We start from the raw sequence: 68728 nt of genomic DNA, 5'->3' as shown, positions 1-68728 counted from the left end.
CAATACGGTGCAGTATACGCTTACTAATATCATATCTGCATCAACACGGCACTTGGATTGTAGTGCGCTAGCATTATATGCCTGGCTAGCAAGACAGCCGTCCTGTCCCCTAGCCAAGTCTCGAAGTAACTCGGGTGAGCAAGGGAGGAGCGTATCTACAGCTGCAGCCAACTGGGGGAAGGGCGAAAGATGCGAATATGGACGGGAAAAATGAAGCCACCGCAGGAATGTGCAGTGCAGTAAACGTTAAATCTTAGAAGAAGCCGGTTCAGGGACATATTGTGAAGCCTAACGACGTGCAAGGCGGGCTGATAACCAAAGGTAAAGTATAGAGAGCCAGCGTGAATCAGTAAGTCGAAAGGGTAGCGGAGGTGGCTAGGCGAAAGAGAGTAGCGAAGGCTGCACAACCAAGCTGAACAGTATCCGGAAACAGATGAATGGCGAGAAACTCGAAGTAGAGCGTGAAAGAAGAGCCGAATACTGAAGTCGCCGGAGGAACGTGCAGGCGAGAGGCGTGTATAAAGAGGCTTCCGACACCAGCGAACAGATGGAACGGCGACTCAAATCGCAAGGAGCAGCTCGGGCGGATCATAGCAAGAGGAAAGCCAAAAAACGACTCTAAGAAGATTGGGGTGCGAATCAAAATATCAAGCAACACAAATTGCTAAAAAAGCAGAACAACGATAAACAAGAGCAAACCTACTAGCGCACTAAAGTTGCATTTAGTGTAGGCGAGTAAGTGGGGCCCAGTATTTTTTCTTATTTTTCCGGTGGCTTTAGTCATGGTGAGAGAATAGCCATATTTTTTTTATTTGAATCTAAAACACATAAGTGTAACTTCTGTGGCGGTTGCTAGCGCTGTTTATAAAGTAGAACCAAATTTTGTCGCAAAAATATAGAGGTATTGTTTTATGATACATGTATATTTGAAAACCCAGGGCAGTTTCGGCGCTTTCGCTTTTTTGCTGCGAGAATGCCTTGATCTGAACTCAGGTAGAAGAGCATTGGCTGCCCTTTGCGATTAAAAGGTGAAAAAAGCTTGAGCTGCACTTTATTTCCGTTTGGTTTGGTGTTATGTTATTAGCTGCTTGTTTAAATATAGATGCATGTTATTTTGCTGCGCACGTCTTTTGCATACGATGCGAGCGCGCATGAATAAACGTCGGAGCCAAGTAGCCTAGTGGCATTTCCTTAAATTATAGCTATGACAAAACAAGGACTGTATCGTACATTAGCAGTGCCCTATATATATATATATATATATATATATATATATATATATATATATATATATATATATATATATATATATATATATATATATAAATAATTATTATACAACCAGTGCATCATACACTCATAATACATTCATTATAACTGCAAGAACAGTAATGCTATGGTAAAGACTCTCCATGTATTCCCTTTGTTTACATGTCCACAAAATACGACCTAAGCTTGCACAACAGTTCAGGTAATGTATTGCTTCGTACTTTAGTGGTCGGCTGTCATCTTAATTACGGCTAATTACGTTTTTCCAATGGCCTGGTGCGTTTTACTCTCAGGACTACCATGGAAAAGAGAACTGCCATGCTAGGTGCTTCATGCCAGCATCAGTTTACGGCTATAATACGTCGCTGCCAACATTTTTGCCAGACAATTCTCATTGCAACGAAAATGGCGGCGTAAGTTTACCAAAAACTTTTTTTTCCTCTTGTGTCTATTTCCTCCGCTGTACATGTGCTTAGAAATTCAGGTATCTCCGTTCTATGCGACGGATAAAAATAAAAAGAAAATGTGGAGGTGTCAATTTCTCAACGCGAATTTGCTTACGAATGCTATTTTTTCGCGTATTGTAACAGTGCATCATAACAACCAATATATCCGTAGACACGCTCTCAGAACGCCAGAAATATTTTTCTATTTTGGTTTAAAAACGCAGCTTATTGGTTTTCAATGCCAGTCTTACCTACTAGGCGCGTGAACAGCCCGAAATTTAAAAGGGAGATTTTAACAATTATGCCAAGGCTATGCCATTCCCATTCATAATAGCATCTCACAATGTTGCCAGGTTGGCAAGGAATTAAAAGTCACGTCCAGGAAAGGAGAGCATGAGAACGCCATAATGACTTAAAAGAGAAACGGCTCTAACACAGATACACAATGTAGTCTTATTATGATGGAGTGACTCTTGATTTCAGCGCATTATGTTCAACGTGGAGCTGTAAGCGTCAGAAACAGCTGCTGCAGAATGCCCTCCCTCTCAAATGGAGTAGTACAAACTAAACGGATCGGTTATAGCTTACTTTGCGCTGTCAGCATACGTAGCTGGGGTAATGGGGCTTTTAAAAGCAAAACTGACGTAACTAAAAATATGAGTGTTGCTGTGTTACGAGAGATATCGTGGGTATATTTTGTAACTGAAATTTTTCTTAAGCCTAGTATGCCTTAATTACTAGAAAATATTTCGTCACCCCAACAACGGTTATTTCTAAACATGTCATATTTAATTGCGGGAGTAATTCTACGGGAAATTCGGGAAAAAAGCTTCGAGCAAGAAAAACGCAATCCACGGAGGCAGTTAAATAGAGAAAAATTGGTCGCTTGCACAGGATAGGCAGACATTTGCTACTTAAACACACCAACTGCAAAATCCATCTGTCGTGTCCAAATAGCGGAAAGGCACATATATCTTCCGGTGTACAGAATGAAGGAAACGAAGATGAAACTTTCTAAAGTGTACTATGAACAAAAAATTCTAAGCGTTTGGCTTGCAGAGGACCCGAAATTTAGCAGAATCTTCCTTCTCCCATATTTCTTCCTTCTCCCGCAGTCCTCCAAAATGAGACTATAACATAGTTCATTTTTACATCGTCAATTCCATGCTGAATGCACTAAGCAGTACCACGCTAAAGATAGGAGCATGTGGAAAAAGTACAATCGCATTTTATCCAGCTGTAAGTTTCCCCCGGCGCAGTTATTCTGCTCCAGTTATTCTGCACCTTGCTGGTAGGTTAGTAAGCGCCGACACGCTGCGTGACTGGTTGAACAGGCTTTGTGCGTGCAATAGCTATGGCCTCGCTTGACAGCCTCTGCGAACTGACAGTCTCTGAGCAAAGCACATGCGACCCTTGCCAGCCTTGAGTCTACTAAGTAAAAATTGAACATGTTATGAACAAAGCTTTTCCAGGATGTTTGTTTGTCATTAAAACCTTCTGATAGGCTACGTAACCGGGGCTCTGTTCAAGCGTAAGTGATTTAGTTTAGTCATTCTGGGTTTTTTGCGCAAAAGACACGACACAAAAGAAACCAGGTAGACAGGACAAGTGCTTTAGTCTAGGTATTTATATTTTTTGTTTCTGCCCTGTATGTTAAACTCACTCGATCCAGGGTAGCTTTTGCTCAAAAATTATAACCCTCATGCCCACCGCCTCCCCCCCTCCCAAAAAAAATTGCTGCGGTGCAAGGCCAGTCCCTCGGGAGAAAGTTTAAACATATTTTGTTCTCGTTTTATTGCCTGTTCTAAACCTTTTTTGCAACACTTTTCAGAAAAGATGCTTAAACGGTGACTGTGTGGCTCAAAGGGCAAGGTCCTCACGTTACAGGCCCAAATAGGATGGAGAGAAATAAACTAAAATTTCCAACTCTTGCCACTGGTGTTTACCCTTGCGTGTCACGTGTTGTCATGTGTTGGTACTACTCCAGTACTTAATTGGAGAGGGCTTTCTCTTGTCAGTGCGCTGACGACTGATGGGTTCTTCTTTTTCAGGTTGGCTTATTATTAAGTTTCATCTGGTCGCTACCTTATTCGCATCTACTTCACATAAATTTCTCAATTCACCTTTCTTCCTTCTTTTATGGCTTTGCAAATTATAAGAAAAAATGTACTTGTGCAGGATTTATATCGCTCTAAAAAGAAAATGAATTCTGTGTTTTCATTGCATGCAGAAACCTTGGAATTGACTACGTAGCCTAAAGTCGCAAACATCAAATTTGGATGGCGAGGCATATATATGAGCATATCAAATAGTCACGCATAACCGAGGACAAGTCTAACCGCACAACCCTGCGAAAAATCTGCTTGCGAGATTACAAATTGCTCGGCTGAGTTTGACTGCATAATCGCGAAAAAGAGATGAGAAGGAATGTGTTTGCAGATTTTGATGCTATGCGATATGATGCTGCCGCTTCACGTTACAATAACTGCAGAACCAAACTCAGCAAGGCAGCCCCATTGCAAGCTGCTTAGCCAGTGTTTCGTCACTGTATTGATACATTCCATCCTCGAAGCAGAAGCAGCAGATGAGTAGTAGAGGAAGAAATACATTGCCCCTCGCTCGCGCGCTCGAAGCGATCTTAGCGATCGCCGCTGTTCTCCTTCGCGTTAAACGTTACAGTTCGGTGGAGGTGCTGGGTGCGCTTTCCGGCCTGCACACGCTTTACAGCGTCACTATGGACCTAACACCGGTTTCCCAGCGACCCAGCCGCTGTCTCTGCGGAGAGTCGCCTCAATTTGGGCCCCTTCGCCCGCCCACAAGGACGACGCAGCCTCGACCGCAGAGTCCAACTAAAATGGCCACTGACACCAGGCCCCCGAAAGCATTCCTGCCGAACCCGTCGAGTCTAACTGCCATGGCCACTGACACCAGACTCCTGGCGCCGGTCATTTGCCAATCAGCGTGAACACCGCCATCTTTTCACGGTGACGTGCTCGAAGACGCTGAGGATTGGCTGCAGACCCTCGACCGGGGCGCCCGCTGCAGCGGCTGTTGCAACGAGCGCAAGCTCAATAACGTATACTTTGTTCTTGAAGAGTCATCTCGGACATGGTTTGAAAACCACGAGGCTATCCTTCCCATGTCGGAGACGTGTTGCCGGAATCTCCTGGCCACATTCCCCAACGCTGATCGCCGGGAGAAGGGTGGGGCTGCGCTGCAGTCCCGAAAGCGTGCACATGTAAATCAAAGACATGGCCCACCTTTTTAAGCGCGCCGACCCCAACATGACAGAGGAGAACAAGCTTCGCGATCTGATACGTAAGGTTAAGCAGGAGCTGTTCGCGTCTCTCATGCGCAGCCCACCGCGCACTGTAGCGGAATTTGTTACCGAGGCGACTACCATGGAGACGTCGCTCCAACAACGGGCCCTCTACTACATACGGGACACCAAAAACATGGTGTCCGAAGGCTTTTCGTCGTGCCTCGGCGGCAGTGGAGACGTCTTGTGAGAACTAATTCACTAGGTTGCACCTTCGCCGCTGGCAGCGCTGACCGAAGTCGTCAGGGGCAAGGTGCGGCAGGTTGCGCACGCACCTCCTATCCCCCAAGCGCCGCCCCGATTCGATGGCAGACCCACGTACGCATCCGTAGTACATCGCACGGCTGGCTACGGTCCCATTACCCCGACGCCTGCCGTGACCAACATCGTCATTAGTCGCGCAAACGCACCGGGCTACGGTATTTCCCCGACGTCTCGCGTGAGTAACATCGGCTCATATTACGCAACCGCACCTGCTACAGCTTTGTCACGCCCTTGGAAGCCGGATTTGTGGCGTGGAAGCGCCTGTACACCCCGAGTGACTCAAGCAGCCAGGACACCGTTGTGTATGGTGACGACTAATCGACTCTTTGAAGTGATAACTCTGACGACAAACTGAGTCGACGATGGGTTCGTACCCGTCGTTAGTAAGAAGGCCAAGCGCAGACTGCGCAGACAAACTGAGTCGACGTCAAGACGACCCCAAGTACGGATACAATCATCACGGCGCAAAGTACCGAGGCACATACAGCTTTGTTCGTCCCAGTGGAGCCAATGGTCAACTTGAATCTCGTAAACAGGCCAGCCATCTGCGTATCTTGAAAGCCTCGTACCAGGAGGGATTAAAGAAGTTAGAATAAACCCTCCATAAGGACATCATTGCCATTGATTGCATGAAGCGAAGCGAGCCAGACAGTTTGGCCGCCATCGCCAAACTCGGCAATATCAGTGTACGCCCTCTTATTCCACAAGAGAGCGGAACCACAGCTGGCGTAATTTACAACGCCGACATCGCCATCCCTGACGCCGACTTGCCCTTCATAATCAAGCCAGCAACCAACAGCATTTCGATAATACAAGTTCAGCGCCTTGAAAGGTCTACATGCATGAAGCTTACGTTCAAGGGAGACCGCATTCCATCATACGTGAAGGTGCGGACTTTCGTCACCCAGTTCGTCCATTTGTACCTAAGCCGCTACAGTGCAGGAAATGCATGAGGATTGGTCATGTGAGCGGCGTCTTTCACAACTGCATCGTGTGCCCAAGATACTCTGGGCCACACAGCAGCGACAGCTGCCATGCGACTGCCTTGAACTGTGCCAACTGTCGTTGCTCTCACGACTCTTCCTCGAAGGACTGCCTTCGCTTAAGGACTGAGAGGGCTGTACTGGAAAAAAAAATGGTGTGTGACCATTCCAACCACAGAGAAGCCGCTGCAAAGGTGCGACTAGGTCCTTCGCGCAGCCGCTGAAGGTCGTTGAAGGAAACAAATACCTTCGAGGAGAAGACCCCGAGCGGCACTGCTTTTTGTCCGTCTCCACCGACAGCAAATCAGGAATGCCCGGAGGCTGGTGACTCACGACCTGCTGCCTCTGATACCACGTAGCCACCACTACCAAAGCCTAAAGCGCGCACTGCGTCAGGTACGTTGCTGCACCCCATGTCTGCGACACCTACGACTGATCCGGCAAAAAGGTACGATTCCGACCAAGGCCAAGATATCCAAGTGATTGCAATGCTCACGTCACTGATGAATGTTAGGCGTGTGTCCAGCTTGCGCATGCCAGCAGCACGCAACGCATTGCAAGTACTGGACGCGCTACAGCCAGTTCTTGCAGCTCTACATTAGAAGACACCATGGCTCCCCCGGAACTATCTTTTCCGAAGAAAGTCAAGCAAGCGTTTATTTTTCAGTGGCATGCCCGCGGGCTCCAGTCCCGAATTTAAGGTATTACACTATGTTTCTGAAAACCGCTTCACCATTCTGGTTATCTTTGAACGCAATCTGCCCAACATTTTACGATTATCTAGTTATGAAGCATTTACTTCTCCCACGCGCAACAGAACCAGCAAAGTCGCCATCTGCATTAGACGTGAACTTACATATGTGCTCCATTCGGTTCCCCCACGCAACGACAACCAATATGTCTGCCTCACAGTAAAGATCCGTGACCTCACGTTTACACTTCTGGCTGTGTACATGCCACCGTCAAGCCACTTTGGCGACTAAAAGTTGAGTGATTTCATCCTAGCCACCTCTGGTCCATAGGTTATTATAGGTGACTTCAATGCTTACCACACCATGTGGGGAGGCGTTAGGATAAACCTTAGTAGAAGGAAATTCATGTCCTTCGCCTCAGACCCTGGCCCCCAGTGCCTTAATGACGGAACCCCGACGTATATTCGAGGGGTGACCTATAGCACCTGCCTCGTTTTGACTTTCGTTCCGCTATGCCTTACCAACAAAGACCGATGGTTTTCGGATGTAGAAACCCATGGCAGTTATCATATCCCAACTTAACTGATTTTTACCGGTTATTACACGTCCCGTTCTGCCACACGTATGCGATGTATTCATTTGACAGTTTTTAAAGCACGTATGAAGGATGCATGCATGGAAGGATTCTCGACAGGTCTTGAACAAAAAATGAAGGAGGCCATGGAGAGCGCAACGTGTTGCTACAACCCCGTCGCAAAGTACACCGTCTTCGATGTCGAATTACAACGACTGCGGGCACTACGGCGCAGGGAAGAGCGCACATACCGACGCACAAAGTTGCGCTTAGACTTCAGAGATGCAAGACGCCTACAGAAAAAATTCAGCGAAGAATTCAAGCCCTGCAGACACAACGTTGGAGGTCATTTTGCGAGACACTTGACCCACGGAAGCCTTTGTCACGCGTTTGGAATGTAACTCGTTGCCTTCGCACGTACCCTCAACAGCGCCATCAGTTTAAATCCCTCGCGCTCCATCAAAAACGCAGCGAGGTCGCTGTAGCCGAAGAATTTTGCGCAAGGATCACAGCCCAACCAACCCCCCCCCCCAACGCTGCACTGCAGAGTTGTTCCACCCTCACGGGATTCACGAATGGATCACCGGTTCTCCATGGAGGAACTTGACGCCGCGCTCGTTTGTTGTTGAAGGTCATCATCGCCGGGGCCCGATGGTGTGACATACTCCGCACTCGCCAACCTTGGCCATGAGGCTCGACGAGTTCTTCTGGATACATACCACAAGTCATGGTGTGACGGCATAGTTCCTAATGCATGGAAGAGCAGTCGTCTTGTTCCACTCCTCAAACCGGGAAAATCACCACTCGACATTTCAGCATAACGCCCAATTGCACTCCCCAGCAGTGTCGGGAAAGTCATGGAAAGAATTTTGTTAACACGTCAGGAATGGTACCTGGAGCGGTGCCAAATCTACCCTGTATTTATGTCTGGGTTTCGACGCGGCCGCTCCTCCATTGACAATGTGGCTGACCTTGTAACATCCGTCCAGCACCAAAAAAATTTGAAAAGACTGACCGTAGCACTGTTCTTGGACATCAAGGGCGCCTACAACAATGTAACACATCAGGCCATTTTGGACGCATTAGAAGCTGCTGAGATTAGAGGCCGCATGGTCAGCTGGATACGCAGCTACTAGGCAGAGAGGTCGTGTTTTATCCAGGCTGAAGACGGACCAACCTCTCACCAACCTCGCACCAGTGCTAAGCCCAGCTCTTTTTAAACTTGCTCTGATCGACCTGGTTGACCCATTGCCACAGTCTTTTCAGATTTCAATATATGCCGATGATATCTGTATATGGGCATCAAGCGTGACCCGTTCCCAAGTTTGTGCGAGACTACAAAAGGCGACAACGATACTGACGTTATACCTTCGTCAGCAGGACCTAGATATTTCGACCGAGAAATGTTCCACTCGTGGCGTTCACACACACAAAAAAAGACAAGTTACCCAATATATATTAATGGCAACGCCATTCCCTATGAGAGAGGCCACCGCTGCCTTGGCGCTATTATCGATAGGAACTTCTCGTGGAGTCCCCATCGCTACGACATGTGAAAGAGACTGATAGCGATTGTTCAGAATCTCTCCTTCCTCGGGAGAAAGTCCTGGGGCGTATCTGTGGACTCGATGCTTCAACTGTACCCTTCGCTGTTCCGGGAATACATGCGGTATAGCTTTCTTATTTTAAACGATATTAGAAAGACAAACATTCACACACTTTAAAGTTTTCAAGCGCAAGCTCTATGAATCTGCCTTGGTCTACTAGATGTCCCTCAACGGCAGCCACTATTCTTGCCGGTGGGGAGCATCCTGTTACTACATATATTGATATTGAAACCATGAGAACACACATTCGCCACCTCACATGAGTTCCGAGTCATCATCTTGCCGCTCTTCCCGTGCTCAGACCACATACTGAATTTGCAAAAGTAATTCAAGCTCAACATGCCTATCTTCCTTCCCGGTTCACCCATTCTTCAAGACCATGCTCACCCATATGGAGTCTGCATGAACCTCGGGCACACCTCTCTTTGCCGGGAATTACTATGAAATCTGGTTTACCGTTGCCTGCTCTCAGACAAAAGACAGTGCATCATTTGCATTTTAACCATAAACTCCGCATACATGTCTACACAGATGGTTCATCTACTTCAACATGTTCTGCTGGGTCCGTGGCGATACCTGCCAGGGCTATTTTAATGAAGGCGAGGACTACCTATCTCACCTCCTCAGCTGGTGCAGAACGAGCTGCCCTACGGGCTGCAGTTGAATTCATCAGTCAGGAATTTGCACATCAGTGGACAATTTTCACCGACTCTAAAGCAGCCCTTCGAGGCCTGCAAGCTGCACTACGCAGCGGGTCACACGAACGACTCGTTCCAGAAATCCACAAGCTGTACCATGACGCCACATTGAAAAGATATTACATAATCTTCCAGTGGCTGCCAGGCCACTGCGGTATTCATGGAAATCACCAGGCCGACGAAGCTGCCGGTTCAGCGCACAGTGATGGAATCCCTGTCACTATCCCTGTAACGAGAGCTGACGCAGCGTGTGGGCTTCGTTCCTTGAGGCTGGAGCTCACACTCTCTGCGTGCAACACGGGAGAGTTCTGCAACCGTCGCCTCAGGGTATTGGACCCTGGACTGCGCCTCCGTCTTCCATGTGATGCAGCGCGTAGTGAACCAACATTACTGTGTTGTCTATGGCTCGGCGTTGGCTTCATGAATCAGTTTGCTTTCCGGATCGCGATGGCCGACAGCCCTTCTTGTGTAAATTGTGCCTGTGAAGAGACAATCAATCATCTCTTGTGTGAGTGCTCTGTCTTCGTTAGCGAAAGGCGTAAGCTGCGTTGTGCTCTGGACCACCTTGGTCCTCGCCCTTTCACAGTGGCCAAGATCCTCGGTCCGTGGCCACAACAGTCCACTACCATCAAGGCTTACAAGGCACTGCTTTTTTTTCCCTCATTCCCTTCCCCAGTGCAGGGTAGCCAATCAGAAATTTTTCTAGTTAACATCTTTAACTTTCCCCCTCTCTGTATCTCTCTCTCGTGGTTACCGTCCCAACACACCTTGTCCTCAGAACGGCGAACGATCACATGAGATGGCGGAGCATCTGTGAGCACGCCAGAACCCTGTCTACTCTGGCAGGCGCGTGTCCCGTTCGCCTTCGCCTCTCCGCTATCGCGCTTCCAGAGAAGCTCTGCTGGCCGTCACTCTCTGAGTCGGCGAGGTTTCACATTTGCGCAACGTGGAAGGACTCACACTAGAAAATGCTGCCCCGCCCCCTCACCCACGTTCTTCACTTAGTCAGAATAAATCCTGCACTCTCGTCAGTTCACAACAGTCTTCTGTCAGACCTCTTGACAGTCTTTGCAGACTGTTTCGCTACGTGCTCGAAGGTCGGCCGTGCTCCACTTGCTAAGCACCGTATCATCCATCATTGCTGAGAAAACGCGACCCGTCTTGCAGCACCCATATTCTGTTTCCCCGGTGCAGCAAGAAGCCATTAGAATCAGGTTGCCGATGTGCTTGCAGACTATGTTATTCAGCCGTCTGGCAGTCCATGGGCATCACCTGTGGTTCTTGTCGAAACGAAGGACAATACTCTGCGTTTCCGTGTTGACTACACGAAACTTAATAACGTGACTATAAAGGACGTTTACCCGCTGTACAGGGTAGACGACGCGCTCGACTTGTTGCGGAACGCTAAATACTTCTCGGCACTAGATTTTAAAAGCGAGTACTGGCAAATCGAAGAGGACGCGAGAGAAAGGGAGAAGACAGCTTTCGTGACGCCTGACGGCCTCTATCAGATCAAAGTGCTCCCAATCAGTCTGCGCTCAGCTCCGGCACGTTCCGACGCATATTGGACGCTGTTCTGGGCTTGAAGTGACAGTCCTGCCTGGTGTACTTGGACGGTGTCGTTATATTTTGGACTGCCTTTGACCAACACTTCGAGCTGTTGCGCATTGTGCTACAAGCGCACAAATCCGGCGCAACTCACTATCAAAGACGAGAAATGCAATATTGTGTTTGAGGAACTTCGGTTTCTAGGTCGCGTTGTCAGCGCACAATGTGTTCGACCGTGCCCTGATAAGACTTCTGTCGTCTCAGGTACTTCAAGCACCACTGACAAGAAGGCCGTTGCCCGGTTTTTGGGACTCTGCTCCTGTTATAGGCGCTTTGTTCAAGATTTCTCGACAATCGCTGAACTGTTAAACGCACTGACTCGTAACGACAAACCCTTCCTTTGGGGGAGCGACGAAGAGGCTGAATTTGTCGAGCTTTGCAGCCGCCTACAAAGCAGTCTGATATTAAGCCATTTCGACGATCACGCTGCCACGGGCTCCGCACTGATGCCAGCAATGTTGGCCTTGGTGCGGTACTAATCCTGTGCCAAGACGGTGCAGAATTGGTCATCAGTTATGCCAATGGAACACTTACGCGCTTGGAGATCAATTATTTTACGACGGAGATAGAATGTCTTGCAGTGATATGGGCCATCAGCAAGTACCGACCGTACCTCTACGAGCGATCCTTCCCTATGGTAAGCGACCACCGCTCCTTATGCTGGCTGGCGAGCCTCAAAGACACCTCAGGACGCTTGGCTACATGGAGCTTGCACTTGCAAGAATACGACTTAAGAGTAGTTTACAAGTCGGGCCGTAAGCATCAGGATGAGGACTGTTCGTCGCGCGCACCTATCCTAACAGATACTGAAGACACCCCCGATGATTTTCCTTTTCTGGGCGCTGTAGCACCACACAAATGACGCGGCTTCAGAGGGCGGAATCAGAGTTCGCGCCGCTCATTGATTACCTCAAAGGCATCGAAGCTCACATTTCGCGTGTTTTTTCTTCGAGGCCTCCGCAGCTTCATTTTACGATCTCGTGTTCTCTTTGCCAACAACAAAGAAGCCTTCCTACTTGTCGTACCATCAAGCTGCAGCCTTAGATCTTGAGTGCCTGTTGTGATGCACCATCCGCCCGCCATCTTGGAGAGAGCCGTACACTGGCGCAGGTTTGACAAAAGTGTTATTGGCCCTGGTTACTCCCATCGGTGCGCGCGTACGTAAAAACATGCCATGACTGCCAATGTAGGAAGTCCCCTCCATTGAAACCAGTCGAATTTCTTCACCGCGTCGATCCACCGAAGACTCTTTTCACTAAGTGGGCATGGACCTCCTTGATCCTTTTGCGAAGACTTCGTCTGAAAAGCGTTGGATAGTCGTTGAGACCAACTACCGGACACGGTACGCTTAGGCCGCGTTCCTTGTTTAACAACTGCTGCTGAAGTGGCGCAGTTCTTCGTCCACAAGATTGTCTTGCGTCATGGAGCATCCCCCGTTGTTGCTATTTAGCGGGCGACTGCTTTCACGGCCCGGTTAACCGAATCCTTGATGACTCTGACGCACACCAGCCATCTACTTGCTACGGCGCATCACCTGCAGCCAAACGGTTTGTTAGAGCTACTCAACCGCACGCTAGCCGTAATGCTTTCAATGTACGTTTACGTCGAGCATCCAACTTGGAACGCTATTCTGCCGTACGTAACGTTTGAGTTCAACACCACCCTGCAGGAAACAAACAGACTGAAACCCTCTCAGCTTATCTTCGGTTGGCAGGTGACCACTCCGTTGGGTACTATGTTGCTCGCGCACCTCTGCTGCGACTCTGACGCTGACCTCGATGTAGACGTCTTTTGTTCATGTTTGTGAAGAAGCGCGGAATCTGGCACGCCTGCGAATTGACCGTCAACAGGAGACTGACACCGCTTCGTCAGCTACGCGCCCGGCGATTTTTTGTGGGTTTGCATACCTGTTCGTCGCCGCGGATTTTCTGAAAAGTTGCTGCAGTAGAGAAAGAAGTTGTTTGCCTTTCGCTCGCGCGCTCGAACTACTTGGGGAGCACCGCGGTTCTCCTTCGCGTTGCGCGTTACAATATGGTGTTCGTTATAGTGCACAGACATCTCACAGTGCGGACGTCTAACATTTCGATGGTCAGCAGCCGAGCACCATAACGACAACCACCGTAGCTGTTGTTCCTTCTTTATGTCCAACTAGAATCTCTCACCACCATGGATGTTTTCACTTTCGCGGCTCAAAGTTAATTTGAAGAGGAAATGTCCGGGCCTTGTCTATCTAGCTGACAACGCTCAGGGCCATCTGCCACGTCGTGTCAATACGGTCTTGAGCTAAAACGAGCCTGCCATCACGCGAGTCTAAGACTGTAGCCTCCAGGGCGTATCCAAGTTGCACTTGGTATGCAGCCTGTAAATTTCCTGTGTCGTGAGTTCAGCTTGCAGTAGCGTAGTGCCAGCCGCTTCAATACGGTACTTTAGCTGATTATGTGCCCTTTTACATGACCGTAGTTTGTGGGTGCAGACTCCTTTACTGTTATTCTCCTATTTCAGTCTTTTCTTTTTCATTCGGTATTCATCTGCAAGTTAAGCATGTTTTAGCTCCGAGAAGCGCGCAATTTTTTCCATCGTGTCCGCTACTTTGAATTTGAACTCAAAAGCACAAATCACTGTTTCTCAACCCTCAACACCAAGTTGCTACCTTCCTAGGGTTTGTTGAGTGGAGAGTATGTAGTGGTCTATCTTACCATCGTTAAGAATGAGCATGCAAATATTACCCCTCTGGTTTGAGCCTCTAGTACCCTCCTAAAAACTTCGATATGACGAGTCCCGTAGTTCCATGCGCTTTCATATAGACTCTATGGAATCGGTATGGAGCCTATGTCCACGGTATCGACTGTATCTCAAGCAAGTAAAAAAACTCATGCACCTCATATGCCGTCATGTGCACCGTATGGAAATCGTAAATAAATTACGTGAAATGATTATGGACTCCATACAAAGAGATATGAATTTTCATATATATCCTCTATTTTATGGGCTCAATATTCCCATAATTTCATACGAGTGGCTCGTATAAAACGTTTCAGTAGAGTACACTCCTAATTCTGTGTGGCGTATTTGGAAACGAAAAATAAGTAGCACTAACAGATCATCTCTTAACATAGTATTGCGCGTAATTTGGAATAAGACGAATTCCCGAAAGGTGCTCACATGGTAAGAACGGGTTATTTGTCGAATGAGAAGTACTGAAAGCGGATAGCTTATCAGCGGTGAAAATCCAGGTGTTTGATGGTTCTGAGCCATAATGACTACTGGGTTTGTGACGGAAATGCGCGATTGAAAACAGTGCAGAAATTGTGGTGGCTCTGGAACAAATATATACAGCACATGTCATTAGTGGAAAGAACGTGTAATCAAATTTTTGATTGCGTCCACATGGGCATGTTGGTCGCTATGGATTCCGCCATCGTTTTCCTAAGCAAGTGTGTCAGAACTTTTAAATTTGTAAGACATGTACTTAATAACTCAGCCCCATCTGTTAAAATATTATGAAGCTAGAGCAACATTTTGGTGAAATGTTTAGGGGAATCCTCGGAGGCGGAGTAGATTTGTACTAAAAGAGTAATTACTCATTGGGAACCACCCAAGCGTAGGCATCTGCTACAAACGAAAGCTGTAGAGCTTTCGCAAAAAATTCTTGTAAAGGAAAATAACTACGAACTTGTGGAAGCTGTACACCTTTCCTTTGTAGTCGTACAGTTGCACATGGGTGGTTATCAATGAGCAATTACTCCCTTATTAGAGATATTTTCAGACGAAGTTGTCGTTAACAATGCTTTCAACGTCAAGCACTTTGCATTAGGTGTATCTGTAGACATAAAAAGCTATTTACTCTGCATATCTTAAGATCCTCTGAATAAAATTAGAATGCTAAGGTTTTTGTGGGCTCTTCCTAGTTTCTTATGGAGTTAGTTCATCAATGCATACTCAGTACATATAAACCACAGGCTAAGTGTGCATCAATATAGTAAAAATTATACCCCCGGGGATCAGTGGCAGCTTTTCTTAATTTAAACGATATTCATAAACGGCTTCGCTCGCTGCTTATAAGGACACAACCAGATTTATATGCCCATGACCTAGCCCTAAATTTAACACGTTAGACATCAAACGAAGCCAAGGTCCCTGCATATAAAGAACAGCCAAGGACAATGCGATGATTAACAAACAAAAAACTCGTACTTAGCAATAATAAATCTTCGTTCACAGTTTTGAATTCTACGAAGAAACAAGGACCTAAAACATGTGCGCTACAGGTATGAAAAGTACCCCTTCATGAAGAAGATATAGTAGCATTTATGCAAAGCCTTAACTTACTGGATCAATTGAGCTACTGGCATAGAAACAATATGCAAGAAATCAAATGTCGTGCACGCTACAGTAATGAAGAAGAAACCATTTTAGCGCTCATACGTCGGGTCTTCTCTATTTGAAAGCATTTCATTTTCAACTAACATTTGCATTTTCAACTAACTTTTCAAGCCGGTCAGTAGAAACTAACTGGTCTCTTTTCATCCACAAAATGCATCAACTAATAAATAAGCACATCCCTACTATCACGATCACAGAAAAATCATCGTCACCGTGGTTTAACAACGATCTGAAGCGCCTTAATAACAAGAAGAAAAGGCTTTTCTGTACAGCCAGACGTGTGAACACTGACTGCTCATGGAAAAAGTACCATTGTGCTGAAAGAACATTCCAATCTCTGGTAATCCGAATTAAACGTTCCTTTTTTTCATCAGTATTACCTTCTATGCTTCGCACTAATCCTAACAAGTTTTGGAAATCCATTAATCCTTCACGCAACACACCTATTACTTTACATGATGAGGACCATAATCTCATTCCGGAACATGATGTCTATCGCGTTCTAAATTATTTTTTTCTGTTCAGTTTTTACTAACGAACAGGACGGCGAATTACCGCACTTCCCTGTCTTCGATCATCCAGCTATGACAGACATTTTGTTCGATAGCAATGGTATTAGGAAACTAATTGAATCATTGAAAGTTTCATCGTCATCTGGCATTGATGGCTTGAACTCTAAAGTGCTACAAATACTAAAAACGTGGTTAGTGTCATTTTGTGCCATCGTTTTCAACAGTCATTATCATCAGGCGTGCTTCCGCAAGACTGGAAAATCGGTAAGGTCGTTCCAGTCCACAAGAAAGGTTCATCGTTTTCATGTAAAACCTACCACCCTATTTCTCTTATCAGCATCTGTTCAAAACTAATGGAACATGTTATTTATTCTCACATCGTTATTTTTTTAGTTTCGGTCAAGTTTTTTCATCCTAACCAACACGGCTTCCTAAAAGGACTTTCCTGTGACACCCAACTAGCCCTTTTTATTAATGATCTTAGCTCTCATCTTGACTTAAACATTCCCGTTGACACGCTCTTCCTTGACTTTGAAAAAGCTTTTGATAAGGTACCCCACAAAAGATTACTACTAAAACTTTCACGTCTTAACCTTAGCCGCTTGGTGTTAAAATGGCTACAAAATTTTTTGACCAACAGAGGGCAATTTGTCTACGCTAAGAAATCATCGTCACCTCTTTCCCCCGTTATTTCAGGTGTACCACAAGGCACAGTGCTTGCACCCTTGCTTTTTCTAATCTACATTAACGATCTTCCCTCTAACGTCAACTCGAACATCCGATTATTTGCCGACGATTGTGTAATCTACCGCGTATTACCAGCCGAACTGACTCTGACACCCTCCAAACTGATCTAACCCAAATCGAAACTCGGTGCAAGCATTGGCTAATGTCCCTTAATATTACTAAAACATGCATGATTTCTTTTCATCGCAGGCAATCCCATATTCCCTCAAAATATGTTCTTTTCGGTTCTGAAGTATCATCTGTTCTTTCCTGTAAGTATCTTGGCATCACCTTAACTCATACCCTAACATGGTCTTCGCATATCACGAACATCGCTAACGACGCTAACCGCACCCTTGGCTTCCTACGTCGAAATCTTCGTTTTGCTACCCCTTCTATCAAATTATTAGTTTATAAAACATTCGTTCGACCTAAACTAGAATTCGCATCAGCAGTATGGGATCCTCATCATTCTAACCTTTCTATAATCCTTGAAAAAGTTCAAAACCGCGCTATCCGTTTTATATATTGTGACTACTCTTACTATACTAGCGTGTCCTCTTTAAAATCCAGAGCATCCTTGCCTAACCTTACAACTAGAAGAAAAATATCTCGACTATGCCTATTCCACAAGTTCTATCATTCACCTTTAGGATCACCTATCATATCAACAGCTCATCGTCCTTGTAGCCGCAACAACCACATGAAGACCGTATACCCACCCGCTGCAAGAACTACATCTCATTTCCGTTCCTTTTTTGTCATATCATCTCGGGACTCATCGTACTCATCGTCAACTGCATCGACTTCAAGAAAAAGATTGAGGCCATCCTTATGTAATCAGTAATCTTTATGTATCCTGATCTTTATGTACTCTGTAATCTTATAATCTGCATGTAATCCGCCCATCCCTCATGTAATGCCCCACAACCGGGGCCTTTGAGGTAATAAATAAATAAATAAATAAATAATAAATAAATAAATAAATAAATAAATCATTAAGTCATGGGGGTTTAATTATCCATCGTACCTCGAACTGCCCTTTAATCTCTATGAAAGAGCATAAAACAAATATCGTCGCTGCCTTCGTATTTATCACGAGAGCCACTCTACACAGGCCTAACATCATGCCTGTTCATTAAAGCGCACTAAGAGGATTCTGAGCTCGCCTTTTTACCGCGGGAACTAGATCTACAGGCTTCAAGGAATCTTAGAAATTTCGAACTGCTGTCCAGCGCTCACGATTTTCCTATTTGTTGGGATTAAATGTCTCTGCTCTTGGCTTTTTTTTAACTGACCTCCAAGAGTAGGAGGAGTTAATTAACTCGTAGAGTGCCTTTCAGCCAGTAGCCTGGCAGCTTGCCACTCTGCCATCGGCGTACTGATACGTAGTAATACGGGGTATGATCTGCGAAAGCAAATAGTCCACGCGTATTTTTATTTCCGTGAGGCTAATTTGCAGCTAAGCCGTCTCAAACTGAAACTATTAATGGAAACCTAAGAAAAGCAAAAATACGTGAAAACAAACTTTCTATGCGACTGGCTGAAAGGCACTTCACGCGTTGGTTGACAGAGACCCTCCTAGTTTCGAAGGACAGTTGTAAAAGGCGGTAACTGGGACATTTAATCCGATTTAATGGACAAATCGCTCACACACGTACATAATTAGAAGCTTTTAAGATTACTCGTAGCATGTAGACTGAGTTCCCACGGTAAAAAGACGAGTTCAGATTCCTCGTTAGTGTATTACGTACAAGGTTGCTCTTTCAGTGACTAGCCTCATAAATTGAAATATAACGTATAATTCGTCTATGTTGCTACTGCTTTCAAGTAACAGACACGCTTATGAAACTAACATCAATCTACCTGAACAAAGAACATAAACGGACGTAGAACTTATCATCCGTCAGCGCTAATGTTTGGAACGTCATCCCAGCACGAAAAACCTCTCAGTATTTTATCTCCTCAAAACGACATTTATTACTAAAAAAATACAGCTCAGTCTACTTCACTCGTTCCAGTGTGATAAACTTCCTAGAAATGGTGCATTTTTATAATTGAGCTTTAACTTGTCATTGGCTAAGGCTCCGATTGCTTACATCAACGTTACCATCGTGTATACTGTCACGACCAGAGGAGCCGTGAAGGTAGACGTCCGAAATAACCCAAGACCGGGAGCCTTCTTTTAATTATGGAGCCAGCTTCCACACACAGAACAGTACAGCGCGCCACGAGAGCCTACCGCCGCTTCGTCGTCGTCTTCGACTCAGCGCGGAGGCCGCGCGGCGCGTTGGGCGCGTGGCATTATTCCCCCCCGCGAAAGCAAACATCGTCTCGATGTGGAATGGGGTATGTACAGTGAGGGGAGGAGGAACAAAAAAAAAGACTGGGGGTGAGGTGAACTATACAGTGCGCGCTAGATGAACATGCAGGGAGAGTCAAGTTCACACGTGGGGTAAGGGGAAAAGGTACGAAACAGCGTGAACACAGCGCTCAGTCACGCGAAAAGTACGGCTTTAAGCGCACTACATGCACGATTTCAGGCCGTTGACGCTGAGGGCCGGCGACCACAGTTCCATGGGGGACAACTTCGTAGTTGACGCTGTTCAGGCGGCGCAGGACTCTGTACTGGCCAAAATACCTATTTAAAAGCTTTTCGCACAATCCCTTGCGGCGCACTGGTGTCCACACCCACACGTGGTCGCCCGGCTCGTAGTGCACGTCCCTGTGCCGAAGGTTATAGTGTCGGGCATCGGCGGATTGCTGGTCCTTGATGTGCAAGCGGGCCAGCTGACGGGCCTGCTCTGCTTGCTCCACGAAGTGGCCGGCTTCAGGGGGAAGCTCTGCGTCGCCGTACGGCAGCATGGCGTCTAGCATCATGCGGTCCTCTCTGCCATACACGAGACGGAACGGGGTGAACTGGGTGGTTTCCTGCGTCGCGGTATTATATGCGAAGGTGACGTACGGCAAGACCTCATCCCAGGTTTTGTGTTCAACGTCGACGTACATCGAGATCATGTCCGCCAATGTTTTGTTGAGCCGTTCCGTTAGACCATTGGTTTGGGGATGATAAGCTGTTGTTGGTCGATGAGCAGTATGGCTAAGCTCTAAGATGTCACGCAGGAGTCGGGCTGTAAACGCCTCGCCTCGGTCAGTAATGATGGCCGATGGGGCGCCGTGTCTAAGCACGATGTCGTGCATAAAGAAGTGGGCAACTTCGGCGGCAGTACCTCGCGCAAGGGCCTTCGTTTCGGCGTAGCGGGTCAAGTAGTCTGTGGCGACTACGATCCACTTGTGGCCGGAAGACGAGAGAGGAAATGGCCCCAGAAGGTCCATGCCGACTTTGTCGAATGGTATTTGTGGCGGCTCGATGCACTGAAGCAGTCCAGGAGGCTTGAGCGCGGGTTTTTTTCGCCGCTGGCATTGCCGGCATGTCCGGACATAATGCTTGACACTTGAAGTTAGGTTGGGCCAGTAATAGCTCTGCCGGATTCGGGATAAGGTGCGGGTAACTCCAAGGTGGCCGGAAGTTGGTTCATCATGGCAGGCAAGGAGGACGTCATCCCGCTGATCAGACGGTATGACGAGCAGGTAAGTTGTCGGACTTGAAGTAGAGTTCTTTTTATAAAGCACCCCTCTCCGCAGGCAGAACGACGATAGTCCACGACCTAGGTTTCGTGGTATTTCAGGGCACCCACCTTCGAGATGTTCGATGAGCAGACGGAGCTCGGCGTCGGCACGCTGTCTGGAAACGAGCTCAGATGTGCTGAACGCTCCAAGGAAGCTGTCATCGTCGGTGGTGTATTGCGGAGGAGGTTCGACGGGAGCGCGTGACAAGGTATCAGTGTCGGTGTGTTTCCGGCCTGACTTGTAGGTGACGGTGAAATCGAATTCCTGCAGGCGTAATGCCCAACGTGCTAGGCGGCCGCAAGGGTCCTTTAAATTTTTCAGCCAGCACAGCGAGTGGTGGTCGGTGACGATACGAAACGGTCTGCCATAGAGGTATGGGCGGAACTTGGCGGCGGCCCAGACTACCGCTAAACATTCTTTTTCCGTGGTAGAGTAGTTCAACTCAGCACGCGACAGTGCGCGGCTGGCGTAGGCAATTACTTTGTCGACACCGTTTTGCCACTGAACTAGAACGGCGCCAAGACCGACGTTGCTCGCATCCGTGTGCACCTCTGTATCGGCACCTTCGTCCAAATGTGCCAGGATGGGCGGTGATTGGAGTAGGCGTCGTAACTCGTCGAAGGCAGTCTGTTGTTCGTTGCCCCAGGAAAATGGCGTGTCATCACGGGTTAGGAGCGTCAGAGGGCTGGCGAGCTGGGCGAAGTTTCTATTGAAGCGGCGATAATAGGAGCACAGGCCCAGAAAACGTCGGACTGCTTTTTTGCGGGAGGGGACCGGAAAGGCAGCAACGGCAGCAATCTTCTCTGGGTCAGCGCGGATTCCGTCAGCACTAATGACGTGCCCGAGGAACTTCAATTCGCTGAACCCAAAGTGGCATTTTTCTGGTTTGAGGGAGAGGTTGGCGGATCGAACGGCTTTGAGGACAGTCCTGAGACGGTGCAGATGTTCCGTGAACGTGGCAGAAAAAATGATGACATCGTCAAGATAAACAAGACAGGTCTGCCACTTCAAACTGGTGAGAACGGTGTTCATCATTCTTTGGAACGTGGCAGGAGCACAGCAGAGCCCGAATGGGAGGACGCGAAATTCATACAGCCCGTCCGGTGTAATGAAGGCGGTTTTCTCACGGTCCCTCTCATCAACTTCTATCTGCCAATAACCACTTCTGAGGTCGACCGAAGAGAAGTACTTGGCTTGACGAAGTCGGTCGAGGGAGTCGTCGATACGCGGGAGCGGGTACACGTGTTTCTTGGTCACACTGTTCAGCTTCCTGTAGTCGACGCAGAACCGTAGTGTCCCGTCTTTCTTTTTCACGAGGACGACAGGAGACGACCACGGACTGCTTGACGGTTGGATGACGCCGTCTGTGAGCATCTCTTCGACCTGTGTTTGAATAGCATCTCGCTCACGAGGGGACATACGATAGGGCTGCTGATGGATGGGTCGGGCTCCTTCATGCGTGATAATGCGGTGTTTAACTATCGATGTTTGGCGCACTTTGGACGACGACGTGAAACACGCACCAAACTCCCGCAAGAGGTCCTGGAGTTGCCTCTTTTCAGTGGATGGAAGGCCAGGATTTATGTCTACGCTGGTGACCGCTTCGGCGTCAGCTCGAGGTGTGTCCTCCGCACAAGCAAGGCATTCGGCCACTTCCTGAACATGGTCGACGTAAGCGATGGCTGTGCCACGGAACAGATGTCGATTTTCATTGCAGAAGTTGGTGACAAGGACCTCTGTACAACCGTCATGAAAGGATCCAAGGCCCCGTGCCACCGCAACCCCCTTAGTGAGTACGAGGGAGACATTAGGCTCGACAACCCGGAGTCCCCTATGTGGCTCGTCGCAGGTAACTCTCGTGAGGATGCTGGCACGTGGTGGCACCGTAACGTTATCGTCGGCGACTTGCAGGGCGGACCGAGAACCCTGGTGCGCAGGTTCTTCTGTGGTCATTGCGGTAGAAAACGTCACCAAGCGGTTCGGGAGGTCTATGATCGCACCGTGCTCGCGAAGAAAGTCGATGCCAAGGATGACATCGCGAGAACATTGGAGGAGAACGAGAAAAGTGGCAACGAATGTGCAGCCTCGAACCGTAACCCGGGCCGCACACATGCCGAGTGGTGCGACAAGATGTCCGCCTGCCGTGCGTATGTCGGGACCGTCCCAGGGTGTCGTCACTTTTTTCAGGGCCGTCGCAAGCCGTCCGCTAAGAATAGAGTAATCTGCGCCCGTATCAACCAACGCGCTGACCTCCTTTGTGTCGACGAGAACAGGGATATCCAAGGAGACCCTGCCTTCAGCACGGCCCGTCGATGGCTGTTGGGGAGGATTCAGTCGGTGCGGCGGCGGAACCTGGTCGGCGACTCGGGTTGCGCTGTCGGAGCGATTCAAGCGGCGCGTTGGGGGAAACTCTTCGGCGATGCGGCGTTCGGCGTCGGGGCGATTGGGTCGGTGCGGCGGAGGAAGCGGGTCGGCGATTGGGGTTGCGGCATCTGGCGATACGAAAGGCGCGTCGGGGAAAACTGTGCAGCGATGCGGCGTGCGACGTCGGGGCGATTCAGTTGCTGCGGCGGTGGAAGCTTTGCGTCGGAACGGCGTTCGGCGGCCTCGCCTCCAAAGGCCTCCGGAGCTAGTTTTCCTGACGAGGGCTCGAGGAACCACGTTGTCCTGAGGCGAAACGGGACCCAGAGGGCGAAGACCGGCGTGGAGAGGGCGATCGCGACTCCCGGCGCGGAGGAGATGGTGAAATACGCTGGCGGGTGACATACTCGGCGATGTCTTGAGGGCGCTCTCCAGGGCGTGTACGGGGGCTGTCGACAGAAAAACCGCGTAGTCCCATTTCGCGATAGGGGCACCGCCGGTAGAGATGGCCGGCCTCACCACAGAGGTAGCAGAGCGGGCGTTGATCCGGAGTGCGCCAGAGGTCAGTCTTCCGCGGTGCCTGGCGCCGATCCGCCCAGTAAGGAGTCGGCTGGGCAGTGTGCACCGCGACCAATGGTGCGGTGTAAGGCGAAGGCCCAGAAGATGGGGCCGCGCGGCGCACGACGTCCGCGTACGTGACTGGCTGGACAGGAGTCGGCTACGGCGCGGGATCGTATGGGGTCGGTTGCGGCGCCGGCACAGCTGCAGCGTCTTGTGCCCTGAGTGCCTGTCGGACTTCCTCGCGGATGACGCTGGTGACGGAATCGACGCGAGGGGCAAAGGTGGCTTGAAGGTGCTGCAGCTCCTCGCGGACCACGGAACGGATGAGTTCGCGAAGGGAGTCCGGATTCGTCCTGGGATCATGGTCGAACCGGTCCAACGTTGATAGAGTCGACGTTTGGCGCAGTTGCCGGTCGTACTGGTGGGATCTTTGCTGCAGCAATTTCTCCATGTGCACGGCGTCGGCCAGGAACTCCGCGACGGTGTTGGGCGGGTTCCGCACGAGGCCGGAAAAAAGCTGTTCTTTTACGCCGCGCATCAGGTGCCGCAGCTTTTTTTCTTCAGGCATGGCCGGATGGGCGCGATGGCAAAGACACTTCACATCCTCGACGTACATGGCAACACCCTCATTGGGAAGCTGAATTCGAGAGGACAGTGCACGCTCTGCGCTCTCCCGGCGGTCGCTGTTGGCGTACGTACTCAGGAGCTGACGTCGAAAGTCCGGCCACGTAGAGAAAGTAGTCTCATGGTTTTCGAACCCCGTTCGTGCAGAGTCTTCAAGGCTGAAGTAAACGTTACGCAGCTTTGTAGCGTCGTCCCAGCAGTTAAAGGTCGCGACCCGTTCGTAGTGAGCCAACCAGTCTTCGGCATCTTCAAACAGGTCGCCGTGAAAGGGCATAGGCGTGCGTGGAGTCTGAAGGGTGAGATAGGTGGGGCTGGCTGCAGGGACAGTCGTATGCAGGGCGGGCAGTGGCGTCGCCATGAGTGGAGTGGTAGTTGAAGGCGCGCTGACAATAGGAAGGGCCTCGGGGGACAGGCCGCGGATCCTCCGGCTGGCACGATGGGCAGGGGTGGTCACAAGAGGCGGACGCGTCGAGTCGTCCTCAGGAGTAGGGAGCATCGGCCGCACCTCCACCAGTGTCACGACCAGAGGAGCCGTGAAGGTAGACGTCCGGAAGAACCCAAGACCGGGAGCCTTCTTTTAATTATGGAGCCAGCTTCCACACACAGAACAGAACAGCGCGCCACGAGAGCCTACCGCCGCTTCGTCGTCGTCTTCGACTCAGCGCGGAGGCCGCGCGGCGCGTTGGGCGCGTGGCAATATTGACTGTGCAGTAATAAAGTAAAGATATATCTCAGAGCTGATGCACTTACTACGTCTCCACGGCGTCGCGCTGCTGAACGCTGGCCTCGGTTGTGACATCTCCATAGACCCTATGGGGCCGCTTTTTCGAAGACGACGGTGGCGGCGCCTGGGAGCATCGGAAAGAGCATGGATTACTCAAAACTCCCTGGGACAAGCCTCAAACAAGCCAATCCAGAAATTCAATATGGCGGCGCACGTTTGGGCGGCTGGTTGCGGGCACGGTTGTTCGCGCGCCCGTGGTGCTGGCAGGCGCTAGCTGGATGGACTCTTCGTACAAACTGGTGACTAAGTGCTCCCGCGCTGCTTTGCCGCATAATTTCCTGTATACTTACATTATGTGTTGTGCGTATTTCGACGTGTCTTTCGAGGTGGCATGTTGAATGGTGGCGAGCAGCGCGGCTGCAAAGCAGTTGCTTAGGACGCTCGCTCGAGAAGCAAAAACGTATATATTTCTGTGTAAATGACAGTTTATTAAAGAACAAAATCAGTATTCACAACGGATACACATCAGTGGTGATTCTAGGCACCAATGTCATGGCAGGTACTAATGACAGCCACCTAAACAATCGAAATTGAATAATGCCAGTTTGCTGCAGAAAGGTACGGTAGTATAAAAGTAAGTATGGTATACGTAGGGAAATGCTACTTCTATAAATATAAGTATGTACACAATAACTTTGCACAGATGGATACAATTAGCAATGAAGTAAAACATTTCACATGTATGGAAATATATATATACGCGTAATTCGGAGGTCGTGGGTTCGGATCCCACCGGCGGCATGTGGTTGTTTTTTCTTCTGCTTTTCTAATCAATTAGCTTTAAGCCATGACATATTCAGTAATATTCTAAATTGATCAACACCACAAAGTAAATAAATTAATAAAAAAAAATATCCTGTGCCCTTTGGTTTCTGTGGCTGTTGGCTTCTGTCATAATTACAACGAGCCCCTCATTCCCCTTCCTTGTTTGCTTAATTGCTTAGCCAGGGCCTCGATTTTGGCAGCCTTGATGCCATAGGAAGCATAAGAGGGTTCTCACACAGCTTCCACCCTCGCCGTTCGATGACGTTCTACGTCACACCTGCGGTAACTCAGGACGTTCTACGTCCGCCGCTTATGAACGTGGGTGGCGCTGATGAACACTCTCAAGGTTAGGTTACTTGTAAACATAAATACCCACGAAAGCAGAAGGTTTGACAGCCATCGCCGTAGCTCAGAGGTAGAGCACCGGACGCGTAATTCGGAGGTCGTGGGTTCGGATCCCACCGGCGGCATGTGGTTGTTTTTTCTTCTGCTTTTCTAATCAATTAGCTTTAAGCCATGACATATTCAGTAATATTCTAAATTGATCAACACCACAAAGTAAATAAATTAATAAAAAAAAATATCCTGTGCCCCTTGGTTTCTGTGGCTGTTGGCTTCTGTCATAATTACAACGAGCCCCTCATTCCCCTTCCTTGTTTGCTTAATTGCTTAGCCAGGGCCTCGATTTTGGCAGCCTTGATGCCATAGGAAGCATAAGAGGGTTCTCACACAGCTTCCACCCTCGCCGTTCGATGACGTTCTACGTCACACCTGCGGTAACTCAGGACGTTCTACGTCCGCCGCTTATGAACGTGGGTGGCGCTGATGAACACTCTCAAGGTTAGGTTACTTGTAAACATAAATACCCACGAAAGCAGAGGGTTTGACAGCCGTCGCCGTAGCTCAGAGGTAGAGCACCGGACGCGTAATTCGGAGGTCGTGGGTTCGGATCCCACGGGCGGCATGTGGTTGTTTTTCTTCTGCTTTTCTAATCAATTAGCTTTAAGCGATGACATATTCAGTAATATTCTAAATTGATCAACACCACAAAGTAAATAAATTAATAAAAAAAATCCCCTGTGCCCCTTGGTTTCTGTGGCTGTTGGCTTCTGTCATAATTACAACGAGCCCCTCATTCCCCTTCCTTGTTTGCTTAATTGCTTAGCGAGGGCCTCGATTCTGGCAGCCGTGATGCCATAGGAAGCATAAGAGGGTTCTCACACAGCTTCCACCCTCGCCGTTCGATGACGTTCTACGTCACACCTGCGGTAACTCAGGACGTTCTACGTCCGCCGCTTATGAACGTGGGTGGCGCTGATGAACACTCTCAAAGTTAGGTTACTTGTAAACATAAATACCCACGAAAGCAGAAGGTTTGACAGCCGTCGCCGTAGCTCAGAGGTAGAGCACCGGACGCGTAATTCGGAGGTCGTGGGTTCGGATCCCACCGGCGGCATGTGGTTGTTTTTCTTCTGCTTTTCTAATCAATTAGCTTTAAGCGATGACATATTCAGTAATATTCTAAATTGATCAACACCACAAAGTAAATAAATTAATAAAAAAAATATCCTGTGCCCCTTGGTTTCTGTGGCTGTTGGCTTCTGTCATAATTACAACGAGCCCCTCATCCCCTTCCTTGTTTGCTTAATTGCTTAGCGAGGATCTCGATTCTGGCAGCCTTGATGCCATAGGAAGCATAAGAGGGTTCTCACACAGCGTCCACCCGCGCCGTTCGATGACGTTCTACGTCACACCTGCGGTAACTCAGGACGTTCTACGTCCGCCGCTTATGAACGTGGGTGGCGCTGATGAACACTGTCAAGGTTAGGTTACTTGTAAACATATATACCCACGAAAGCAGAAGGTTTGACAGCCGTCGCCGTAGCTCAGAGGTAGAGCACCGGACGCGTAATTCGGAGGTCGTGGGTTCGGATCCCACCGGAGGCATGTGGTTGTTTTTTCTTCTGCTTTTCTAATCAATTAGCTTTAAGCGATGACATATTCAGTAATATTCTAAATTGATCAACACCACAAAGTAAATAAATTAATAAAAAAAAATCCCCTGTGCCCCTTGGTTTCTGTGGCTGTTGGCTTCTGTCACATATATATATATATATATATATATATATATATATATATATATATATATATATATATATATATATATATATATATATATATATATATATATATGCGGCATTGAGTATGTACCTACAAAGAACTATCGAAAAATTTCAGGCTTTGACTCGTGCAGAAGAATTCACAGTGCATAAGTAGACCAAGGAAAACATAATATGCTGCAGTGCTATACGTTAGCGTACAGACACCAAGAAAAGTTCACCTTGTAACTCTGCTAACATTTGGCATGTTTACCGAGTGGCAAATGAATTACGGGCTTGCATGCTTTAGGGCATGGCGCATCTGCCATGCGCTATTTCGGTTACTTTTTTTTGTGGTACAAAGGCGAGGAAATTATGAAAGAGGCAGGTCGAGAAACGACGTTTTGAAAATTCGCAGAACAGTTGCGGCTTGTAGCTTACGCACAACAGGAATAATGAGAGGTCAGTAATTCAGTTTGCAGTTATGACACACTGCACCCAATATGTGAATGCGTAGAAATGGCTCATCAGAGAAATAACACATATAATGCTATATGTTTATAACACACCACTGATAATTCTCTGTGTAGCATTATACTGAATGTACCACAATGTCGGGTGATTTACTAAATAGTAAACTGTAAGTGGTCAGTGTACTATCAGTGTCCGCATATGTTCAGGAATGTCCCGTTGTCCAGTATAACTTGCCGGCCACTACTACTGCGTCCCTCATAGCCCATGTGTTGCTTCAGAACGTGAAACCCAAAATGCTAGAACTTCCAGAAGAAATTTCTAAAAAAACTAGCACTTTAAAAGAGTTTGAACATGCTTGTTTGCCACACTAGCTGACACGTCAACAAAGTCGCGTCTTATGCGTACACCCTTCTTAATTATTACCGAGCCGAACACCTGATCCAGTCTATTTTTGCTGCCTGCAGATTCCATGCATCACTAATTTTCGCAACAGCACAATAGAGTGAAAGAGTGATGAACAGAGTTGGTAAATAATATACCACAAAACCCTTGGGTCCTGTAGAGTACTGTGAATTTTTTTAGCGTCTGAAGCCATGCATATCTCAACATTAAGTTTCAAAGCTTTTTTTTGCTCTAATGGCTCTATAACTGCTCAGAGAGACTTGTTTCTGCAGACAGCCAGTCATTATTTATTGAAATCTGGCATTTCTTGAGGGGCTGTATTGTGAAGTGCTTGTTGAACAAAAGAGGTAGAAGCCATAGCACGAGGTTCCTGGCACCTTTTGTGAGCTGTTAGCATTCACCAATAATAAGTGAATTCAAAAGCACTGGTCCTAACAATGCTAAGACTGATAAGTTGCACAATGCTTCTAGACAGCAACTTGGCATTTTGTAAAATAAAACGCAGCATGATCGAGAGCAATCAGTACAGTATATATGCAACCAGATCACAATTATAAAGAAATACGTAAACACTAATAAACTTAAAGATAAGTAGTGCGACATACGTTCCAGACAGGGCTCATAAGGAGGAGGCAGCAATAAAAAAAATCTTTTATTCATAAACTAACACGATGCATCATGAATATAAACAGTTAAATTACGCTTCTTTCTGGTAGGCGCACTGTATTTCGACTTTTTATCTGTGCTTCTGTTGATGAACGAGATGTATCCTTGTGGATTTGTGCGACAGATTAATTTAAGGAATTTAAGGTTGCAGCCTACTGAGAAGAAAATACCGGTTTTGTATCCTTTAAACCGGATTCTTACACACATGTGCACACTACGAGATTTCTTGTCTGAAGGTTGAACGTAACTTCTTTATATAATATAGACGTTCTTCAGAGGTTGCAGCAGCTGACTTGAAAAGGCGCTCAGGATCAAAACTCTCCTTGAGTAGTGTGAAAAGGTGGTGTCGCTAATGGCGAGCGCCACCGTCTGCAGCGAGCAGTGTTCTCTCACACGTGCACTGTAGTTCTCAGATCAAGAAAGCTCTGCACAAGAGTTCCAGCGACATGGTGCACAACTTTTTCGTTTGCCATGTAAGGGGCATGTTGTGAAGACTCTTGCACGTCAGATGAATCGGAGCCTTGCGGCCTGCTGTACCTTGTGGTTGGTATGCTACTTAGTGAGAATAATGCGGAAACACTCTCCAAGTTGATGATCAACGCATTTCTTGTCACTTCGCAGTACCCTAGATAAAGTTCGAATGTTTGCCACTCAGTATATGTTTTAGAGTGGCAACAAATCGGTGCAGATTATGTGTCTCATTACAGCCTTTTTTTTTTACGAATAATGTAAAAAAAAATTGCAAAGGGTCTTGCAGCAATGGACAAGTGAAAATATGTGTAAATTCGCGATCTTCTTCTTTTAGATTGTCTAAAGCAGGAGCAAGGCCTGGATTGTAATCTGCCAATCTTTGATGGAGCGCCGTTCTTGTCCCGAGGGCAAACAAAACACCATTGGGCAATCTTATTTATGTGCCACTCAAGGAAGACATGGTGTTCCGAGCCCTTAAACATTGCATTGCATTGCTTTTAAAGGGTATAACTGTTCAGGCTCCCACAAAGCTTATCTGCCCTTTACGCGAAATCTGCTGTAAATTTGCCATCAACAGGAAACCCTTGAATGGCGATGAGAATGAGGAGTGGCACAGACAACGATTTGCTGAACACTTCTGTGGCATACGGAACTCTCATGTCTGCGAAGGGTGTCCTGCAAGTGTGCTGCTCGTTAGTTTATTTGCCAATCTGCTTTTGAGATGTTCAGTTGATGTGTTCAAATATGGGTTATGGATAGGATGCATGAGCGTTCCTGACAGGCTGACATTGTTCGACTCTTGTTCACAGAGGGCTACTGTCACCAAATGAACTTTTGTTTCAAGGCGTTCAATTAAATCGAAGTTCATCTTGCATACTGGAAGAGCTGGTGATGCTTTCTGATGTTAATCGCTGATAATAATCGATCGTTCGTGCTTAGCGAGAAGCGTCAGAAACAGCCGGGGTGGAAAGGTTGAGGGAAGTTTATAATGCTTATAGCAGGCGGCGGGTTGTACCATGTGAAAGCGGCAGCTGGAACGGCAGCGCTACGATACTCAATAGTTCCAAGCAATGCTTCTACGAAGCACATTGGGGAGTTGAGCACAGATATCGCCAATAAAAGCTACCTGTGCATCTAAAAAACAACTCTGACGGCCTTTCTGCATGAATCTCACGGCGCGCTTTCGATTTTCAGTCCAGTGCCCCAACCTACTCGTGCTAGTGAGGCCTACGCGATAATTTTGAAAGCGACGGTCATATCGCGTCTGCAGAAAACACGCACGAACAACACGCAAGTAATATATGTGCTGCATTAAATTCCACCAAAACAAAGCCAAACTGGACGTTAATATTGGTCTCCTTCTCTGGTAACGTTATAGGGTGCGCAAGTTGCAACTATATACAAAATGGGCTCCGAGCGGTCGAAAATCTGAGGGGATTAGCCCTTCAAAGCCACATGGACACAAGATTAAGCCAAGCAGTGAGGCACACAGACACACAACTGTAAGCAAGCAAAGCAAAGTAACTAATGCTCCCAAGCTTAAGGAAGGCGATAGGCGAGAAACAGCAACGCGGCCCCTTATTTTTGCTTTAGTGAGCCTAAATGTACTTATCGAGTGCATCTCGCAAAAGCAAAGTCGCTGCAGTAAACCGCCCCAGAAGAAATTCGTTGTATTCCATGGGCAATTTCAAATCGCAACGGTGAACGGAGACCAAAACAAAGGCACGAAGGGCGCTAACGGTTTTGTGAAATTGTTACGCAAACAGGGATAAAATATTCAGTGAATTCATAGATAGCTGTGGTGGGTAGGAGCACTGAAGAATCCTTGTCTAGTCTTGCCGGATGTGCAGTCCCACTTTGCGCTGCTCCCGTCTGAACGCCCCCTAAAGTTTAGTTTCTCCTACTTACGCTCGCATGGTCGTCGGCAGCTGCGGCTGCGCTGCGCTGGCGGCGCCGACGCGATGTGCGTTCTTCGGAAGCGATTTCTTTGATATCGTATTTTTAATACTGAAAACTGATTATAATTTAGTTCACAATCATATTTTTGTCATCTACTGCGTTAGAGAAACTTTACTTTTATTGGGCTTAACTTCAGCCCAGTTTGATACTAGGGTCGCTGCAATCGTTTCGACCGTGGCGGCCCCCACGGAACGGGCGGGCAACTTGCAACATGCCCCAGCCTTGACGAAGCCGCAGGGCGGATATGATAGTGAACGCCCTATGTATGTGGTGGATCACGTTAAACTGCCTAAAAACTGTCTAAATTATTTCGGAATCCTGCTGCCGTGAATAACATACAGCAGTTTTTTTTGTTTTAAGTGGGGGAAGGGGGGAGGGTGGAGACCCTAAAAGCCTAGAAAATATTTAAAACTTCGGATCACATAGACTCGGTCATATCCGACATCGTAACCTTCATCAGACTTTTACATCTTTGAACGCGAGAGGTTGTTGGAACCAATGAGCGATAGTTTGTAGGTGAAGGTACTATCAGAGATCGAAGAAGTGGTTCTTTCTTTATCAAGGAGGCATAGAATTGGCAAAAATGGAGGTCAAACAAAATGTTTAAATTGCGGTTGAAATATCGTGTTCGGCATTCCCACATCCGGTTTAATAACGTACGTTGCTTTTTCGTTCCTGAAGTTTCAGAATCGTAGGCAGGAGTTCAACATTTTGTGGCAATGCTTTTTCAAGCGAAGGCCAGTCACAAATGTAATCAGATTTATTTTACTCCTGACCCAAAGCATAAAGTCTGGAACATGACGACCTTCATTTATTTCTTATGTTGCTGCGTAGTGTCATTTAATTTCAATGGAATATGTCATACCACCGTGACCTCCTCATCTTATTCAGCTGAATTCTACCTTCACCTTCATTAGACAGCAGAAAAAATGGGTGCCGGCGTGGAGTGTCCCACTCGATATATCATACTAAGAAGGTGGGCTTAAATGCTGTGCTTGTCGCAGATCTGCGACTCGGAAAGCATATGTAGTATAGTAATAGAAAGAAGTCTTATTTAAATCCCTTGTTCAGAGCCGACAGTACCGCTGTCGACGGTAGCGACTACGTGTCGCTTAATGCTTTCTTCCTCCGCACGGTTGACCTTAAAGCCATCACGTCGACCAAATATGCTAGTGAAATCTTTAGAGCACTTTATTCGGTATCGGAGTTTTTTGGTTATTGCCGTTCCTTTGCTATTTTGCCTGACCGAGGGTACTCCACGTAAGTCCATTTTTGTACTAAGCAAATTCTGCGCAAAAAGAATGGCAAAAAATTGCAGAATTTTTCAACACTCCCTTGATTTAAAGTATTGTGAGCAGAAGAGCCTGAGGACTGCAGGAGCGACTTGATTATTTAATGTAAGCAGAAACGGGTTTTCAGAGGCACTTAAAATTTTGCCCGTGATTATTTATGCTCATAAAATTGATACTTGTAAAAATGCCTGCTAAAAACTACAGTCATCAATCACGATAAGCTGTCCTGGGCTTCTAGAAAGCGTGAGAGGTAACAACTTTATATGCTTCTATGTTCAGGTATCTATCATTATGAAGGCCTTTTATGGGCTATAGTTTCATGAATTAAAATAACTCAATGAAATCGAAATCAATTACGCCACACACTTTCCTTTACTTACGGTAGGGAGTCTAAGAAACATATAATAATATTTTATAAAATGAACGTTTATATATCTACATTTTTGTGCAGATAGAACATATCTTCAGCTCTTGAAACTACAGTGACCACCCCAGAAATATGTGCGTCTGCCTTATCGACCTGTTGGGAGAAGACCAGTTTGTGTAGCGGAATGCAAATACACGCATTCGCTCTTTAAGTCACGAGCAACAATTCCTACAGAAAAAATACAGAAACGCACTTTGCCAACGTCCAAGCTGATGTCAACGTCTTCTTTTTCCTAAAAGAAATACTTATGAAACAGAGATGTTTTCTCTGACAATGAGCAGTATTTTACCCGTAAATAATAGGTGCTTAGGTAGAACTGCAAGGTACCGAGAAAAATTATTGAGATAAGAATTGTGCCTATGCGCTGATTGGCACATGAAAGCTTAGTGTATGGGCTTGGTTTCTTCTTACCATAGTCATTAGCTATTTGAAAGCGAGTTTGCGCAACAGAAGCTCATTAAGAGACGTACCCACCCAGTGCTGCTTTATGTAGTGCACAACGGCAAAAACAAATGTTAAAAAAGGCAGCAGAAAATAAAAGTTCCATTTATTAAGTAGTTAACTAGAACAAAATGGTAAAGCAGGCTAAGCTGCGGAAATATTTACTACTCTTTCGCACAACTACTTGCGACCGAATATTTTACTGTCCCTTTTGTTAATTTTTATACAGTACCAACTTTGTATTGCTTTGCTTGATTTGTACTTTTCGTAGAATAACGAAAGCGAAGCTTGCTTTTCGCCTTTCAATAATGTGTTGCAGGCTACGAATACTTTTTGAAAGCTGCAAATTTAGCGCTCTCTGTCTAACTTTGCTTATCCCTGGGTTACCCATCGTGTCTCGGTATTTGCCGATAGTTGTGTGCTGATAGCTTGGCTTCAATTATTGTGCCCGGAGTTTTTAGCGACAGTGAAGAGGTAGTAGAACTTGTGCAGCATGGCCGCTCAGAGACAAATGGCATCTTGCATAAACCTGTAAACTAATGGAAAAAGTCGGCTAGTTTGAGTGCTCTTTCCTAACACGTTATCTAAAAGATCGTGAGTGAAGCAGGCCTCAGGTGCTTTTTTCTTTGGACCACCACATTTTACCGAAGTGGACAAAGAAGCCTAGCTTGTGTAATACCGGTATTTGATCTAGTTTATATTCCAGAACATATAGCTAGAAAATTTGCATATAATGTAATGTTTGTTTTGTGAATAAACGCTAAATTGCGAGCCAGCTGTGTGATGTCTTTTCTTCCAGCGTCCGTCGTTTTTCTGCTGTTTTTTCTAACGGTACCCTTGTAGATCAGCTATGTTAACTTGTTTCTAAGAAAACCTTGTTTCTAACTTGTTTCTAAGAGAGATCTGTGCTTGATCTAATTCTCGTTTTGTGTACATGATGCACTTTAAACCCGGGATGCAACATGACAGCTTTGATTTTATTTCAAACAGCATTGTGAGTTTCAACATATTTCATCATAACCTTGCAATCTTTTTTGCTAGGCTATCAAAACTGCCGGGGCAAATCTACTGCAAAGAGCTATTTGTGGTGCGCATTTGGTGGAGTCAGGATTCCTTTACTGCCTACTCGCGTAGTTCCTGCATAAATTTTAGCCTTGTCGACTAATCTCTCTATTCTGCCCACGGGGCGTCTGTTTTACAGCGCAAGTTTTTACGACAAATTTTGCTGCACTAAACATCGTAGATGCAGTTGTTGAGAGTTCTTGCAACGAAGCATGTCTGAGGGGGGGGGGGGGGGGGGGGGGGGTTCCGGGCTGCACGATGGTACCCCTCACGGGATGCCACCTCATGTTCGTCACGTGTCCAACGCGTGTACAGACCCCGTACGCCACGCTAGGCCCCAAACCCCAAACGCCAATACCTATTTGTGGCACCTCCATGAACTTTAATCGCACGAGGAACAATAGCTCACGCGGATAACCTCACAGGTGTAGTAACCAATAACGCTTCTTTGTCTGTCTATCTAGGTGCTGTTTATCTCGGTAGATAATAATTTTATTTTGGAACCAAAGCTTTCCTACCCTTGTGGTGGCACACAATGCTAACACAATAGCGTTAAGGCTCTCGTTCTCCGAAAAATACCGCGTCGTCGGTGCCATCTTTGCTGTTGTGAGCAAAGACTACCAGGACAAGCAACCAAGGTGGCTGCCTAAGTCACGTAACTGTGTGGCCTCACCACAACCTACAATGTGATTTTGAGAAAACTGGCCACCGTGGCAGGTGGAAGGTAAGCGAATGGTCACGAGAGGCTACTACCCCACAAGCCACACCGGTGGCAGCGCCTGCCATCGCAGGCAGTGGCGCCAGGAGTCGTATGGACTCTCAGCGATCTCTAAAATAATAAACTGCCACATAGACTCCCAAGTGGTATGCACGAAGCTGGAGCAGTCGTATTACAATTCTGTTTAAGAGCATATGGTGGGCATTACGGCACGACGACTACGAATGAAAAAAATTTATCTGATCTATGCCTATTTAATTCATTTAAAAATCTTACTACTACCAATCATCTTTTCCATTCCAGTCTCGTATGGTGAAACGCTTGTCTTCCCGAAGCTTCGAGCCGCAGTGAAAATGGCGCGAAAGTGATAAAAATCACAGATGATCTTACCCTTAACTTGGAGAAGAGTTCGGTTGTAGACAAAGAATTCTTGCTGAGGACGTATCAAGGTCATGTAATGCAGCACACCTACGTAAGTATAGTACTATTTAATTAATGTGAGTGGCATACAAGAGGCCGTTTTGTTGGCTGTAGTGCTACAAAATATCATATTTTGTTTTATCCAAGATTTCCAGTGAGTACCTTCAAGGATTAGCTGTTCACACCTATAGGAATAGATCAAAAGAAATGAGTTGTTACTTTTCTTATACCCATTTCGTTGAGTAAAAATTAATGTCTGCAATACATGTTTAGGAGCATAATTTTGTATGCACCCTAGATAGAGATTATGTATCCGAAGGCTCAGGTTAACATACTGAAAAACCAAATTAAAGATGCTCTCACAGCACCCAAAACCAATCGTTCTAAAGAGCAGTAAAAAAGAAGCAGTGCCAAAAAGACCTATTATGCGGTCGCAGAAATTGGAGTTCAAACACAGTACACATTTTAAAGACCATCTTCGTTTATGATGATATTTCTGCTGTGGGCGAGAGAGTAGGAACGGGGTGGTCCTGTTGAAACCTGTTGAAACATCCTGTTGAATATCCTAGTTGAAATCAAGTGAAATAAATGGGCTTGAGCAGGTCATGTAATGCGGAGGCAAGATAACCGCTGGTCCTTAAGGATGACGGAATGGGTTCCAAGAGAAGGCAAGCGTAGCAGGGAACGGCGGAAAGTTAGGTGGACGGATTTGATTACGAAGTTTGCGGGGATATGGTAGCCGTGGCTGGCGAAGCACAGGGTTAATTGGAGAGTCATGGGAGAGGCCTTTGCCCTGCAGTGGGCATAGTCAAGCTATGATGATGATGATGACGGACCTGGCGAGTAGTGCAGCCACTGTAGTAAGGAAGTAATTACTCATTGGTATCCACCGATCTCAGCCATACGGCTACACAGGACAGCAATACAGCTTCCACAGAAGCTGCTTAAAGAAATTGGTGGGTGCCAATGAGTAAGTGTTGCTGATTAAAAATCTATTCTACCGCGGGGGATATTCCTACAGCATTTCACCAATGCAGCGACGGCTGCCACTTGTGTGGACGTCGAGGAAGGATGACATTTTGGAATTTCACTTTAGCAGGAACAGATGACTAGTTTTTTTAAGGTAATTAACTTGATTGGATTAGCGTGCCTGCAGGAGCTTGCACTGACCATATTCATAGCGCAGTCTGCCTTAGCTTTTCATTTTTAGATGTCACTTGAATTCAGATAGTTGACTACATCGCTCTTACTCGCACTCAAAACTGGGCATTTATCTGATAAGCTTAGATTCATAGCTTTTGCACATTTGTCGCCAGGGGCCGCGAAAACAATGACAATGTTTGCTGTACACAGCCAGTCTACAAACAGTTGCGTACGCGAGCAATCCTTGGTTCTCCAGCGAAACAGCGTGAATATTGGCTAATACTTGAGGTCGCAGCGCTGATTACTAACCAGCAATAGGAATGGGGGCGCAAAATTAACCCATAAATTGTTAAATTTTGGAGAGCAAGGGCATCGAGAAGTTTTGTTGCCACGTGGGATGCCTTCCTTAGCAGCAGACTTGTGATGCTAATGAAGACATTGCCATGGAATTATTAGGTTATGCTAATGCACAAGGAGTTCAAAAAGCGAAGCATAGAGAAATATAAAGAAACTAGCTCGGTGATCATGTTTTTTTGTGTATTGCTTTGGTGCGTCTTATATATGCACTCAGTAACGGTTGAGGAACTGCTGCCTAAAATATTGCCCCATATGTGTAGTTTCACTTTCTTCAGCTGACGCCACCAGTTTTGTATGATGTCATAAAATGAACGCAGTCTTCCCAGTTAACTGCAATGAGGTAATTGGAAAACATGCCTGAAATGGAATAGCGCACTGAGTGCTGATAACACCGGTTAGTAAGCAAAGGGGTAAGACCCGTAGAATAGCCCCACTATTGTCGTCACCTGGACTGATTCAGCAGCAATTTCTGTAAACAGACAGCGTGAAGTTATGCTGTTGGCTAATGAAACTGTTCCTAAGCTCTTTGCATCGGTGTTTCCATTTGCGTAAAGATACGTCCACCGGTGAGACGCCGACCTTGAGCGTCGTGTTGGAGGCCTTCAGTAAAACCGCAAAAAACAGCATCAATTTTCGGGGTGCGGAATGCATAATTTCGCAGTAAGATGCAGCGTGTTTTTTGTGAATGCAGTGGCGTCTTATATAGAAGTACAACTTTGCACACTACTCTCCTTTCAGATGGACGGGGAAGTACTCGAGGAAGACTTATATCATGACCCTCGATCCTTCGCTTCTGTAATGGTCTCTGAAGAAAACGGACTGCAAGTGGTACGACATTTCTGTAGAACATTTTAGTGCAGGGGCCCATAAACACTTTTCTAATCTTTTTGTTGCTTTGAAAGACTTTGAAGCTTTTTGTCTGCATTTTGGTCCAAGTCGCGTGCACTCCGCAACTAGCACTGGAACGCTATTACTAGGTGGTGTAGAAAGGAAAAAAAACTAAACGCAATTATTCGCTTCCATGAGATTTGCATAGCCCGAAGGCGTATCTGTGTGTGAAGAGACAGTTGAGAACGATTTCTGGCACAGTAAACACGGCCTAATTTTCTTCGTAGCCGAAAGAAGTGTTTCGCCCATAACTATTGCCAAAGCCTAGGCCGTATTTTCTTACGCAACATTTCGGCCAAGTCATTAGTGGTGACCCAGTGGAGGTGGGCAGTAAAGAAACAGTAATAAGAATGACCGCTAGCGCAGCGGCAACGCGAGCTGCCCTCCTACTGTCGCATCAATCCGGCCTTTCTTAAGATAACAAGCTTTAGTAAGTCGGCGGTAATGCAGCGCATATCTTCAGTACGCACAAGTAGGTGCCGAGAGAGCCAGTGAGGCGCATCAAACGCATTGTTGTGCTCCGTGCGTTTAGCCTCAGTGCGCCAGTGCGTCATTGGCGTATAACACGTTCATGCAAGTAACTTGCAACATTGGCGTGTTTATGTCACGACAGCTGCGAGGCCATTACACACAAGCTACGTGAACCAGAGCTGATATCAATGGGCGACGAAAGAGTTAAATGAACTCAGAACGAAATGAAATAAACTACGCCCTGGAATGTTCAGATACTTATGCGGTAAATATGATAATTGTTTTCATGAATTAGGAAGGTGTGTTGGGACCAGAGCTTCGAATAAAGCCAATGAGTGGACAGGAAAGAACAATGGAAGGGGATGTTCCGCACGTTCTCTATGAATACAAGGACGACAATTCTCCACTTCAAGGAAAAGGTAGGTGTGAATTGAAGGATAACCAAAACAAATGTATTAAGCTAATGGTGCGCTGCATAGGTCCTTTAACTGAGCGACGGCTAGCCGAAACAGTATGCTAAATATTTGCAGAAATATCCTGAAATGGGCAGAAACTTGCGGATTTTCGGGTACCTTGTGTGTGGGCAGTGTCCCAAGCGCCAGCTCTGTGTGCTCAATGTGCTTGACATTTGGGGAATACGGCCTCCTGCCTAAGTACGTGCAGTTCTCTGGAAAGCTTTTCAATAATTTAGCGGCCTTCTACGAGCGGGCATTACGCCCGGAGACATCACCGGTTTGGCGAGGTAGCGGCAGCGTACCGCGAACCACGATGGCATCAAAAGTCGCACGAGGCGCCAGGCACAAGCTGCTTGCACTAAGTGGTCACGTGACCACAGACAGCCACGTTAAAGTGGGGCACGTACAAGCAACACCTGTGGCTAAAAAAACTAAACAAGAAACGAGGTGGCGACTTTCGGCCAGCAAGAAGGGCGTTTTCCGAAGTACAGAGCTCTGGCAAAGAAAGGCCTCTGCCGAAAGCAGCGCAAAATGGCCAAATTTGACATTTTGCCTAAAGAACACGCCCTCAAAGTCATTGCCCTTCAAAAATTTTTGAAGGGCAATGATAATACCGTGTTTTTAGTTCACAGAAAGTGAGTTTTGAGTTTAATGCAGCGAAGTGTCCGGAAAAGTCCATTTCAGACGAGGATATGTTACAGACCCCTCAGACAACCTTTTTAAGGCAGACTCGCAATGAAAGAAGTCAATCGTGCCTGAATCTCGATAAAATAAAGCTGGCCATCGATAGTGCGTTCAAAAAAGATGTTTCACTTGATGTGTTTGTCGAAGAATGTTTTCTTGAAAAGTGCTTCTAATTGAGAGCTCAAGAAAAGAATGACAATTGTACGAATACTCAAAGGTTTTATTGCATCCTAAACTTCCTAAAATGTCAAGGCACCCACAGGATCGGAGCTTAATAATAAAATGATGTCATTTTCCAGCCGTTTATTATTACGGCAGCCATAAAGTACTCCAGAAATGAAATAAGCGTTGGCGGTTAGAGAATTTTTTTTTGCGTGTGCAGCAAATGGTTTAAAGTTGATCGGCGCAATCAATGCCGCTCTGCGAACTTTTGAGATCGATAACTACATACAAATAAGCCACTGATAAGAAACCGTTCAGGGTTCGGACAACATTTTGAGCTTTTCTTTTTTAGCCTTTTACACTGCATTCCTGTCTCGCGATATATTCGCCTGTCAAATCAAAGCAGTAGCTGGTGAAATGACATTGGTGATGACGGTTAAAAACTTTTCTAGCGTAAGCTTAGTTATAATCGTAATGGTGTGACGGACGCTCCCCACAGATTCATTTCATAATAGATTAACTGTTAAAAACAGCGCAAAGAAGACGATTGTGGATGAAAAGGAACACTTACAGTGAAGATTGGCGCTGATATGATTGTAACGACGGGAAGCCTTAGAATTTCAGCCCGCGTTTTTCTGGTACCAGCTGTAGGCTGCTTTCTTATGCTAGCTCACTACAAATATTGTATACCGGCTGAATGAGGCGGAGTTAATAAATTTATATGTTAGACCACCTTTACCATGCAGTAGTAGGAATGGAATACCACCTCACTGTATACGATCACTAAGGCAACTTCGAACCATTGTCAATTGCAGAACAAATTTTGATACTATGTTTTCTAGAAATTAAGTCTCAAGATGTCATATAAATGTAGTTTCTAAACAGACGGCGCTAGAGCAGTTCATGAAAAAAAGGAAAGAAGAAGGAAGTGGTAAAACCTCTTTAAAATGTATATGCGGTGCGTGAGATCTCTACTCCTAAAGACGCACATAGGTTATCAGAGACGCTGTAGTGGAAGGCTTTTGAATATTTTAGACCAGTTGGAGTCATTTAACCAGCTCTGACAGAGTAAGCTGTAAATTAATTAATGGTTGGTTTATGGGGCTGAATGTACCAGAGCGACTCCGGCTATGAGGGACGCCGGTGGACAGAGCTTTGGACATTTTGACCACCTGGGGATCATTAACGCGCCCTGACATCGAAACAGAACACGGGCCTCTAGCGTTTAGCCGCCTTCGAAATGTAACTGCTGCAGCCGGGATCGATGCCGCGTCCTTCGGGTCAGGAGCCATTCACCACAACCACTCAGCCACTGCAGTGGCTTTGTAAATTAAGGGATGGTGAAAAATAGACAAAATAATGCGAAATGGTGCGGTATATGAATTTGATACAGATGTTTGCTCACCTCCCTAAATGTGTTTGGAAGACCAAATTATTTAGTGCCCAGTTTTCAATTACGTTCCTCCCATCACAAACATAAACGGCAAGTAGACATACTAACGCATTCTTCAAAGGCTCTAGTGCATGGAAATGGATAGTCACTGGCGTTGGTTTCCTCGTACTTGTCATTGCTTGGCTTCATTGTATACGGTCAGTAGGCAAGGGTCTTTAAAACGCAGGGATGCCATCTTGCACACAGACTGGCTGAAAAACGCAATAAGTAAAAAAAAGGAGCACACGTCTATATTTTTTCATGATTCGTTTCTGTCTGCTATTTTCGTTTTTCGGCCATTTTGAGGTACCACCTGGCACTACAGGCCTTAAAGTCATCAGCTAATGCTGCTAAGTCACCAGCGGGTATAATCCTTCGAATTTGCTGTAAAACCTGAACCTTATCATCATCAACATCATCAGCCTGACTACTCCCACTGCAGTTCAAAGGCCTCTTCCATGTCTCTTCAATTTATCCTGTCCTTTGCCAGTTGCGGCCACCCTATCCCCGCAAACTTCTTAGTCTCAACCGCCCACCTAACTTTCTGCTACACCCTGCTACGCTTGCCTTCTCTTGGAATCCACTCCGTTACCCTTAAGGACCAGCTGTTATTTTGCATTCGCATCACGTGAACCTGACTAATCTTAAAGAGAGAAAATCAGAAGACTTTGAATGTGCTCCCAGAAAACAAGGCCCTAAGCCTTTGCGTGAAGCTTTGAATATTGCCAACACTATCATCGGTCGATTATAATGCTCCATGTTTTACACATTACTTTCTCGTGGCCTCATAGGGATTGATTTGTTGGCATTACTACTGGGTTTTGCGCAGTGAACTTGTTGTTAGGAGAGGCTGGGTGGCACCCTTTTTAGGCTCCTCACAACTCAAACAGCTCAGCACATATATCTGGTCAATTTAAGACTAGTGTTTAACTACTGAGGCCACGGGCCACAGGGTAACCTCTGTATTTAAACCCAAGGCATCCATGATACGCGACAGACATTCTGCCACAAGCTCATCTACGAGGTTTGCGTTCACTGAGATAGCTTTTTTATATTGTCTGATTTTTAATTATTTGCTGAGGTCATTTCGTTGCTAAAACTAAAAATAAATTTGGTTTCTTTACTCTGTAAAATATTTTTCTTGCAGGTGTTCCAGTGACAGAAAGGTCTGCGAACATTAGCGAACGCCAGCAAGGTAGGTCGTGAGGCTCCAGGACGTACGTGCAATTAGAAAAATTAATTCATAATTTTCATTTCCTTCAAGCCAACCAAATACCTGCTGCCGTGTACCCTGAATTGATAATTGTGGTGGACAGCACATTTAGAGCTCAGTTCACTTCTAATGAAACACTGCTGAAGTATCTCATAATTACCATGAATTCGGTAAGCAACATATTTACCTCCTATATTTGTGAATTATAAGCAGGACGACCTTCGTTTTATTTTTCATGTTTTGGATTTCATGACAGAAGGATAGGACTGTGATTTCAAATGTCTCTTGAATGACATTGCATCCGAGCTGTTCTTAAATATTTTTAATAAGTGAGTATTTTAAAAACTTCCTCTTCCCACCAGGTGAACGTCAGGTACCTGACTGTTTCAAATCCAACTGTGCAACTGAAGTTCCGTGCTCTGGAGATTTTGACTGTAAGAACCAGACTGTTTTTACAGTTACTTTCTACTCTCCTGCCTTCAATTTTGATTTAGATTGTTTACAGAACGCGTATCTTTTCCAGGCAGCTGAGGAAACCTTCTTGCAGCGCGTTGGAAATATGGTCGTGGGTCTTCAATCGCTTAATCAGTGGAGAGATTACGTCAACCGCAACCCGGATAAATACAGAATATACGACGCTGTATACTTAGTTACAGGGTACGATGACAGCATAAGCCTGAAGCTGGCGTTTATATTTAACGTTCGTCTTTTTGTATGCTTTTTCGTGCAGGCTAGACATGGCGCAGTACGGGTACTATGGCTGGGATGTGGGCCTGATGGGTAAGCTGCTTTTAGTACTTTCCGCACGACTGATGTGTGTATGAGAAGACCATAGGAGCGGGCTAAATTCATTCCACTGAGAGTTCGTATTGTTCTCCAGGGGTTCACTTTTAGGTTATGCTAGCGCGGTGCCATCTGAATCTTTCGCTGTTATAATATAGGCTTCAATTCGAGTAGATGCCTTTTTTCGGATATGTTCAAACATTTTCTACCATATCTAGGCTGAAGTTAGTGTCGAAGAAAGAACACGCGGTTTGTCTTGCCTGAACCAGATACGAAGAGAGAAAAAATCTATTGGAATGAAGGACAAGTTATACAGGGTCTGTTCTGAAAGTAGTAGGACTGGTTTTTTCCTCGGCGAACGGGCGGACAAGAGGCGGTCTGCGCGTGCAGGATCGCTGAAAGGGGATATTGGGTATGCTGGGGAAAATCGGCAGTCGGCTCTCGGCCGTTGATGAGAGGAGGTCGCTTGTACTGTGAACCCCTGTCGAAACGTCTCGTCACGCAGAATCATGGAGCGTTTACTGGATCAGCGATACGCGATAAAATTTTGAGTAAATCTTGGTAAAACGGGCAAAGAGACTCACAACATGATTAAGGAAGACTACGGTGACGCTTCCATGGGTAGATCAGGTGTTTTTTGAGTAGCACAAGCTGTTCCGAGAAGGTAAGGAAAGAGTGGAGGAAGACGACTGCTCCAGACGCCCTTCGACCAGCAAGACCAACGAAAATGTGTAGAGAGGGAAACATTTACTTAACAGTGATCTATCAGAATGATTGCTGATGACTTCAGCATTCCTCAAACCCAAGTTTTTGAGATCGTAACAGAAAACTTATCCATGAGGAAAGCGTGCGCGAAGTTGGTGCCGGGAGTGTTGTCAGAGGAGGAAAAGGCCAACCGGTAGGATCTTCTTCCTCATGTGAATGAGGACCCCGATTTTTTGCCCAGCACAAGGCGGCAACGCTTCCTCAGCCCCCCTACAGTCTCGATTTGGCCCCGCCAGACTTATTTCTATTTCCGAGAATAAAATCGACGCTCAAGGGGAAACATGACGGATCGGTAGAGGTGGTTCAACAGGCCGTGACGAGGGAGCTAAACTGCATTCCGGTCCCGGCGTTCTTGGAGGCGTACGAAAACTGTAAAACTCATTGGCAGCAGCGTGTAGGTGCAGAAGGGTGCTACCTTGAAAAATTGTAATCGTTTGTACTATTCTCTTGAATAAATTTTGTTTAAAAACCTGAGTCCTACTACTTTCAGAACAGACTATGTATAACACTGTCGAGCTTGTGCTGGGGAATGAAAAACGGTTAGGCAAGCAGCTTACAAAGAGGGGTTACTGGCTTGACCAACGTTCGCTTGTGATAATGATGGTTGAAACGCTGCACAATTGCTTCATTGTCGTTTTGTCTGGATTTTAATGCTTTTTAACTGCCGAGAACCGTTGTGGAACATTCGCACAGCAGATGACACAACTTAGCTTCTGTAAAAAGCCACGATAAAAGAAATGGGCTTTTCAAATCCAGAATTAAATTCCTGGCCTCCACGTGGTATTTTCAGCGACTGTCTATATGTTATGTGCTCACGTATTAGTTCGTTGCTACTAGGGTGCCCCTATACACGTGCTCCGCTGGTGAAGTAGAGTTTTAAATGCCCCATTTTTTCTTCAAGACTGAGTTTAATGACTGTGCGACACTCCACAAAGTGGCAGCAGTGCCGGATATGCGCCCCATGACCACGTATCATATAGCTGCCACGCGTGAAAGTGTTTGCTGAAAGATTAGGAAGTGCGTGTCCTTTATTACTCCTCTGCGGTGTAGATGAATTCCGCTGGCCACACATAGCCCTCCCTTAAGCTTAAGCGACCATCCCCTGGCACGCAACGCTTGGCTCGCATGTACTGCAAGCTTTGTTGCGATAGGATGGAAGAGTGGTCCTAAGACGCCGCAAAATGCATCGAATACATTTCAAGGGCAGGAAGGTGTGATAACTGCTCGCTTGTTGGTGGACACATCAAGCAGGCATGAAGGAAAGGGCGAAGAAGGGAGTGAAAGCAGAAACAATGCAAGAGGCTATGCGGCCCAAGACTTCAAAATAATTTTCACCACCATGGGGTTTCAAAGTGCAATGGTGCCGCACAGAATCATGGTGTTTTAAATATTGGACGTCCACCTAAAGGGCCCGCAGCTGTTCAGTGGGGGCGAAATGGTTAAGACGCCCGTGTGCTGTGCGAATGGCTCACCAACACACGGTGCACCTCTCTGTGTTAGTCATAATGAATTATTAGAAAAGGTGCAGTAGCATTACAATCCGGTCTCCTTGTCTTCAGTCATCGATGTGGCGCGCTAGCTGCATTGTCAATACGCAGTGTTATTGTGGATAGACACCTTGACAGTACCATTAAGAAAAAGAATGAAAGTACTTTTTAAATGCGGCCGGTAAAAAAAATAGAGGAATAAATTTAGCGTTTCCTCTTTGCAAAATGCGAACCAATCATGCCAGGAAAGTCTCCGCACTGCTTCTCTACATGAGGTGGTTCTTGCTCAGTGAACACGGACTTTTTCATACCTTATTCTCAGTTCTTGATGTCTTATTTATAAATAGAACTTGTCTTTTTAAATAATATTCTTTTTCTTCTGACAACAGGTTACGCATTTATTGGTGGTGCTTGCGGCATTCATAAAGTTGGCTACGGTGAGGACACAGTTGGAACCTTCCGTGGAGTCCGAATACTGGCTCACGAGGTTGGACACCTGTAAGAGACCCCCTTGGTCTATGAACCACTGTCTACAAGAAAAAAATGAGAAATGTGATTGATTGTAAAACATTTTATTCGCCGGGAAGAGCTTGGCAAGAGGTCGCGTTAAGTGGTCGAGAGTACATAGCCCTCGACGACATTGTCAGCCCACTCCACCGCCAAAACTTGCGTTCTGGGGTGAGAGCTAGCCAGCACGGTCTCCCACCGCTCGAGAGAAGGAGCTGTAACTAGATCACCCGGAGGTGGCTCTATTTTGCAGTCCCACAGGATGTGATCGTAGGTAGCACGTTGGCCACAGTGTTTGCAGTTTGGGTTGTAAAGATCTGGATAAATGTGCGCGAGGAGTGATGGGGTGCGTATCGATCTCGTCTGTAGACGACGCCACGTAACCTCTTGTTCTTTAGTAAGTCTTTTGTCTGGAGGGGGGAAAATTCTCTTCTCTAATTTAAAATGATTGGTGAGATCATGATATGTGATCATTGAGTCCTTCGTGAAATTCAGGGAGCCAGACTCATCCACTGCCCGGTCGACGAAACCTCGGGCTTTATTGTGGGCTGCCTCGTTCCCCGGATTCCCCGAATGGGCTGGGACCCATATCAATTCTGAATAATTTGGTGAGAATTTGGTTGCGTTAAGGATTCTAAGGGAGGCGTTTGTAATTCGCCATTTAGCGAAATTATTGATACCCATTTTGGAATCGCTGAGGATGATGCTCCCTTGGGTATGTGCTAGGGCGAGGGCTATAGCCGCCTCTTCTGCCGTTTCAGAGGATTTCGTTTTGATTGTCGCCGAGACGATGTGATCACCATTCTTGTTCACAACCACAATTGCAAAGGCATTGGTATTTTTGTATTCTGCCGCATCTACATAAAGTGTTGCAGCGCACTGTCTGTATTTCTTATGTAAGGCTTTGGCTCGTGCTTGTCTTCTGCCCTCATGGTGTAAGGGGTGCATGTTTTTGGGGAGTGGTTTGATTAGTAGGGTCGTCCTATAGTCGCGGGGTATGTCTACTTTAGCATCGTTATTCGTAGGTTGAAAGTTAATTTCGAGCCTGGTAAGAATACTCCTGCCAGTTCTGGAATTGGCTAATCGCGCTGTTTGAGCCTTTAAATGGGCTTCTTTCAGTTCATTGTAAGTGTTATGTATTCCTAACCTCATAAGCCTTTCGGTTGAGGCATTTAGCGGGAGTCCTAATGCAGCGTTATAGGCCTGCCGTATCATGCTATCCAATTTGTCCTTTTCTGCTTCCGAAAATTTGAGATAAGGGGTGGCATAGAGTATCCTGCTTAGCGCAAAGTCCTGCACTAGGCGGCATAAATCTCTTTTCCTCACCCCTTGTCTGCGGTTAGCTATGCGGCGGATTAATCGCGCCGTCGCTTCTACCGTGCGTTTTAGTTTAGTGAGTGTATCAGTATTCTTTCCATTTGTTTGTAAATACAACCCCAGTATTCTCATGGTCTGTACCTCTTTGACAGATCGTCCATTAACATAGACGTTTATTTGCGGGGGGGATGTCGTGGTACGCCTACCTCTTTGTTTACGACGGATCACGAAGAGTTCAGATTTTTGCTCAGAACAAGTGAGGCCGGATTCCCATGCGCATGCCTCAGTGATGTCCACTGCTGCTTCGAGTGTGTCTTCTATGTAGCCTTCGCATCCTTTGGTTACCCAAAGTGTGATGTCATCTGCATAGAACGTGTGATGTAGGTCTGGTATTTGTGCCAGTTTGGGGGGAATTTTGATGAGGGAGAGGTTAAAAAGGAAAGGGGACAGGACGGAGCCCTGTGGCGTTCCTTTACTTCCTAGTGTGATTGGGACAGACTCTATTGTTCCGACCGTTATCACTGCTGTTCTGTTAGTGAGGAAGGATCGGATGTAGTTGTACGTCCTTTCTCCGGGGTTGATTTCTGACAAGTTTGTCAAAATGGCTTTGTGGGTGACGTTGTCGAAAGCTTTAACAAGGTCTAAACCCAATATTGCTTTCGTTCCTGTTTCCTCGTCAGCTTCAATTATGTCCTTGTTAAGCTGCATGAGTATGTCCTGGGTAGATAGTTGGGCCCTGAATCCTAACATTGTTTCAGGTAGGAGGTTCGTGTCCTCCGCATAGTTTTGGAGCCTATTGAGGATGACATGCTCCATGAGTTTGCCTAGGCATGATGTTAATGAAATTGGGCGTAGATTCTCAGTGCTGAGTTTCTTACCCGCTTTAGGAATAGAAGTGATTTTCGCGTGTTTCCACTCTGGTGGTATGTTGCCTGCATGCCAGTATTTGTTCATAAGGTCTGTAACCGCCGCGTTCGACGTTGCGTCTAAGTTCCTGAGAGTCTTATTTGTTACTTTGTCTGGTCCTGCCGCAGATGTTGTCCGCAGTTTTCCAATTGCGTACCAGACCTCTGCGTCTGTGATGTCTGCGTCTAAATGTGGATTAGGAGTCCCCCGGTAGTCTGGTTGTGTGGTACCATCATCCATGTTTAGATAAAGTTCTGCTAGCTCTTTTATAAGGTCTTCAGTTGTACCCTCATATTTATGTATGAGTCTGTACAGTTGACTTTGTTGCACGGGACGTGTTTGTTCTGGGTCGAGCAGGTGTCTTAGAAGATGCCATGTCTTCTTATTTCCGAGCTGTCCATTGACGCTTTCACATATTTGGTTCCATTGTTGTGTTTGGAGAGTAAGTGTATGTTCCTCGATTCGCCTTTCGATTTCAGCGATCTTTTTGCGTAGTCGCTTGTTGTGTTTTTGCTTCTTCCAGCGTTTTTGGAGGCCTTTTTGTGCCTGCCACCGGTGTAACAGCTTTGAGTCTGCAATCTGCTCCTCCTTCTCAACTGGCACCACAACGCTAGTGGAGCTGACATCCTCATTCAGGGAGATAACCCAGTCGCTAAGCTTAGAGATCTCCTTTTTAGCTGTTTTGTCGCGAAGTTGCCTGAACTTGTCCCAATCCGTGGTTCGTATTTCTTTTGCTTTGTTTTTAAGTTTTGTCGTAGGGAAGGTGATGCTAAGGATGAAGTGATCACTACCAAGGTTTTGCCCGGTGTTGACCCACTTTGCGTCCTTGACGTTTTTAGAGAGGGATAAGTCTGGAGATGTGTCTACACATACACTGTTACCCATGCGTGTGTGGTCGCTCGGGTTGTTTAGCGTTGTGAGCCCTAGTGACTGTATGATTTGCCAGAGCAGGTTCCCTTTCGGAGTTGGTTTGGTATATCCTCATGCTAGGTGTTGAGCGTTGAAGTCTCCCACAATTATTAGTTGAGCCCCAGTAGCCAGCTTTACTGTGTTTATCAACAAGTGTGGGAGTCCATTGCCTTTGTTTCTGGGCGGGTTGTATACATTAAGGATGAGGAGATTTGAGTCTCCTTTTTGCCTTGGTACTATTTCAAGTAGGGTGTAATCTTCTTCCAAATCATTTATAAAATGTTGAATTGCGGTGATATTTCTATGCACCAGAGTGGCTGTGAAGGAGCCGGCTGCGTTACTAGTATCACAATGAGGTGGCAGATATGCTTTATAGCCTGGCAGTGTAGCCCTGCCGCTAGCTTCTTGCAATGCAATCACGTCTGGGGTTGGAACAGACGGTGCTTGTTGGATGTGGAGCTGCAAGTGGGCCCGCTTGCGGCCCGCTTGAAGCGCGCCTCTAACGGCAGCTTTAAAGTTGCCTCCTTACCGCTGCATCGAACCACTATTTTACTAGAGCCCCATTGAGTTTTTGATGAAAGTGATAAAATCGCACAAAGCGTCAAAATTTTTAGTAGGAGAAGAATTTCACTAGTATTACAGTAAAATTTTAACAGTGTTATATCTCTGTGCCCAATGATATAGATAGGACATGGCTACATATGCGACGACACGATTACATGTCAATTTATTCTTCGCGCATTTATTGATACAGCAATTTAGGAAAACGATAACTTAAATCAATCAGGCTTTCACAGTAACAATCTATTGAGATAAAAACTGCAAAAAAATAAAAGTAGGATTCCCAGGGCTATCCAATAACGGGGTGCTGTAACAGGATACATGCTCTAGCACCAAGAACATTTAACTCTCGTTTTTAAAGACCTTGCGTAAATATCATGGTATTGTGTGCCTATAAACTATTCCTTAGGGTGACTTATAATATAAATAGGATAAATGAATTGAGCTCCGCCAACCAGCGCTAAAGAACAGTAAGAAAGGGAATGTGGCTTTCAAATTGAAAACAAGTTTCTCTTTCTTAGTTGCATCGCCTTTGCTGTTCTTATTTTATACATAACTAAACAGGCTTGCGCTGACAACATTCTACAACATTCTAAACAACATTCTAAAGGCACATTAGCTACAACATTCCAACAAAGTTACAGCATTCTAAAGGCACATTAGTTTTCAAACTGCTTTCGAAAAATAAATGCGTAGTATAATAAAAGGAAAGATTGTGCTCCTCTTGTTTTAGCAGCACGTCCTGTGCGAAACATACGCATTATTTTATGTGATATTTTGCACTGTGCAGTATCTAGAGGGCGCATTTTAGAACTCTTTACGGATCAGTCCGTCGATTTAAGCTCCTTCCATTCAACATGCGCATGCACCGTAACTAAAATGACAAGACAGGTTGAGGGTTTAATGTTCGCTGTTGAAGCAGCCGTAGTGGCGTAAGCAGTAATGCATCATTAATGACCTATCCATGACGTTGCACGATGGGACGTTACACGGTGTTGGCTATGGAGGTGTTCGGGGTCGTTGCTAGCTCGCTGCTGCTGCTCGCTGCGCTGCTGCTTGACGGAACCGCGGTCAAGCCGACGCCCGTTCCCACCACCACCAGGACATGAGTGCCGTCGAGCGAAGAGTTAAGGTGATGGGAGGAAGATTACAAGAGGGTTTATTTACATTTTTGCAACATGGTGGTTAGAAGTCAGACTGAAGTGAAGCTGAAGTGAGGCTCAAATGAGGCTCTCCTGCAGCATTCGTTGTCGAGTTTTATACTGTTCTCCCTCCCTAAATTCCCGAGGTTGAGGACGCTCACGCAGGGGTGTGAGGGGCCCAGAGCACAAACAACACAAACTTGTGTGCACAAACACAGCACTGCACTTAGGGTCACGCCCCCTTCACATGTGGAGTCTGAGGGAAAGAAGGTTGCCGGCTAGGTAGCGTCGACTGCGGTAGGCGATGGTTTCCGGCCAGCCGAAGGTTCCCGGGTCACCGACATCTGCTGTTCATTAAATGACACTCGCCGCTCGAGGCCGGAACGCGAGGTCACGAAAAGGCCGAATGTGGTTCCTCGTGCTTGGAGATGTTCGCGAGGGTCGGAGATGATGCCCGCAAGCTTGTCGCCGTGCATGGCACGCCAAAGAGCCACAGGAAACGAAGCCCTTTGTTCCCCGGCACGGTCACGGCAAATGGGGAAGGTAACGTTCGTCTCCCCGAGGCGGCGGCGGCGGTGTCCTACACGTGCAGGAACTTCGGAAAGGGGTCTAGCCCCTTCGTTTTGGTCCTGTACTCCGACCGGACAAACTCCGTAATGGAAGTCAGCTGTCACCTGGGTCCTCTCCGTGCGTGCGGTCCATGGCGGCAGGTCCGAAAGTAATCACGCTGAAGTTGCTCGCAGCCATACACAGTAGAAACATATGTGCTGGCTGGTTCCAAACGAGACCCGCTGACGTCGATCTTAATAACGGCCATACACGTTCACAATCTCCCCGTGGGCCACTAAAAACTTGAAGTGGCGCCAGCTTTTGGCACGAACGCTGGTGTAGCTGAAAACCACATTAGAAGGATTTAAAACGCCAGAATAATTATTTTCTATTCACAATCATGAGTGAGCTAGGACATAACTCTCACTGGAGTAGGAACGGAGCGAAATAGCTTCCCATGAAAGAAAGTTCGCGTACTACATATAAACCGAAAAAAGTGCGCGAAGGCGCTACGTGAGAAGTTTAGTTGTAGAAAACATGTCGCAAGACCAAAGGAACATACTAGAGGACAAATACGGTTTCTCCATACTTTCTCTCAACGAAACCTCTGGCATTACGCAGGCTTGGCTGTCCTCACGACGGCTCGTCGAGCGGCTACTATTCATCTGTAAACTGTCCTTGGAATGATGGCTTCATCATGAGCTACAAAGAGGAGAGCAGCAGGAGCATGAAATTTTCGCACTGCTGCAACGATATGATCACCAGGCTAGTGTGGTGAGTTTCCATGGTTTGCTTTTTCTGTTTGGAGAGCAATTTGACATTACTGATGCCTTACACAATCGAAAAAAAAAACATAAAATAGAACTGAGCAAAGAGGGGACACGGGAGGAAAGACCGGTACAAAGAGCGCCGACATTCGACTTCCTGACTTCTCGCTCAGTAAAGCGCAAATACCCTGCGCTCGACAAGAAAAGAAGAAGAAAATACAAAGGCAACTCGTGAAAGATCAGTGCAGACGTGAAAGAACAACGCGCGGTCGATCAACTGGCCGTTTCAAAGGCCCGAAAGCGTGTCTTTTAAAGGTTCATTACATTGTTTTCTTTAACTGGACCGCGACGTCAGTTCAGATAGAACGAGAGGACGTGGGGAAAAGACCAATCACAGACACTGTCGGTTTAGTTGCGACTTCGCAACTAGCCGTACTACAGCCGCTGTGCCATTTAAATTAGCATAGGAGGAAAAGGCCTCTGAGTTACTTTCTTTCCACACCACGCAGAAGTCGATGGTGTGCACGGCGGCTAGCACGGGAGCTTCTCGCTACGGAAAGGGGAAGCATGAGGACAACTTAGAAACGATCGCTGTTGCGCACAGTATTCGTATCACAAAAGTTCAAATTTACTTGAGCCGCTAGCCACATCGCAACATGATAGAAAAATGGGGCCTCTCTCTCGTACATTTCTTTTGGCTTAGCATAAAATAAACCCACCCAAACTTATGCTCACGCGAGAAGCGGCAGCATGAAGGATTTCGTTGGTTAGCATAGATGTCTATCTTTCTTAGACGATAACAAACCTTCACTGAAGCTCATTTCTTCCAAGGTGATCAACGAGAACGCATTCATGACGACAAGGTAAGACCATTATTGCTGAAAAAAACAGCGCAACTGTACGATGGTAACAACAAAGAACTGGTGCAACATCAGTCGCGTGGAGCTAAAAGTTCATTGATATGGCCAGTCGTATAAAACCCATGTCATCATCATACAAACAAACAAACAAACACACAAACAAACAAACAAACAAATAAAACAAAACCATGTAAGCGCAAGAAAAACAGAAGAAAAAATTGTCAGTGGCTTAGCACAGCTAGGCCAGGATATACGTAGCGAAATCAGTTTCGTCTACTGACATAGCGTACTGACATAGCGTCTACTGACGTAGCGACGCGCCGTCGTTGTCGTTCAGCAGCTTGGCAGCGTCTCTCAGGGAGACGTTCCTCTCGTTCTTCGGGTATCTCGCTCGCTTACCCTTTGGCGCCTTGTTTCCACGTGGCGCGGAAGCTTTGCGCGGCCCGCCACCTGCGGCATCTGCTGGGCTAGCGCCATACATTGCGCGAGGGGTTTTCAGTGGGTACCACAAGAAGGCGCTTCTACTACATGCCAAGCACGGAGGAAATTTGCCGGAAACGGAGGAAATTTGGTACTCGCTTGATTGCAATATGTCTAATTAACATACACATTTTTTGCTCCTATAGGCCTTAATATACAACTCGAAGATATGATTTTAAGAACTGTGCATTCACTAGACACGCCTTTACTCAGCTTTCAAATCGCGGTAGAGTGGCACCGTCCCCGTCTCGCACGCCGGTGGCCCGGCTTGGAAACACACCTGGGACCCTATTTTCTTTTCTTCTTTTCCGCGATTGACAGTCCGAGCGGCGCTATGGTTGCCATGGTACTGGTTGCCATGGTACGAGCGCATGCGCATTGGCGGCCTTTGCCCGTTTCCGCGAAATGCGCTCCTGCTAGCCTAGTGTAGCTTTCGCTACAAAAAGGACTCCGACGTACAGGTGTAGGCATAGGTAAACGCAGCACGCTATTCTGTTGTAATTGCAGTCACGCCTTCTTTATCATAGACGCAGAAACGTTATATGTCCATGATAAAGCGTACTACTGTCCCCTACAAACCTGGACATGCCACACCTGCCAGTGTCAACCAAACAACACGCGAAAAATGTTACAAGGCATTAGCGTGCTTCCTTTCATTTTGTCAGTACCTGTGTATGTCGATTTAGTAATTGCCCACACAACATAAGAAGGAATAAACGACAGATATATTCTTCATCGGAAGTGATGACATTGCTAATACGGATCTCACTAAGCTTTTTATTCTGATCAATTCGATAGCATATGGAGAGCAGCGGACATTCGATAACCGCCTTCGTCAAATTATCCCACGGCCGCTGCCAACATTAATCGCTGAGAGGCTTACACCCAGCAAGGTCGTCAGACGAGTCAGACGCTTAATCCTGCTACTCATTTGTTGTCATCAGCGCCGATGCGTCAGTGCAACAAGCGAAGAGGACAAGTTCATGGAACTACCACTAAGTCACACAAAGCCTGTGTTTCTGCTGTATTTTGTAAGATTTCATCTGTTTTTCGTTTTTTTTTATCATGAAGTCATTTCTAACGAGACCACAGCAACTTCAAGGCGAGAGCAAAAGCCTAATCACAGAGACTATGATCTTCCTACAGCCGCCGAATTCATTCGTCCTTGTCAAAAGGAGCATACCTAATCAAAACTTCGCTTATGAAGTACCTGACCGAGGAAGCCGGTCGATCAAGGATGCCAGTTAGGCATGCCAAGGCGCAAATGAAGTGAAAACGACAGCAATGATTGCCAAATGCGGCCCAATTTTCCTTTATCCACAGGTGGAGAGGCGTATTGTGGCAGACGCATTTATCGACATTGTGACAGAAGTATCTACGGCGTTTTTTCTACGGCAAAGCAAATAACTTTGCCGTTATTCTTAGAGCACTCTTTTTCTTGGCAGGCAATTTTCTGCCCGTATGAAGATAATAATCTTTTAATTGCTGCAGGTCTCAGAAAGGGGCGTGCCTCCGCGTAAAGATAACGAAGAGGAAAATACGAGGCAGATACTTTATTAGAGAGTTACCTGGTGATGTACTCAGCAGAGACAAAGTATGCCAGCTGGCTTTCCCGCGAGTCTCCGGAACGCGTTTTATGGCGGTAAGTACGCTCTTGGTCACTGATTTCTGTTTACCTTTCCTTCGAACATATTTATTTTGTTTCACAGAGCTTTTAATGATTTTTGTTACCTGATTTCAAGTTGAATTTTTGGGACCCATAGATTACGGTTTAAAATTTATTGCGGAATCTTGGAGGCGATATGGCTACGAACTGCCTTATCGGCTAGTGATTCTAGAGCGAGATAAACTGAACATATTAATAATCTCTGATTGGTATTTAGTTCGGCTGGATACTAGACTTGACTGCTGCAAAATAGGAAAAACATCGTGTTCTTTGGCATTGGTAACTAAAACATTGCATTACGAGCAGAAAACAAAAACTTCACAGTGACCAGTCGAAAATTGTTTATGGGGTTTAGCTTTCCAAAGCGACTCAGGCTCTGAGACGCCGTATTGAAGGGTTCCGGATATTTCGACCACCCAGGATTCGTTACCGTGCAGAGACATCGCACAGTACATGGGCCTCTAGAATTTCAGTCCAAACTAGAAATTCGGGGAGTAGAGTAAAATAAATTACTTGCAGACTAAAAATTACCATTTTGCCGAAGACACCAATCTTGTTGAAAGTATTTCTCTCCTGCTGACGGCAAAATGATGGTCAAATGATTCTGCGATACTAATGCAAGCGCAATTTTCTCTGCGTATCGTTAATTAGTGCTGTTTGCCAGAATTACTACTAATTATTGTCAATGGGGTCGAATTACTGCTAATTAACACAAAAAATTAATGCTTATTAACGTCATGCCAAAGTTACACCATAAGACGACACAAAATTTAGAATGTGATGACATCGCACCCTAGCTAATTCACAGCCGCTGCCACGTTCAGACAGGAGAAGAAAAAAAATGATGGAAAAAGACACGCGTTGCAAAACCGCATCCGTTCAAGCTTCGCCGCTTGTTTGAGCAACAGATAGCGCGGGTGCAGGTTGGAGGTTGGGTTGCGACTGAGAGAAGGATTAAAATGAAAGTGTACGGCTTGCCTATTGGCTCAAGCCGAGCCACCACCGCTACCACGTGAAGATAGAAGAGAATTGAAACATAAGAGGAAAGAGTGAAAGAGAGAAAAGACGCGCGTCGCAACAGCCACGTCCACCGCAGCGGACGCTGGCTGAAAAAAAAAAAACAGATAAACGGCCAGAGGCCACAACCACCACCCTCAGGCGAAATCCTGTCACTACTGGTTGACCTCAACGCCGTAGCAGTACTCCCGAATGCATTCACCAAACATTTGAGCAACAGTTGGTCGTACAGCATTCCGGGTAGTGCCATAGCATTTATCTTTGCATATAGCTTACACGTTTTAGTCAAGTTGAAGGCTAGGTTGCGACAGGGGTTCGGATCAATGACATATGCACCTTAAACTACATGCTTCCCGAGACTACATTTTCCCCTAAGGTGCGGTTAAGGTGTCCACCGAGATGCCGAGATGTAAGTTGGACACTAGCTCGCGAATACTGAGTTCGATGGCCGGTGGGGGTTGCGCAAGGGATCTGATTTTGCGGAATATGAGAAATTCAGATTTGGCTGGAGAGCACCGCAACCCCATGGGGTCTACATAGTTCCCCACGATATCGATGGCACGCTGGAGTCTCTCTTCGATTTCGGCATCACTGCCCTCGGCGGTCCACAAGGTGATATCGTCAGCGTAGAGGCTGTGGTGGAGTTGCGGGATCTGCGCTAATTGGTGTGGAAGTTTCAACATTGCAACGTTGAAGAGAAAGGGTGACAGGACCGATCCCTGCGGGGTGCCCTTGTTGCCGAGGGGGAAGTCACGCGAGTGGAGACCTCCTACTTGAAAATGCGCCTTTCTACGTGTGAGAAAGTCGCGGATATAGTTGAAGGTGCGGGCTCCCACCCCGAGTTCATGAAGGTTCTCCAAGATCGCATCATGTCTGACATTGTCAAAGGCCTTTTCCAGGTCGAGTCCAAGAATTATTCTGGTGTCCCGCGTTTTTGCCTCAATAATCTGATCTCAATAATAATTCAATAATCTGACGGTTTCAATGGTGACGTAATTCAGAAGCTTCAGGAAACCTCGCAGCAAATTATGCGACTCATTCGCCGCATTAGTAACCGCCACTCGGGATTGAGGGAAAGCAATGCTCTCCGTTTAGTACAAGCCTTTGTGATCAGCCGCATCGCTCACGTATGCCCTTACCTACATCTCAAGTCAGCTGAAAAAGAGAAAGTGGAAGCCATAATCAGAAAATGCGTCAAACAGGCTACCCATGCACACAGCGACTGAGAAAGTCTTAGGTCTCGGTCTTCATAACACCCTAAGTGAGATTATTGAAGCGGTAACCGTCTCGCAGTACGAACGACTAACGGCCACACCAACTGGCAGACACATTCTGTCCACACTCGGCATAACATACGAATGACAAGGCGGACCAACAACTGACCTTCCCAAGCATATACGCCAACTTCTGGTCATTCCTCCACTACCTCGGAACATGCACCCCGATTTCCACGCTGAACGTCGTGCAGAGAGAGCCAAATCATTAGGAAAACGCTTCCTTAATGATACCTCTGTGGTATATGTTGATGCAGCAGATTCTTCGGCTGACAAGATGGTAGCTGTGGTCACCACGGAATGTGGTACATGCATAACTGGCGGCACTATACGCACTCAGCACACACATGTTGGAGAAGAAACAGCCATTGCTCTAGCCATTGCGGGATCCACGGCAGAAACCATTGTCAGCGACGCAAAATTGGCAATACGTAACTACACGTTTGGAAGAATCTCTCCACAAGCAGCACGGATTCTGCTAAATTATCAGCCCACGCGGCGCATTCGCCTAATCTGGACGCCTGCTCCTGCCTCTCTTGCTGGTAATGAGGCGGCTCATAAACTAGCTCGAGAACTGTCCCGCCGAGCTGGGTCGTGCAGTCCACCCGCCCTATACTCCGGCAAGGACAGGTTGTTTTCTTACAGAGAAATCCTGCAGCACTACAGGCTTGCAAGACTCAGATTTCCCCCAGCAGATAAAACGCTTTCCAAGCAACAGGCCAAAGCCTGGCGTAAACTTCAAACTAAAACCTATCCAAATCCCCAATTGTGTAGCTTCTATTCGGATGGACTCTACTCAGACAAATGCAAAAATTGTGATGCCAAAGCCGATCTAAATCATATGATCTGGAACTGCCCGCAGTCCCTACCCGCGAGTCGCTTCATTACCGACTCTGATCATTGGGAGGCTCTATTGCTCAGCCCCGACCCGGAGACACAGATCAAGCTCCTCCAGCTGGCTGAAGACTCCGCCGCTGCCCAAGGGATAGCAGCCGCCGTTTAAGCGGGCGGTGACTTCGGGTCGCTCCTCTATATCCGCTGAAATAAAGTTCCACCACCACTAGCTCGCGACAGGGATTAGGACCGATGACATTCGAACTTTCAGTTGCATTCTTTCAGGCGCAGTTGGGGTGTCCACCGATATGTCGAGATTTTAGAGCTACTGCGTCCTTTCCTTTCCTCAAAACACTTGCTTTCGTATTCCTACACGTAAGAAGACTTAAGTGGACTCCAAATTTTAAGTGGGAAGCCTTTAATGCCTCATCGTTGTAAGCAGAAGTTGTCGACAGAAATGTCACGCTTTTCAATTGGTCGAAATGGTCGTGACGTTGCAGTGCGCGAATTTCAAACGGGGCCAAGTGTACTTTGGCTAGTAACCATGTAACCAATTAAAGGGATCGTATAGTGATGCTCCAACTAAGTGGGACTAAGTTTAGTTAATTGCTTAATTAACCAATTAGCCTAATTAAGCTTTATAGTCAGACCAGTTAAATAAATAAAACCGACAAGGAATTCGGTCGAGTTCGGGAATCGAACCAGGGTCTCCGGAGTGCGAGACGAGCACGGTAACCACTGCGCCATGCCAGCTTGGTGGTTTGGAATGAACAAAGGCGCGTCTAGTGAATACGGTGTCTTCGTTCACTCCAATTTTCCTCCCTTCCCTTAAGGCGAGGTTCAGGTGTCCACTGAGATATGCGAGACATACATTCCCTTTCTCAAAAACTAATTTACCGACAAGAAAGACGTAGAGCCGAATGGGCCGTGGTGTTCTGTGGACTCCCTGTCAGCGTTGCAAGATCGCGTTCCACACGCAGAGGCTAAGCTTAACGTCGCAACCACACATTAGTCACATTATAGCAGCAACACCGCGCTTAAGGCTTTCGCCTTTCCGCGCTTTGGGTGAACAAAGTGCCCCCCTGAATTTTTATTGGAGTTCGCAGAACGAAATAATTTACGAAGCCTGAGTACATTCTTCCGCAAGCGAGAGAAAACGAAGTGGACGAGTAGGTACGCGAATGGCGAGACTAAAACTGAAATGGCGCTTACATTCTGTCCGCATACTGGCATTGTACATAATGTCGGGATGCTCAGAAGGTTGAGATGTAGTCACGACGTGATCGTAAGATCTCGAACTATGCTTGTTTCGAGCGGATTAACACCGACAGACAAAAATGACACGCGCACTGCAATACAGAAGAGAGAAAGAAGAAAACTCCTAAGATAGAGCAGATCAACAAGTTATCTCTACGAGAAAAATGGAGAAGTGGATAATCTTGATATACAGCCGATATTCTGTTTTAACCTAGGACGACAACCCCAATGTAAAAGGAACGAATGATTATTTGATAGCATTACAGAGTGCACATTAGAAGTAGGCAATTGGCAGCTAGTTAAAATGTTCTTTGAAGACGTGAAATTGGCAATGAGTGAAGTAAAAAACACATTATACTGTACTGATTGCGAAATTCTGTGCAATGGTAGGCGAGAAGCAGGATGGATGCCAGGAATTCGGCAACTCTGCCCTAGGTTCTCGGTGTAGGAGGGAGGAGTTGTTAGTATAGTTTGCAGAACCAAATAGTTTACACACCATGATTACATTCTTCCGTTAAACGGAGACCAGAAAGTTGCTGCACAGAAGCCGGAGCCCCAATGACAAGTCTAAGAATCAAATGAACTCCATCCTGTACGCGCGCCCTATTCTAGTGGTGGTGGTGGTGAAAAATTTTAATATGCAAAGAGAGTTTGAGGGTCAAAAAACCCTGCTACATGGTCGGTATCCTTAGTCCGGGACACCGCACGACGAGGCCCCGTCTCGCGCCCGCTTTACTAGAGCCCTTTGAGACTCCAGTGTGGAGCAGTTGAGGAGGGCAGTCTCCCATGCCTCTCGGGTGGGGGTGGGGGAAGGGGAGGATTCTGAGTACATGCCCACACCATGTGAAAGATATTGCACATCTCTCCACAGTGCGGGCAGCGCCCATCTGTGTTCGGATCGAAGTGTTTTGCTATGGCAGGACAGAGAAGAGTTCCTGTCTGCAGGCGCCGCAGTGTTCGCTCCTCCGCCTTACTCAGCCCCTTGGCAGGTACTGGGTAGAGACGGTGGCTGTCGCAATAATGAATTAGGATTTCGCGGAACCGCAGAAGCGGTTTATGAGTTTCTGAGCCAGGAGAGCTAGGATGAGGAGCCCGGTGTGTGAGCGCTCGGGCGGCCGCATCAGCGGCCTCATTGCCTCGTAGACCCTGGTGGCCAGGAGCCCGGATCACTTTTGTGCGAGTTGGATCGGCGGGAGCGCGTCTTAGAATTTGGGAGGCAAGAGGGGATTTTTCGCCTGCAAGATAATGTCCACAGGCCCGGCGAGAGCCTGTGATAACTGTTCTCGATTTTGGATCGGCGGCAGCGAGAGCTATTGCGACTTCCTCCGCTCGTGTTGAATTTGGGGCCCGAAAAGATAGCCCATCGACATTCATTCCCCGGTGGATTACGGCAGCCGTGAAGAATCCCGTGAGCGACGGCCCTGTGATGTCCACGTGGTAGACGCCCTCTTTATATCCATACTGCCTCTCTAGCGTGCGAACCCGAGCTTGTCGTCTGCCTTCATGTGAAGCCATGTCCATGTTACGAGGGAGCGGAGTGACCAGGAGCATGTGGCGCCACAGCACCGGGATGTTCTCCGTCCCCTCTGGTATGCATGTGTGTTGGATGTGTAAGCGCTTTAGCAGGCGGCGCCCAGGGACCGTCTGCGATAGCCGCGTATATTGGTTCACGAGGTGGGCCTCCCGCAACTCCTGATAGGAGTTTACTACTCCCAACGCCTTCAGTTCGGCGTTGGAGGTAGCAACCGGGAGGTCCAATGCTCGCTATGTTGCATTCCTGATGATGGCGTCAATGCGCTCGTCTTGTTGTTTGGCGGTGCGTATGTACGGCACGGTGTAGAGTATCCGGCTGGTCACGAAGGCATGGGCGAGCCGTAGCGCGTCCCTGCCCCGCAGACCACCCCGCTTGTTGGAAACACGGTGGATCATGCGCCCTACCTGTTCACCTATGCTCTTGAGTTTCGCTATAGTAGAGTCCGGCCTAAGTTTGTTATTGATGAACAGACCCAGGATCCGGAGCTCTGCCACTTCTCTGATGGGACCGCCCTACAGAGATATGTGTAGAGACATGTTGTCCTTGTGGTTTGTCCTGACGTGTAGAAGCTCTGATTTGGCGGGAGCACATTCGAGACCCCAGTCGGCAGCATATGCATCGACTATGGAGGCGGCCTGCTGAAGGCGGTCCTCCATCTCCCCAAGGCTCCCCTCGGTGGTCCAGATTGTAATATCGTCTGCGTAGAGTTCGTGATTTATGCTCTCCACCTGAGCCAGTCGGCCGGGCAGGTGCATCATGGCGATGTTGAAAAGGAGCGGTGATAACACCGCCCCCTGTGGTGTACCTCGTGTACCCATAGAGTACGGGCCGTATTCCTCATCCTCAATCCGGAGGAGTGCCTGACGCGGAGGACACGGAGGTCCTCGGAAAGGTGCGACGTAATGACCACAGTGATGTATCGTCTCTAATAAGCCTACACTTGAACTTGGAATGGAAGAAACTGATGAGGCGGAAGCCCATCAACGAGTAAGCACTAAGAGGAAAGTGCGGGAATTTAGGAGCTCTCAGCAGAGCAGATATTCGGCTGTAATCGATGAAGACGACCTTAGTGTTCAAGCAATGACACGATAATCTCAGAGATATTAATACGGAGTGAGCAATATAAGCAGGTGGTAAGAGATCTCGCACACCAGCTCTCTCTCTTTTCGACAAAAATATTAAGAAACATACAGGCATGAAAGCGTCCGGCTCAACGCAAAGAGCGGAACTCGCAGAGCTAACAAAGATATTAAATAAGCGTAAGTTAAGCGACCTAAGCAAGAGTAATATGGAGAAAACCAAGCATACACTAAAGAACGAATGTAACCTAAATGCGGTGAAGAGGACAGTGAGTACAGATAAAAAAGAAATGTTTGCGTTAAGACACAAAGAAGAAAGCCATTTGTAATATATGTAACAGAGCTAAAATACCCGGAAAGTTCTCACAAATCTATACTATAACAGTAGGTGAAATAACCAGGACGATAATGATGGGGGAACAGGTTTGAAGGAACACATTTTGGCGGTAACGAAGGAAGTAAAGAAAGCCTTAGAAGCAATGTAAGAGGTGAAAACAGCTGCTGAGGATTATGTAAGCACAAGTCTGTTGAAATATTGTGGAGAAACTGCGTACAAAATGCTTCACGATCTCAAAGTTGTCGGCATCCTGAAAGAAAGGAAACACGATATTAATCCATTAGAAAAGGGGCGTCAGGTACCTCAAAAAATACAAACCAATTAGGTTGCTGTTCCCTGCCTGCATAGAATTTAATAAGATAAGGTGATAGAATAACAACCTTAGTATTCAGTCATCCTATGCACCAGGCTGTTTCCACAAAGGCTACTAGAAAATCAATCAAATTATCAGTATCTCTCTGGAGATAGAAATATGCGTAGAATATGAGCACCCTTTTTATATGGTATAAATATATTAAGAGAATACGTTTGACTCATTCAAAACCACCGCATTCATGCTGGTTCAGTGCCAAATAATTTTATGGGAAAGGCATATGCAAAAGTGCTACAATATATCAGTAGCTATATAGCTAGCTACTAGTAGCTATATATAGAATATATCAGTAGTTCACAGTATTTATTGAAAAAGTAATAAATTACAGATAAGAACGCGTGTCAGAGAAAAAGACACGATCTCTCACCTAAAATTAACGCATGTTTACATTAGGTATTCAGAGATATGTTTGTCTTCCTGGGTTCGATTGCCCGCAGTCCTACAGTATTGATATTGTTTTCAGCATATACGCATCTTATCTTGAGCACCAAGGTTTTTTCTCTCATTTTTTGTTTTCTTTTCTACGTGCTTGTTGTTCACTGCTAACCCTGTTTGATTACTTCAGTATGCAAGGCTTCGTTATTTTGCAAGTCTTTTGCAGGGAAAAGAATGCGTCTTCCTTCGGGTATTCTGACAATTTCGCAATATGAGAAAAGAATCAGTGCATCATACATGATCCGTGTCATATATAATATGATCACATAACAGGATATATAGTATAATATAATGATACATAATTATTATCCAAGCATTGCATCATTTATGTTACAGTGACTATACACTTATGATACATTCATTATCCCTGCAAGAAGAGTAACGTTATGGTGAAGACTTCCAGTACATTTGTTTTTTTTTTCAAGTAGCCCAGAAGGTGCGACGTAAACGTGCCCAGTAATTTAGGTAATAACTACGAGTTTGGTTGACACCCTTTGATAATTATGTCGTTTGTGAGTGTGTGTGTGTGTTGAGTACACTTGATTTCGTCTTCTGCCCTTTCTTTCACACTGCTGTGGCACCACTAGGAAAGGGACGGAGACAGAGTGATGACAACATAAGTGCTCACTAACAACTTACAAAATTTCTTAAAAGCACGAATAATAGACAAAACCAACGGTTACACGCACAGTCAGAACACGGCTGCAAAGTCTTCGTGGTGCCACATTAGTATGAATTCTTACCAACTCGCCCAATTCTCAACCCTTTTGAACTTTCTTTCAGGCTTTTCCTCTCTTTTTCACAGTTTTATTCTCATGTATTCCTCTAATCTTTGACTCCTAGTTGGATTAGCGTGCTGGGATAACAACCAGGCAGGCCTCTCATGCATTCACTAAAGTCCCTCCCTCGTCCTACTTTATTCTTTTGTCGGCGGGTCTCTCCTCACTAATTTCTTATTCCGTTTTTCCAATCACCTGGCGCATTCTACACTCAGGACGACCATGGTAAAGAGAACTGCCACGCTCGATGCTTCATGCCAGCATCCGTTTACGGCTATAATACGTCACTGCCGACATTTTTGCCAGACAATGCTCCCTGCAACGAAAATCACGGCGTAAGTTCATCAAAAAAAAAAAAAATTCTCTTGTGTCTATTTCCACCGCTGCATATGTGCTTAGAAATTCAGGTGTCTCCGTTCTATGCGATTGAAAACAATATCAAGAAATTTTGGATGAGTGCATTGTTTCAACAGGAATTTGCTTGCGAACACTATTTTTTTGCGTATACCAACCAATATATTCACAGGCTCCTCGTTAGGACTCTGGAAATAATTTTCCATTTTGGTTCAACAGCGAAGCCTATTGGTTTTCAGTGCGTCTTAAGTACTCGCTGCGTGCACAGCCGGATAATTAAAAGCGAGATTTTAGCACTCGTGGCAAGGCTATACAATTTACATTCTTAACAGTACCTCTCAATGCTTCCAAGTTGGCACGAAATTAAAAGTCACGTCCAAGAAAGGTGAACTTGAGAACGCCCGAATGACTTAAAAAGGCGAATCGCTCTTGCACATACATGTAGTAGAGTCTTCTTAGAGAGAGTGACGCTTGATTTCAGTGTATTACGTGTCATTTGGGGCAGAACACGTCAGACGCAGCCGCTGCAGAATGTTCTCGCCTTGAACGGAGTACGACAAACTATATGTGAGAGGTTAGGGCGTACTTTGCGCTGTCCACATGCGTAGCTTAAGTAACGGGGCTTTGGTAAGTAAAAGTGATGTAACTAAATATCAGAGTTGCTTTGTTACAAGAGATTTTTATGCATATTGGGAACTAAATGCTTTGTTAAGCCGAATTATGCATTAATCGGAATAAAATATTTCTCCACCTCCCACCATCGTTTGTTTTCTCAACGTGTAAAATTTCATTCCGCTATAAATGTTGCGGGAAAGGAGGGAAAAAAAGCTGCAAGAAAGGGAAATGCAATCCAGGCATGCAGTAAAATACGGAAAAAGCGTTCGTTTGTGGATGTGAGGCAAATATTTGGTATTTTTGAAAGCACTAACTGCGACATTCAGCTGTTTTGTCGAAATAGGTGAAAGGTATACAGATTTTCAGGCGTGCAGAATGAAAGAAACGAAAATGCAACTTTCTGATACCTACTCCAAGCGAAAAAAATTACGTAGCGAATTTTTTACCTCAGCGTTAGGCTCGAAGAGGACCTGAAAACTCAAAAACCTCCTTTTGACTTTATTTATTTAATCACATGAGTGTGATTTTAAGAAAATTACCTTCCGCTCTCTTGCCGCAGTGCTTCAAGATGAGGCGATAACACAGTTGCGATTCTACGCCGTCAATGCAACGCTCAGTGCCGCTAAAGAGCTTGTCTACTAAGAAGGTACCACGCTAAAACTGCAGCGCGAGGGAAAGCCCGGGGGATTTGCCTTAAAATTTACTCCACCTGTCAATTTTTACCTGGCAGTAGCTATTCTTCACCTGGCTGGTAGGTTAGCAAGCTTCGACACGATGCGCGACTCGTTAATACGGTTTCAGGGTGCAATAGATGTGGCCTCGTTTGAGAGCCACTGCGCACTGACATTCTCTGGGCAAAGCATACACCACCCTGCCAGCCCTGAGTCTACTGAGTAAAATTTGCTCGTCTTAAGATCAATGCTTCTGCAGGTTATTTGTTTGTCATCAGAACCCTGTGATAGGCTATGTAATCTGGGCCCTCTTCATGCGTGAGCGAATAACTTCTATATTTATTTTTTGTTTTTGCGTTACGCGTTAAACTCACTCGTTTCAGATCTGCTTGTGGTTAGAATATGTAATCCTCAGCCCCCCCCCCCCTCTCCGCCCCTCAAAAGAAAAAAAAATTACCCCGGTGCAGGCTAAGTCGCTAAGAGGAAAATTTAAGTCTTTTCTTCTCGTTTCGTGACCTGTTTTAAACCTTTTTGCAACACTTTTTCAGACAAGATGCTTAAACGGCGACTGCGTGGTTAACAGGACGAGGCACTCACTTTACAAGCCAAAATAGGACGGAGAGAAATAAACATAACTTTCTAACTCTTGCCACTGGTGTCTACCCTTGCGTGTTACGTCATTTATGGTGTGCTGGTGATGCTCCAATACTTATTTGAAGAGGGTTTTTTCTTGTCAGTGCGCTGACGCCTGACAAGTTCTTGTTACTAGCACACAAACTATATACTGAGCAGGTCACTGAACATCTGCCGAGACTTGAAATAAAAACTGATAAATCTGAATTGTATAGAACATTCGACAAGGCCGGTTAAAGTAGACAGAGAGTTGTCCATTTATTTTGTCTGTGATAGACTATTTGGAAGACGACATAGTATTGGCCTATATGTTCTCCATGGCTACGAACGCGGCTGCTGTTTTGTTAGAAGCCTGAGAAATTGGGGATACAATTCCGAACGGTCAGTATGTGAAAAGCGCTATAATATGTGAGGGGTACGTATTTTGTCCGTGTTCTTCCTAGGTCTCTGACATCCACCGACTGAGGCACCCGGCAGCGGGCCTTAGTGGCTATGGCTCTTGAATGCGCAATAAAACCCTGGCCTCGCAGGCCACCTTTTAGTGACAAGTAAACAGAAAACACTACACCCGTGTGCTATTTTATGAGAGCGCCGATTATAAATCGTTTATCTTATGTGCATACAACCGGAGTACCCTCCAGCATTCATCGGTTTCAATTAAACTACTCACATAACTGACGAGTGATGCCCGTAGATATGAGTAGGCCAGTATGAGCTACGGAGTAATTTGGCATGAATTTTTAATCCATACCGAAGTTTTAGATTTCTTCGCTACGACAACTTTTTCCCTCCAGCGGTGATGTAGAGCAAAATTTCCAAACGTTTACGCTTTGCTGCAGGCTAACTCCGCGATGGCTGTCGTAGGGCTGCTGGCTGTATTTTTCTCATGACTAAGACATACGGCAGAGCCTATGATCTACAAACACTATGGCAACGTAGCCTAAGAGAATGATCACACCTAGCGAAAGGTCGAGAGGCCGGCGCTAGTAGCAGAGCAACGCTGTGCGCATTGCCGTCAAGTGACCACGAATACACGTTCCTCACAGACACGTGACGAGTTAGCATCACGTGGCCACATCTTAACGGTCTACGCTGTGAATAAAGCTAGAATGGGTCTATGTAACAACTTTATCTGTAACAGACCAAGTACACATTACCGCGATGCCATGTGCATTAGGTAATTGCGAGCTTTTTGTACCAAAAACTTGCATCTTACTATTTTAGATTGTTTTGTGATGGTACCTCGCAGAAAACGCCTCCAAACGTCGACGCTAGCTGCAGGCGATATGAGGGCTAGGAAAGCGGCAAGCCTAGTCTCAAACGGCTCCTCAGTGTGACGAAAAGTTTGATTCAAACTGGCATACATGCGTTACTGTGTACGTTAACGGCAGTAAATTGTGGTTACGCCAGCAAGCCTAGATCACTGCAATAAAACGAAAGCTGGCGAAGTGCTACTGATCGTGGTACGAAACATAGTAGGTCCGGGACGCTCCTCACAAATGTTTTATTTTACATGTTCGTAGACCAATCGCGCACACCAAGACGTCATGGCCACGCGCTTGTAGCTGCCTTGGCGCTGGAAAAGTAGGCACGTAGAATGAAGAAGCATAGCTTGTTGGGCCAGGTGGTGCATGGATACGAAAACAAAAAAGTAGAAATGGACGCGTTCGCAAGGAGAACGAGTAGACAGGACCACGCTGGAACTGTCGCGGTATCGTCCTGTTCCCTCCCTCTTATTCTGAACGTGTCCTTTTGTGCTGATTTTTTTTCGCACTCGGGTGGACTTGAATTTGGG

The 68728-nt window shown here is 46.3% G+C and overlaps 1 protein-coding gene and 2 pseudogenes across 1 annotated transcript in view; 2 read left to right on the top strand and 1 right to left on the bottom strand.

Moving 5' to 3' along the window:
* The window catches only part of LOC149328572 (venom metalloproteinase Antarease-like), a 61113-nt gene extending 57467 nt beyond the window's left edge, over positions 1-3646 (top strand). Inside the window, exons 13-14 of the mRNA XM_089560842.1 lie at positions 1563-1682; positions 3547-3646. Of these exons, the coding sequence (XP_089416968.1) occupies positions 1563-1682; positions 3547-3612 (186 nt within the window). The 3' untranslated portion in view covers positions 3613-3646. The remainder of the gene's footprint in view (positions 1-1562; positions 1683-3546) is intronic.
* Positions 3647-32992: 29346 nt separating this feature from the next.
* LOC149328570 (venom metalloproteinase Antarease-like) lies at positions 32993-66914 on the top strand (annotated as a pseudogene).
* LOC149328571 (uncharacterized) lies at positions 60812-62139 on the bottom strand (annotated as a pseudogene).
* Positions 66915-68728: the final 1814 nt, after the last annotated feature.

Source organism: Amblyomma mixtum, chromosome 9, assembly GCF_055824585.1.
Source record: "Amblyomma mixtum isolate Tamu chromosome 9, ASM5582458v1, whole genome shotgun sequence".
Taxonomy (NCBI): domain Eukaryota; kingdom Metazoa; phylum Arthropoda; class Arachnida; order Ixodida; family Ixodidae; genus Amblyomma; species Amblyomma mixtum.
The sequence above is the reverse complement of the archived record's forward strand: the minus strand, read 5'-3'. Positions and strand labels throughout refer to the sequence as shown.